The sequence below is a fragment of the Hippopotamus amphibius genome, chromosome 3 (assembly GCF_030028045.1).
Source record: "Hippopotamus amphibius kiboko isolate mHipAmp2 chromosome 3, mHipAmp2.hap2, whole genome shotgun sequence".
NCBI lineage: Eukaryota > Metazoa > Chordata > Mammalia > Artiodactyla > Hippopotamidae > Hippopotamus > Hippopotamus amphibius.
The window spans coordinates 109,212,162-109,284,250 of NC_080188.1; the positions used below are offsets into that span (position 1 = coordinate 109,212,162).

A 72,089-nucleotide genomic window follows, 5' to 3' on the forward strand; every position below is an offset into this window, starting at 1 on the left:
GACTGTATTTTTTCTTTGTTTTTGTTCCTTTTTCAAAAGTTAGTGATACTATGATGACTGAAAAAGTAGTTAGAAAAAATGTGTAAACAATGTGAACCGGTTGTGTTTTTCCATGTGTATACACATTAGGTATACTAATTGTGTTTACATTTCGCTAAGCAGCTAATATCCTTTATATAACATTTTTAAATTGATAATTTTTTGAAAAGCCCTTATAGCAAGACATATTCGGTTATTTCCACTTTGGAGCTTAGAGAATCCATAGGAGTAAATGGTCTTCCTGAGTAAGGAAGTAAGACAAAAAGATCCAGGAGCAGCTTGTGCACAGCAGAGCCTTGAGAATGCCTGCAAGAATAGAGGTGTGGGGGAAGCTCAGAGGGGATCTCCTGGAAGTTCTTCTGTATCAATAATAGAAATAATTATGAAAATATGACCTTGGCCGAAGGAGGCATCAGAAAGAAAAGTGTCATAACATCTTCAAACAGGTTTCAAATGGGTGATCTAGGTCAGAAGGCACGCATTTTCAATTATAATAAGAGTAAGTTATGAGGATCTAATGCACAACATGGTAACTATAATTAGTAATATGTTGGGTTTTTATACTTGAAAGTTGCTGAGAGTAGATCTTAAGCATTCTCACCACACACAAACAAGTGGTTAACTATGTGAAGTGATGGATGTGTTGTCTTTATTTTTTTCGGATCTTTATTGGAGTATTATTACTTTACAATGCTGTGTTAGTTTCTGCTGTACAATGAAGTGAATGAGCTATATGTATACATATATCCCCACATCGCTTCTCTCTTGAGCCTCCCTCCCACTCTCCCTATCCCTCCCCTCTAGGTCATCACCAAGCATCGAGTTGATCTCCCTGTGCTATGTAGCAGCTTCCCACTAGCCATCTATTTTACTTTTGGTAGTATATATATGTCACTGCTACTCTCTCATTTCATGTGTGTTAATTGTCTTAATCTTGCTAATAATTCCACAATGTATATGTATATAAAACCATCAAGTTGTAAGCTTTAAATATATACAATGCTATTTGTCAATTATTCCTCAATAAAGTTAGAAAAAAAAAAGGTTTCCTTAAGAATGTAGAAGATAGACTGGACAAATGAAATACCTAGACTTGCTTTCAAATTAATTATTTGAAGGCAAATCAAACTTAACTCTCTGCCCTGGGTAACTTCAGTGCACTGCATATGGTTTTAAGGCTGTCATGTATATTTTTTCATATATTAATTATGAAATATAACACATAAAGAAATTTGCAAACAAAAAAAAAGAGACAGAGAGACACAGAGTGAAGTATGATTGAACTAACCCTGTACTCACCACTAGAATCAAGAAATAGAACACAATTCTCATCTCCAAAGTCAGTCATATGTCCCTTTCTGTCCTCCATGCTTCCTTCCCCTAGAACTAGCTATTCCCTGACTTTTAATGGAATGTCTTCCTTGCCTGCTGTTGGAGGAGTTCATTGAGTGGATGTGACTGCTGTTTGAACAGTGAGCTGGACCCTGGACAAACAGAGGCTCCTCACCCCCCTCTCCCATCTTTGGATGTATGTTCCACTCACTCTTCCCATAGCTGGAGACATTTTTAAGGATGCAGCCTTGAAGAGTAAGGTGTTCCTGAGACCATCTGGACTGAGTGTGTGACTGAACACAGGTAAGGCCTATATATGAACTTTAAGTTTCTGGCATGCGGATGCAGAGATCTGCTTGTCTTGCAGCCATCCATGACAAGCCTACATCTGAGTTCCCTTGCATATCAAAACTGCCACTTACCAATCTAGAGTGTTCTGCCTCTTTCTTCAGCCTCTCCTTTCCCTCCCTGTATGGGGGCCAGTTTACCAGCCAATACCTGGCAACATTAGACGAAGTGTATATATATATATATATATATATATATATATACTCAGTTACTGAGTTTACTTATAGGTAAAATTAGGACACTTAGTCCCTATCTCATTGGGTCCTTGTGAAGATGAAAAGAGAACCCTTAGTATATGACACACAGTAAACACTCAATATGCACTTGCTACTATCTACTTTGCTTACATAGCACATTGGAAGGCAGCTTAATCTTTGGAAACATGTGAAAGAAGAGAAGTGGAAAGAAAGCCATTTGGAAATGATAATAAGTCTTGGGAAAAAATTAAAACATGTTCAATCGCAATTTTTTTCACTTTATTTTTTGGAAAATTTCTAAATTCATAAAAAATAATACCAATGTTTATTAGTTTATAATTTTTCAGGACACTAATACTTGGAAATAAACTAAAACTCATTCTAATTGTCTCAGAGAAGACAGTAAAGGCACTTTGTGAGTAGAGAGGAAGACCATTAGCTGCCATAAGGTCCAGGGCTACCCTTTATTCCTCAGTCAGGTCACAGAGGTTACGGAAAGAATAAGGCCCTCGAGGCAAAAGCCCCACAAGTTTGCCTTTACTACAAAACTTTTCAAGTAAAGTGCAGGGGGACTCAGTCACTGGGGCCCAGGAGGATGTCTAATGACTGAGCTTTCTAAACCACACACAAAAGTTAGTTGTGGCTCACATACTATTTATAATCCAGATCAGATCTTAACTTCAGTGGATCTGATAACTTGGACCTAAAGGAAATCCACCTGGTGAGCTCATGATTCAGGAACATAAATCCAAACAACTTGCAAGGAATGGTCAATGTTCTAGAATAAAATATATGCTGTTTTAGAAGGTATACTTCATTAAGTATTTAATTATGTGAGCCTGACCATGTCTAGGAATAACTTTAGGGATGAAAATAGAGTCTTGTGCATGTTCACATTTTTCCACTTTCTTCAAACTGTTCCTCTGGTGGATATGACCTCTCATTGTCTGTGTGAACATTGGTTGAGTGACAGGTGTCAGTGTATCTAAAATGACACAAGGCTTTTTTTTTGTTTGTTCCTTCTATGAATGGCTAATGAATGATGCTGAGTGAAATGTGAATTCAAGATGCTGAAATGAACTACTCTGGAAAACAGGTGAATGACCAGAATTTCAATGAGGAAAGAATGACATTACTGAAAGTGATAGAACATGTGTGGTGAGTTATTTCTCCTCTTTTCCATTATCCTGTCTGAATGTGTGATAGCTGAATATATTTTCTCTTCACTGTGTAGATAACAGATAATGACAGTTAAAGTTAAGTATAGGCATCATCTCTGAATTTTATGAATTTTTTTTTTTTTTTTTTGAGATTAGGGTAGCAACAAGTTCAAGGAGTTCCTGTTGAGGGTGCTATGACATTCTAGAGGGAGAGTCAGACAGAGACAGGGAAGTGATGCTTTGCTGAATAGGAAGTTTCAAATAAGAAGAAAATATTATTAGAACTTTTGATAGAAAGTTAGCAAAGTATTGATTACAAAACTAAGTGATTCACAGGTTACTAAAAAACAGAAAAAACAAATCCGAAAGAAAAATAAGATCCATAAGATCTCTGCAGTAACCACTATCATGATCCCTGTTCCCCCATCCTAACCAAAAAAAATAAATAAATAAATAAATAAAAATAAAAGTTGGCTCAAGAATTAAGTTAACCAAAGACCCTAGTCAAGTCACTGGAAAATCAAATGCAAATATCCCAAAATTCAAGCCTCTGTTCACTTTACGCCTATTTACTGTGCTGTCTGCCCTTATTGCCTGTAATATTGTGATGGTGATGGTTTCAATGATTGAATACTTGATTTATACACTATTTTAAAACATTGAATTTATTCATTTTAATCATTCAGCAAACATTTACTGATTACTGGGTTAAGGAAATAGTAGCTCTTATTTGGCCAGAGATGAAACAAATATAAAATAATTGGAAATAATTATTTATTGAGCCCCTACCATGTATTGGGTGATTCATACAGTTTATCTAATTGACTCTTACAACAGCACTGGGGGATAGGTGCACTCACCAGCAAGCTGCTCATCAGCTGGTGACGTGATAATCTAAGAAAAACAAGACATGCCAAGAACTTACAACTGAACATGGAGCGGTGGCGAGAATTCAAAATTAAATGCATACAAGCACTTCTTAATACTTCCAAGCAGAATGTTAGATGGTCTTTCTGTCTTTGAGAAATTTAAGATCATACAAATTAAGGATGTACAGTTTCCTTTGGCATAGCTTAAAATCTGAAATATTGGGGTCACTGAAACTCTCTTTTCCAAGTTATAATAGTAAATGTTTACTGAGGATGCATTATGTATGAAGAACTATGCTAAGTGCATAACATTTTGCTAAATGTATTGCTAAGTAAGATATATGCTGTTTTAGATCTTGACTCTACCACTTATTAGGTCTATGGTTTTGGCCTAATTTTTTTTTTTTCTTGCTGTGCCTGAAGGCATGTGGGATCTTAGTTCCCCAACCAGGGGTGGAACCTATGCCTCCTGCAGTGGAAGAACAGAATCTTAACCACTGGACCACCAGGGAAGTCCCTAGGCTAATTTTTAATTTCTCTAATACTCAATTTCCCCTTTTGTAAAATAGGTTTACTACTATTTTTTATTTATCAGAGTTATTGAGATGATTAAAAAGTTGATGTTTACATGATGCTTAGAAGAATGTTGGACACATGAGAATGCTCAAATTGTAAGCTAATATAAGAATTATCAGACTACTGTTAGAATAGTTAAATAACATATTGAGTCAATATGCTCATTCTTAGCAAAGCCAAAATATAAACCCACACAATTTCACCTCATTAGGTTTAATGTTTTCCAAAGCTTTACAGTGAACAAGAGTAGAGAGTCCAAGTATTATGTAAAACCTCTTTTCTTTTTTAAGCTCTTTATTGGAATATAATTGCTTTACACTATTGTACCAGTTTCTGAGGTGCACCAAAGTGAATCAGCTGTATTTATACATATATTCCCATGTCCCCTCCCTCCTGAGACTCCCTCCCATCTTCCCTGTCCTGGCCCTCTAAGGCATCACCCATCATCAAGTTGATCTCCCTTTGTTATACAGCAACTTCCCACTAGCTGTCTATTTTACACTTGGTAGTGTATATATGTCTATGCTACTCTCTCACTTCATCCCAGCTTCCCCTTCACCCCTCCCCCAACCCCATGTCCTCCAGTCCATTCTCTACATCTGCATCTTTATTCTTGCCCTGTCACTGGGTTCATCAGTACCATTTTTTTTAGATTCCATAAATATGAGTTAGCATACTGTATTTGTTTTTCTCTTTCTGGCTTACTTTGCTCTGTATGACAGTCTCTGTGTCTATCCACCTCATTACATATAGCTCCATTTCATTCCTTTTTATGCCTGAGTAATATTGCATTGTATATAGGTGCAACATCTTCTTTATCCATTCATCTGCTGATGCACATTTAGATTGCTTCCATGTCCTGGCTATTGTAAATAGTGCTGCAATGAACATTATGATACATGTTTCTTTCTGGATTATGATTTTCTCTGGGTATGTGCCCAACAGTGGGATTGCTGGGTCATATGGTAGCTCCATTTTTAGTTTTTGAAAGACCTCCAAACTGTTTTCGATAGTGGCTGTACCAACTTACTTCTCTCCAACAGTGCAGGAAAGTTCCCTTTTCTCCACACCCTCTCCAACGTTTATTGTTTCTAGGTGTTTTGATGATGGCCATTCTGACCAGTGTTAGGTGATACCTCATTGTGGCTTTGACTTGCATTTCTGAATGACTAGTGATGTTTGTTGAGCATCTTTTCTTGTGTTTGTTAACCATCTGCATGTCTTCTTTGGAGATTCTTACCTGAAGCACATCTTATAAATCCCCAGGACTATATTCATCATTTTAAAGATGGGTACCCTAGAACAAGTGAATATGAGTTTCTAAAGTGAGTGAAGAACCAACCAGAGAATGCAATACAGGCTCTTTTTACTAGCCATGTTTTTTCAGAGGCATGATTTGTGTCTGTCTGAGAGCAGGAGGAAATTCAGTGCATTCTGTCCATATCTGTCAGTATAACTTCTTCCCTCTTTATAAATGGGTTATGTACATAAGAGAGGGAAAGTTTAAGTTTGTGGTTTTGCTTGAGTATTACCTATATTTTGATAGAGAATTTGGCTTAATTTATTATCTAATTTTGTTAATCTGCATGTCAAAATTAGAATGGCTGAAATGTTCAAGGGCAATAACTTTGGAGGTTATCTGATTTTACATGAAACAATTAGGTAATTGGGAAAAAAAGTGGGGCTTTAACATTAAATTTATTCTGTCACTTTGATTCTACATATTTTATGTATGAACTCAGGCTCTGGAGTCTGAAAACTCTGGTTTCAAGCTCTGGTTTGCTAAATACTAGTTAGATGTTCTACATATACTTTATCAGAAAAGTCTCAAATAATTATTACCTCTGTTAGGTATTATTACTTTGATACATACATTACACTGAACTGAAAGTGTTTTCATTTGCATACTGTTTTACTTTTTTCAAAGTTTCCATCTATTTTAAAATTTGAATCTTGTAACTCTCCAACTTTTTAGGGGAGAAACTATTTTCTATGTTTTAGATCAGAAAAGTTTTGAAGGATATGTAGTTAGGCACTCACACTAAAAATTGATGACTGAGTCAAAAATAAAAAGTAGAGTTCTTCTCCCACTCTAAATTTGAGAAGCCAGAAATCTAAGCAGTAGTTTATAAGGTGGACTACAAGAGTATGGGGAAGTTAATGAAAAGAGAAGATTACCAAGAAGGCAAATAAAGCAACATCTGTGGCCTTGAGCATTGAGAAAATTGTAGATTTAAAAACATATTTAGAAAAATTGTTTGGTTAGAAAGTAAAACCATATTTAATTAGAAGGAAAATTAATATATGCATGAAATGGAGACAGAAGAGTTGACCTTGCTTAAGTTTTGTAACAACCTTAGTTTCTTCAGAGGTAATTTCTTTATGTATAAACCAAAATTTTCTTGTTTAATGTTGGGAAGGGAAAAGAATTCACGTGGCTATTTATTTCTGCACCCATGATTAAAATAATGATTTTGCTCATGTCTATTCAAATGAACAAGTAGTTATTTTAAGAGTTTACCAAACCAGTGTTTTAAATATTATTTTTAAATTAGTCTTTATGATTTTACAAGTTAAGGAAATATTTACATGATGTCACTGGAGGCATGAAACCCTACTTTTCAATGGCAACTCTATAAGCTCATTCTAAATCTTAAAATTACACCATAGAAATAAATTAATTTATTTTAAAACTCCATCACAAAGAAATGTTTTGTTTTGAAGGTGACCCACTTACTGTAGTGTCTAAATAGAGACACCAGTTAATTTATAAATTCTCTGTTCATCACTCTTTTCTGACTTCTCCGGGGACTGTTATGCATTTTTACTGCACTGGACTATGGAAAATAGAAATAATGTGACTGTGATTATTCTCTTGGGACTATCTCAAAATAAGAATATTGAAATCCTCTGCTTTGTCTTATTTTTATTTTGCTACATTGTTATTTGGATGGGAAATTTGCTCATAATGATTTCTATCATGTGCAGTCTGCTCATTGACCAACCCATGTATTTCTTCCTTAATTACCTCTCCAACCTTTGCTACATATCGCCAGTGATGCCCGAACTAATGACTGATTTACTAGCAGAAAGGAAGACCATTTCCTATAATAACTGCATGACACAGCTTTTTATCCATCACTTCCTCAGAGGCATCAAGATCTTTATCCTCACAGGAATGGCCTATGACTGCTACACAACCATCTGCAAGTGCATTCATTACACCATCATCATGAGCAGACAAAAGTGCAATGCAATTATCATAACTTGTTGTACTGGGGGACTTATACACTTTGCCAGTCAGTTTATTCTCACCATCTTTTTACTGTTGTGTGGCCCCAATGAGATTGATCACTACTTCTGTGATGTGTATGCTTTGCTGAAATTGGCTTGCACCGATACACATGAAATTGGTCTCCTGGTAGTTTTTAATTCAGGTTTGATTGCTTTGGTGACTTTTGTGATATTGAGGGCATCTTATTTTCTGATATTACACACCATCAGGGATTACCCTGCAGAGAACCACACCAAAGCTCTTTCCACTTGCAGTTCTCACATAACAGTTGTGGACTTGTTCTTTGTGACTGTCCTCTTCATCTACATTAGACCAGCTGAAACTTTTCTGGAAGACAAATCAGTTGCTCTTTTCTACACCATCATTGCTCCCATGTTCAACTCTATGATCTATACACTGAGAAACTTGGAGATGAGGAATGCTGTGAGGAAAGTGTGATATCATCAATTGCTTTTGGAAGGGAAGTAAACTGCATGAAAAATATTTCAGAACGTCATTTAGGTCTAGAAATATAATGAGCCCTAGAAATAACATGGAATGATATATAAAGAGTCTACAATAATTCCAAAAGCCAGTTAGAGATATCTCAGCATTTTCTCAGAGCTCTCCTGGTTGAGCAATTTTAATTTATGTTTTCAAGTTCATTTTTCCTCTATTCTATTCACATACTTGTCTCAAGTCCTCCTTGATTTGACATTTTATTTGGAATGTGCATAACATCTTTTCTTTCTTCTTTTTTTTTTAATATATTTTATGAGCCACTGGAACGCTGATGATATGTTTTAAGAATGTGAAAGAGATCTAATGGTCCAATATTACCAGGCCACTCCAAAAGAAAGGGTTTCTTTACTTCTGAAATGCTGAATTTTATAGGAAATGGGCAGGTGGAGAATGGTAGGAAGTGTACATAAATTTTATTCATATTTACTAGATTTAAGTAAAATAATTTTGTCAATCCTTAAAATATCATACCAAAATTGAATATTGAATAAACATCTTTAATTATCGAAGTGTAAATTCTCTAGTATCATACAGCTGATCCTCTAATTCTCTCCTTTTGATGCCAATCTTATTCTAATGTGTTCTTATTGACAGAAACTAATAGGAAACCATATAGTAGAGGAACAATATAGTTAGATTTTACTCCCAGAATGTCAGAGGAGAGCATTTAAAGGGGAATTTTGAACTGAAGATAAGAGTTAAATGAATGAAACATTTAACTCCTTTGGCTAGTGTTTATAAACACTCTTCTACATTACATTTGAAACTCCTTATTAAAAAAAAACAATAACATCTATATGTTTTCACTAAACAAGATGCTTCTACAAACATAGTCTCCCTTTTCCCTCCCCAAAAGGAAATACAAATCCTAAGCATTCTGGACAATGTTAATGTTAATGTTAGTTTCTCTTCTAGTTCAGGTTACAACCCTTCTTGAATAATCTGTAACACTAAGAATAGATTGTAAAATTAATACTCAAAACCCTGTTGATATGTTAGAAAAAGAAACAAAAAATTAAAAAATAGTATGTAATCAAATATATGAAAAAATATGCAATGCTAAAATAGTTCTTGTTTCTGTGATTGGGATCATGAAATTTTAGTTAATTTCTATAAAGTCATCCCTCACTACCTGCGGGGGATTGGTTCCAGAATCCCCTGAGGATACGGAGATGTGCAGATACAGAAATCCCTCATTTAAAATGTCATAGTATTTTCATATAACCTATGCACATCTTCCAATATACTTTAAACCATCTCTAGCTTACTTATACAGGCACACCTCATTTTATTTCCCTTCGCAGATATTGCACTTTTTAGAAATCAAAGGTTTGTTGCAACCTTGTTTTGAGCAACTCTACTGGCACCATTTTCCCAACAACATTTGCATCCTTTGATTTCCATAAATTTTTATTATAGAAGAAACACAGCATTTTATATTGGTCAAAACATCCTTAAGGATATAACGCCAGATTTTCAGGGTGTAGTCTCTGAATTTGCCACTTCGAATGTTCATTAGGTCATCTTTCATTATATTGAATCTATGTATTACTTCCCTAGGGTTATCACTACAAAATACCACAGATTGTGTGGCTGAAACAACAGAAATGTATCTCTTGTGAGCTCTGGAGTTTGGGGTCCAAGATCTTGGTGTCTGCAGGTTTAATGTCTCTGGAAGTCTCTCTCCTTGGCTTGCAGATGGCTACCTTCTATGTTTTCACATGGTCTTTTCTCTGTGCAGGCATGTCCCTGCTGCCTCTCCTGGGTGTACACATTTATCTTCTTATAATGGAACCAATTAGATTGAATTACCCTAATGGCCTCATTTTAACTTAATTGCTTCTCTAAAGGCCCCATCTGGGTTCCACTACTACTGAGTTCCAAATATTTGTAGTTATAAATGGCTGTGTAACAAACAACTCCAAGCTTAATGGTATAAAACACCAACATTTTTTGCACATGGACTCTGTGGATCAGGAATTTAGGCAAAGTGAAAATGGCTTGTCTATGTTCCTTGATGTCTGAGGTGGCAGCTTAGAAAATTCAAAAGTTCACTAACTGGTAGCTGAAATAATTTAGCTCCATCTGGAATTACATGTCTGATAGTTGATGCTACTACAAGCTGGGGCCTAGGCTGAACTGTTGATCATAAAAATCTGTATCTGTCCTGTACGTGTGACCTTTCTACATGGACTAGTTTTGGTTTCTGTACAGTATGGAAGATGGGTTTTAAGAGTGAAGACTCCAAGAGAACAAGATGAAAGCGCAAATTTTAATAACTAGCTTTGGAAGTTACATAAGTTTACTTCTGCTGGATTGTATTGGTTGAAGCAGTCACAAACTTCATCCCTGAAGGGTACACCATTTGATAAGCATTTATATGAATCAGATATGTCCTCATTTTGCCCATCAAGTTTATCCATATATCACTTTTTCACACGTTCTAACTAATGCTTCCTAAATTCTTAAACATCTAGTGAAACCATTAGCAAATGTCATGAATTGGAATAGACCTATATAGATCTAGATATCTCTCAGTCTATACAAAGTAGACATTCAAATGCATTGCTTGAGATTTTGATACCTGACAAGATTTTCTTAACCTCTTTTTGGGGACATTCATTTTTGAGGTATTAATGCTATAACATTCCATGTTTGGTCACTGCCGAGTTTTCCTGTAGAATTAAATGAAAATAAATGCCATCATGGATTTCCACCTCAGCCAACTCCCCATAAGGCCACAGGTGTTGACTGAGGGAAAGGAGATAATTTGTCAGGGTTTCATGAATGTTTCTTTACATTCCTTTTTTTTTTTTTTTTTTTTTTTTGCCATGCCACATGACATTCATATATTTCTTGAGTGTGCCAGACCTGTTCAAACCTTACTTCTTAGGTATCATTCTGACTTGATGGTGTATTGCTACTAATCACTTCCAAACTTGGCAAATAAGATAAAATCTCTATCATGATGATCAGTTCACATATTACATTCATTTGATGCCCAGTGATTAACCTTATAATCTCTACTAGGCCTTAATATCTAATAAGGATCAATTTCTCAAAAGGTGAATACAGAAAAAATATGATGTTTTGCTCCAAAATTGTGGGTATCTGGAGTGTAATACTCCTATCTGGGCTTTACTTAAGTTCCATATAGCATCTCTATTTGGTCTTCTGGGCTGTAAGGCCCAAATGGCAAAGTGATTTTCACAGGAGCCTGAACATGTAAATCTTTCTCTTGAATTGAATCTCCCTCAACACTGGCAGCATTTTCATTTACTCAGTGAACATGTCAGAGCATTAATTTTAAATGTTTTATCTGCTGTCTCCTAAATTCAAAAGGTCCTTCAAGCACTGAGCTTCTTTGTGGTGGTAGATTTACCATCTTGTCTTTCACTTTGGAGTGTCTATACTCTTATGCCTCAGAGCCCTGGATTCTCAGACCAATACAAATTTTCTTCTCAGTCAAATTACTGAACCCAAAATAGGAGGTACAGTTGAAGTCATCAGTTAAGTAATTTATAAATACCCATTGTCAGTGTCCAAGATATATCTAACTTCAGGCTAAACAAGTAAATTGAGAAGAATGTATAATAGAAATTGTCCCTTTTATCTTTCATGTTTTTTATGGTATTCTTGATCTATGCATGCCCATCAAAGATACAGTATTATTTTGGGTGCACTATACTGGTAGATAGAATATTTCATTGGCTTATACTTGGGTATAGTAAGAATCAGAAAGCCAGTGCAAGGATTCTGTCACCAAGAATGTCTATTTTAGTTATGTATTTAGGAACTGTGGAAATAAACACAGAGAGGGTGTCTCTTCCCATTGGGACCAATATAAGATCGACTTGGACCACCTTGTCTCTGGCACTAAAGTGCCTTCACTTGGAGGTCAACCACTTCAGAATCCCATCATTCTTACTGAAATAAAGTTCATTTCTTGGAACTTACTGACCTATCATCAGTTGCTGTTCATAGCAGTTTGAACCCTTCTTTGCTTTATTCTCTAAACTTCTTTTACAATGCCTGCTACCAACACCAGGACCTAAACCAGTGGCAATATCAAAGGGGGTTATGCCCTTTAAACTGTATGGACTGCCACAGAAGCTGGAGGAAAAAAAAAACAATTCTGTTTGTCAATAATAAATAGGATCATACATGTGACAAATTTCTATGGCAATGACAAAAATGAAAGTTTCCAAGACTGGGGGGGGAGAAAAAAAATGAGAAAAAAATAAAACTTTTCTTATAAGAAAAGACTGTAGATTAAAAAAAGATTAATAAATAGAAAATAGATATAGAACCACAGATATGAATCCAGATATATGAGTAATCACAATTGATGTAAATTATTGAGTTAAAAGACAGTGACTATCAGAGTAGAATTTTAAATATAGCAATATGTTTTAAAGAGTTATACCTAGACAATAAAGATGCTGAATGATTAAAAGGAAGAATAAAGATTGACTGGGCAAGTACTAATCAAAAGAAAGATAGTATTTGTGTTGGTGTCAAAAAATTAACAGAAGAAAAATGTCAATAATATTGGTGACATTTCAATACACTAGGAACCTACATAAATGCTAAGCTTGTAAGGAGATAGAAGTTTATAGATTCAATGAAATCTCATGGACAGGTATAGCTCACTTGAACCAGAGACTCTAGAGCATACATTCCATTTAAACACTCAGAGATTACTTTTTTAAATATCACATGTTGTGCTATAAATTAATTTTCTTCAAGTCCATATTACTTTGACCACCTCGTCTGATGACAATTCAATTATCTTCAGCAATAAGTACATATTTTAAACAGATTTAAATATAAAAATATACACCAATGCAACTAGTGGGTATTAGTGGGGTGGGAGGGGCCTTTAGATTTGAAATAGCACACAGGAAGTTTTCCATTCACTTTCAAAACAGTTTATTCTGTAGTAAACAAAACTTCAAAACTTGGTTCTGATTTCCCTGGCCTTTGGCTTCTTTGATATTTTCTAATCTTACCTCTGTTCAAACCTTATTCCCTAGTGCTTCCTCAGATTTTGTTTCAACATAAAGGACATGTTTTACAGTCTCAACATTGAATAAAAATGTGCTCTAGGTTTGTACTCAAACACCTCAGAGTATAAGGGATGATGAAGTGTTGCATAACTATTTTAAGGACTTGAGAGGAAGCAAATCATTTTCAGCTATAAATTGGGCAACTTTTCTTTTGGGAGCTGTCTCATCCCTTAGAAAAAGTGAGGGGGGGTTGGGGTTATAGTCTCCCAGGTAATCTAAACATCACCTGGAAATTAAACAGAAAGTTTATATGTACATTTGCATCCCCAGAACCACAGTGGATATACAACTTTGCAGTAGAAAACAAAAGAACTATTCAACATAAATGCCAGCAATGATTTTATTTGAGTTCTGTCTCAAAAATCAGGAGAGAATATTTGTTTCTATGTGGAAAACAGGAAAGTCCTAGTAGGAGTGTTCACATGAGCTGGTTTCATGATAAAGTTCATTAATCTTTGCCAATGAAGTTATGATTCTGACTGAATTCAAAACATGGAATGCCACTTTTTACTCAGAGATAAGGGAATTTATCTAATGAGCTAATCACCTGGTAAGTAAAAATCGAATCAACTATAGTAAATCATAATTACTCTCAAATACAAAAAAAATAAATTTTGTATTTAAAATCTGCATTAAAATTGTATCTATAAATATGCTGAAATTAAAGTCTATTCCCCTTATTTCTTCAAGTTTTGCAAATGTTTTGTATAGTCACTTTGCATTACTTAAGCACAATACAATGAATAATTAGTGTCAAACTGAAGCAGACTTTTTTGCTTTTGGTTTGATTTGGGGAATTCATAAAGAAATGATATCAAGTGTGTCATATATGGGGTATATTAAAGAAAAGTAAAAATAATTGAATCTAAATCAAGTGAGTGGCTTACATTTAGGCAGGAGAGAAAAAATAAGAGAAAGAGAGGCATGAATTAAAATAAATTAAGAGAATGTGCCAGTGAGCATCCTGCCTCTTTGCTACTCTGTATAATAGGTATACAGTAAGTAGTTAAGCACAGAATGTTACAATTACAGAAAACCTTAATGTCAGAGGATACTGGATGTCAATGTACAGCAAATTTGATGAGGAAGAATGCGAACAGGATGAACAGTAATACAGAAAACAAATGTGACGAGTTTTGCCAAGAGTTGGTACAGGTGTTAAGAGAAAACTTCGAAGCTGTTGGGAAAAATTCAGCTTACCCATGACTTCTTGGGTGAGAAAATTTGGTTGCAGAAAGAAATAATTACAACAACAGGGTAGTATGTTCCTAGAATAATAAGAACGGTTTGAACCTGACCAAATTGTCAGTATCCATTTTGTGATAAAATCATTAAAATATGCCTAAAAATAGTCTTTAGTATCTATGAGAATTTATCCAAATTGTGAAGAGTATTTGCTTTCCTTTTTGCAAAAGAGAGACAGTAAAAACAGCACTGGAGCCCTTGTCAGGACTATTAATTCAATACATGTGAAATGTTTAAAACTACTTCTAGGATATGGTAGATATTAAACAAATATCAGATATTATTATCATTATTTACCTTTTATGTCTGTGGAGGACTTGTAGTAACAGTTAATTTGATATGAATTGCAATAGCTTCACTTTTAGGTATTAACATTTCAGTGCACTTTTGGTTACTTTTTACCATGGTATATTGGGTACACAATCTATATACAATGATATGAAGTAAAACAAAGTAAAGCAGAAAATAATTAGTGCCATTGCACACTATGTACCTGCTATTTCAACCTGCACAACCATGGAACATTTATATTAGAAATGCTCACATTAAAAAGAGAGAAATTGGTTGGCAGGCAAGTTAATTATCTTACCCCACACCATATGGCTAGATCTCTAGCCTGGCCTTTTGTCTGAATCCAAAGTTGGTCACTGATTGTGATGTCCAATTATCAAGGGCATGAAGAACACACAACACAACTGGTGCCTGTTTAAAAAGCTGGCTTAGGTAATAAGTCAGTCTTACTCAAATTCTTAAATTGTGTCAATAATGAGATAATTGGAAGTATTTTAAGGAGGAAGGAGATAAAGATTACTGTAGGTTTAAAGAGCTAAGAGTGGTGTTCAAATATGGGTGTATGTAATGTTTTTGAGTTTAATCCATCAAAGTATACTGAATGAATTATGAAGGGAGAGGACACTGCTAAAACAGAGTTGCAATATCTCTGCCAAACTCAAGGAAGCTAGCCTGGGTGCTGTTATGTCACACTTCACCATCAGGAATGGGAACGGACTCAGAGCAGGAGGGAAGCTGAAGTATAACCCCCAACAGGTACCTAAATTATGTAATAGGTGTAAATAAGGATGGGGAAAAATAGTCTACGGTCCTATACATCCTTAAAACATAATTTTAAAAAATTCAAGAAACCAATAATTAACAGTATTAAGAGATCTTGAAAAAATGGTATAATTCTTACATTTTAAGAAATAAGAAACTTAGAGTTTAGGAAAGGACCACATCCAATGGCATGTGAATTAGTACAGCAAAGTCAGTTAAAAAAAATAGTTTCTCAGCTCATAATTTATTTATTTGACTACATGGAAATATCATTGCTCCTGTTTGAGAGAGTCTACTGGGGCTAATGTTTCCTACAATAAGCATGTGGGTCATACCTTCCAGGATTTTGATAGGCTTTTTGCAGAGTTAAGGAAGATAAGATGATTGCAAAACTTAGGAATTGCCAGTTTTAGTTTCTTCATCTGTATTTCATGTACTTATTGTGTGAATCTTTGTAGAAGTAGAAAACTTTTATTTAATATTTATGTTTGAAACTAAATTTAAATAATGAAATTCCATTTTCCTTCTGATTTTTTTCTCTAAATGTGATCACCACACATGTCAGGACCTTTTATATCTAGGTTTACAGTCTATTACCACTGCCTGGAATGGTGCCTGTTACATGGTAGGAACTCAAAAAATATTTGTTGAATAAAGAAATAAGTTGTTTATTTCTTTATTTTACCCTCAATATTTTGAATGTCTTATTTCATTCAGTTGATCTGAACCTTTGAAAAGCCCCATGTATTATAGAGAGAGCAAATTTTACCATTTTAGTTAACATATGAGAGAAAGAGGGGTAAAGAGAAGGTGATGAAACTTGGCTATTGTCATAACTAATGAATTTGTGTTAGCACTAAAGTCAGTCTTTGTAGTTTATGACATCAAGCTTTCTCTTTAAATCATATAAATATGAAATTGAAAACCCTGTAAATATAAAATCAGTAACTAATATTAACAAAGGAAATTGGAAATAACATGGAGGTGTTTGAAATGTAAGTTATAATTGTAAATATCATGATTATGAAGTCTTTCAGTACCCGGTATTAAGTTGCAGGCTGTCAAGGAGAAGCACTCAAAGGAAACGAGGGAAGCAGTAAGTTAAAGAATTATTTGCCCGGGAGAGGAAAAATATGGCGGTGAAGTAGAGGGATGTGGAACGCATCCCTCTCCACAGATGCAATGGGAATGCACCGAAGGATGCAATAATTCCCACAGAGAACCAGCTGAACACCAGCAGACGGCCTCGGACACCAGAAAGGACCGCGGGGAGCCCGACATAACCGGTAGGGAGGCATCTACCACAGCTCAAAGAGGGTGAAGCAGCGGAGCTGTGGCAGAAGGGAGGGAGTGAGAAACATAAGGAGGGTCCGCAGTGCAGCTCAGTGTTCCCAGACCGAGACGTCGATCCACAGCTGAACAGAGGTCTGGGAGTGGGAGTGTGGGAACCGGAGAGCTGGCTCAGGGTGAGAAAAATTGTTGCCAGTAAGGGGACAGACCGAGAGGACAGGAGGAAAAAGGTCCACAGGGAGGAATGCCTGCCCCTGAGAGCTGCCCAGCCATGATGTCAGCTGGATGCTGCAGGTTCACAGGCCAGGGGAAGGAGCCAAGGGCATAGCCTCTCTCTCTTTCAGCACCTGCAGTGGGCAGTGGAGAGATGCCCTGTGGGCCAACTAAGACACTCAGGGACAACAAGTATTCTCAGGCACTCAGGCGGGGCTAGATTAAAACCACTTGGAACGCTGGCAGCAGTGAGGCAGCCGAGTAAAAAAAAAAAAAAAAACCTGAGAGAAGCCCAACTCTAAGACTTTCTGTTTACACCTGAGCCACCAGCGTCCCTATGCAAGAGGCACCTTCAAGCCCCACTGAAACAACAGTCTGCCACTGCTCACTCACTCCCAGGGGAAGGAGCCACTATTGTACCCTCACCCTCCCCACACAGCAAAGCTTACAGAGGAACAATAAAGGAACCTTTGCTGGTCACAGAATAATGCAAAGAAACCCAAGGTGAGTAGAAGGACACTTACAGCTGACACTCTAAGGAAACAGAAATATTAGTATCAATCCTATTGAATGCTCCATTCTGTGATCAGTCCTGGATATTTTTTTTTCTTTTTCTCTCCTTTTTTTTTTTTTCTTTATGAAATACAATCTTAGTAACATAATTTTTTTAATGATAATTTTTATTCTATTTTTCTTTTTTGCCTTTTCATATACTTCTATATCTAGCTAAGTTTTTGGTAGTATGGACAATATATCTCTCACACTTTCCTTTCATCCCTATCTTTCATACATTTCTATTCCTTTCTTTTTATTTGCATATTTCCAAACACACTACACTCATCTGTTCTTCTTTCTTCCAGCCATTTTAAGATTATTTTATCTTAACATACTTAAAAGCAAAACTATTGGTCTGCTCAGACTCCTTGCTCTATTCTCCAGATGATGCACTGCCTTGGTATTTAATATTAGGTTTGTGCCTTTATCTTAGTTATTAGTAAAATTGCCTAATTTCATTCTGAGAATCTCCATTCTCCCTGGTGGTACTCTAGCTCTTTTCTATATTTGATCCTAGCTTACAAAATCTGCCTGGAATAATGTTTGTAGGTGTAAGGTGTTATTTGTTTGTTTGTTTGCTTTTGCTTTTGTCTCTGATTTGTTCTGTTTCAGTTGCCAATTTCTGTTGGGTTTCTCTTTGAATATCTGATAGCACACTGGGGTTCTGTCAGGTCTTTCCAGAGCCTTATGTCCTAATGGATTCAGTAACTGTGTGTCTTATACATGTATGTGTTTCCTAGACTTAATATTTGCTTAATCCAATACTTGGACATTAGTCTGAGGCTTGGACAGTCTTCTATAAACACCTCTATCACCAGGGCAAGCAACCCCAAAAGTTTGGACAACCATGAGGAAACAAGGAAACACCATGCAGGCAAAGGAGCAGGAAAAAAACCCACAAGACCAAATAAATGAGGAGGAAATAGGAAAAATGCCTGAAAAAGAATTCAGAGTAATAATAGTAAAAATGATACAAAATCTTGATAACAAAATAAAGTACAAGAAACAGTTCATAAAAACTCAGAAAAATGAACAGCAATGGATAACAAAATAACTGAAATTAAAAATACTCTAGATCCTATAACCAGCAGAATGACTGAGGCAGAAGAATGAATAAGTGAGTTGGAAGATAGAATGGGGGAAATAAATACCACAGAGAAGGAAAAAGAAAAAAGAATAAAAAGAATAGAAGACAGTCTCAGAGACCTCAGTGATAACATTAAGTGTACCAACATTCGAATAATAGGCATCCCAGAAGAAGAAGAAAACAAGAAAGCATCTGAGAAAATATTTGAAGAGGTTCTAGTGGAAAACTTCCCCAACATGGGAAAGGAAATAATTAACCAAGTCCAAGAAGCACAGAGAGTCCCATACAGAATAAACCCAAGGAGAAATACACCAAGACACATATTAATCAAACTAACGACAATTCAACACAAAGAAAAAATATTAAAAGCAGCAAGAGAAAAGCAACAAACAACATATAAGGGAAAACCCATAAGGATAACAGCTGACCTTTCTACAGAAACTCTGCAGGCCAGAAGGGAATGGCAGGATATACTGAAAGTCCTGAAAGAGAGAAACCTACAGCCAAGAATACTCCACCCAGCAAGAATCTCATTCAGATTTGAGGGAGAAATCAAAAGCTTTCCAGACAAGCACAAGTTAAGAGAATTCAGCACCACCAAACCAGCCTTACAACAAGTGCTAAAGGAACTTCTCTAAGTAGGAAACACAAGACAAGGAAAACACCTACAAATACAAACCCAAAACAATTAAGAAAATGGTAATAGGAACACACATGTCAATAATCACCTTAAATGTAAATGGATGAAGTGCTGCAACCAAAAGACACACACTGGCTGAATGGATAAAAAACAAGACCCTTCTATATGCTGCCTACAAAAATCCCACTTCAGACCAAGAGATACATATAGATTGAAAGGAAAGGGATGTTAAAAGAGATTCCATGCAAATGGAAGTCAAAAGAAAGCTGGAGTAGCAATACTCATATCAGACAAATTAGATATGAAAGTAAAGACTATTAAAAGAGACAAGGAAGGACACTACATAATGATCAAGGGATCCATTCAAGAAGAACATATCACAATGGTAAATATCTATGCCCCCAACCTAGGAGCACATCAACACATACAGCAAAAGCTATAGCCATAAAAGGGGACATCGACAGTAACACAATAATAGTGGGAGGCTTGAACACTCCACTTACATCAAAGGACAGATCATCCAAACAGAAAATCAATAAAGACACACAAGCTTTAAATGAAACATTAGACCATCTTGACTTCATTGATATTTATAGGACATTCCATCCAAAAACGACAGATGCCACTTTCTTCTCAAGTGCACATGGAACATTTTCCATGATAGATCACATCTTGGGTCACAAATCAAACCTCAGCAGATTCAAGAAAATTGAAATCATATCAAGCATCTTCTCAGACCACAATGCCATGACACTAGATATCAATTACAGGAAAAAAACTGCAAAAAATACAAACACATGGAGGCTAAACAATACATTATTAAACAACCAAGAAATCACTAAAGAAATCAAAGAGGGAATCAGAAAATATCTAGAAACAAACAACAATGAAAACACAACAACCCAGAATCTATGGGACATAGCAAAAGCGGTCTAAGAGGGCAGTATACAGCACTACAGTCCTACCTTAAGAAACAAGAAAATTTTTGAATAAACAACCTAACCTTACACCTCAAACAACTAGAGAAAGAAGAACAAAGAAACCCCAAAGTGAGCAGAAGGAAAGAAATCATAAAGATCAGAGCAGAAATAAATGAAAAAGAAAGGAAGGAAGCCATAGCAAAAATTAATAAAACTAAAAGCTGGTTCTTTGAGAAGATTAATAAAATTGATAAACCATTAGCCAGACTCATCAAGAAAAAAAGGGAGAAGATGCAAATCAACAGAATTAGAAATGAAAAAGGAGAAGTAACAACGGACACCTCAGAAATACAAAAGATCATGAGAGACTACTACAAGCAACTATATGCCAATCAATTGGATAACCTGAAAGAAATGGATACATTCTTAGAAAAATACAATCTTCCAAGACTGAACCAGAAAGAAATAGAAACCATGAACAGACCAATCACAAGTACGGAAATTGAGACAGTGATTAAAAATCTCCCAACAAGCCAAGCCAAGGACCAGATGGGTTCACAGGTGAATTCTATCAATCATTTCGAGAAGAGCTAACACCTATCCTTCTCAAACTCTTCCAAAACATTGCAGAAGATGGAAAACTCCCAAACTCATTCTACAAGGCCACCATCATCCTGAAACCAAAACCAGGCAAAGATGTCACAAAAAAAGAAAATTATAGATCAATATCACTGATGAATATAGATGCAAAAATCCTCAACAAAATACTAGCTAATGGATTCCAACAGCACATTAAAAAAATCATCCACCATGATCAAGTGGGGTTTATCCCTGGGATGCAAGGATTCTTCAATATATGCAAATCAATCAGCGTGATACATCATATCAACAACTTGAAGGATAAAAAATATGATCATCTCAATAGATGCAGAAAAAGCTTTTGTCAAAGTTCAACATCCATTTATGATAATAACTCTCCAGAAAATGGGCATAGAAGGAAATTACCTCAACATAATGAAAGCCATATATGAGAAACCAAAAGCCAGCATCATTCTCTATGGGGAAAAACGGGAAGAATTCCCTCTAAGAACAGGAACAAGACAAGGGTGTTCACTCTCACCATTATTATTCAACACAGTTTTGGAAGTGTTAGCCACAGCAATCAGAGAAGAAAAAGAAATCAAAGAAATCCAAATAGGAAAAGAAGAAGTAAAATTGTCACTCTTTGCAGATGACATGATATTATACATAGAAAACTCTAAAGACTCTACCAGAAAACTGCTATCACTAACTGATGAGTTTAGTAAAGTAGCAGGATACAAAATTAATGCACAGAAATCTCTTGCATTCCTATACACTAACAACGGAAGAGCAGAAAGAGAAATTAAAGAAACTCTACCATTCACCACTGCAACAAAAAGAATAAAATACCTAGGAATAAACCTGCCTAAGGAGGCAAAAAATCTGTATGCAGAAAACTTTAAGACATTGATGAAAGAAATCAAAGACGACACAAACAGATGGAGGGACAGACCATGTTCCTGAATTGGAAGAATCAACATCATGAAAATGACTGTACTATCCAAAGCAATTTACAGATTCAGTGCAATCCCAATCAAATTACCGATGGCAATTTTCACAGAACTGGAGCAAGAAATCTTACGACTTGTATGGAAATGCAAAAGACCCCGAATAGCCCAAGCAATCTTGAGAAGGAAAAATGGAGTTGGTGGGATCAGGCTTCCTGACTTCAAACTATACTACAAGGCCAGAGTGATCAAGACAGTATGGGACTGGCATAAAAATAGAAAGGAAGATCAATAGAATAGAATAGAGAACTCAGAAGTAAGCCCAAGCACATATGGGCACCTTATCTTTAACAAAGGAGGCACGAATATACAATGGACAAAAGACAGCCTGTTCAATAAGTGGTGCTGGAAAAATTGGACAGTAACATGTAAAAGAATGAAATTAGAACACTTCCTAAAACCATACACAAAAATAAACTCCAAATGGATTAAAGACCTACATGTAAGGCCAGACACTATAAAACTCCTCGAGGAAAACATAGGCAGAACACTCTATGACATACATCAAAGCAAGATCCTTTTTAACCCACCTCCTAGAAAAACAGAAATAAAATCAAGAATAAACAAATGGGACCTCATGAAACTTAAAAGCTTTTGCACAGTGAAAGAAACCATAAACAAGACTAGAAGGCAACCCTCAGAATGGGAAAAAATAGTTGCCTATGAAACAACGGAAAAAGCATTAACCTCCAAAATATACAAGCAGCTCATGAAGCTTAATACCAAAAAAGCAAATAACCCAATCCACGAATGGGCGGAAGACCTAAATAGACATTTCTCCAAGGAAGACATACAGATGGCCAACAAACACATGAAAAGATGCTCAACATCACTCATCATCAGAGAAATGCAAGTCAAAGCCATAATGAGGTATCACCTCACACCGATCAGAATGGCCATCATCCCAAAATCTGGAAACAACAAATGTTGGAGAGGGTGTGAAGAAAAGGGAACTCTCCTGCATTGTTGGTGGGAATATAAGTTGGTACAGCCACTAAGGAAAACAATTTGGAGGTTCCTTAAAAAACTACAGGTAGAACTACCATATGATCCAGTCATCCCACTCCTGGGCGTATATCCAAAGAAAACCATAATCCCAAAAGAAACATGTACCCTAATGTTTATTGCAGCACTATTTACAATAGCCAGGACATGGAAGCAACCTAAATGCCCATCAACAAATGAATGGATACAGAAGATGTGGCATATATATACAATGGAATGTTACTCAGCTATAAAAAGGGATGAGATGGAGCTGTATGCGATGAGGTGGATAGAACTACAATCTGTCATACGGAGTGAAGTAAGTCAGAAAGAGAAGGACAAATATTGTATGCTAACTCACATATACGGAATCTAAAAATGGTACTGATGAACTCAGTGACAAGAACAAGGACGCAGGTGCAGAGAATGGACTGGAGAACTCGAGGTTTGGGAGGGGGCGGGGGGTAAAGGGGAAGCTGAGATGAAGCAAGAGAGTAGAACACACATTTATATATACTACCAACTGTAAAATAGATAGCCAGTGGGAAGTTGTTGTATAACAAAGGGAGTCCAACTCGAGGATGGAAGATGCCTTAGAGGACTGGGGCGGGGAGGGTGGGGGGGACTCGAGGGAGGGTGGGGGGGAAGTCAAGGAAGGGAGGGAATACGGGGATATGTGTATAAAAACAGATGATTGAATTTGGTGTACCACCCAAGGAAATAAATAAATTAATTAATTAATTAAAAAAAAAGAATTATTTGCCCGTTTTGTTAGTATAGTATCTGGTTAACATGAGGGAGACAGAGAGAGCCTGTGTATGAAATAATGGAATTTTTCTACTTGTATTTTTTTTTTTCTGTAAGTTTTTCTTCAAGGGCTGTATAAGCAAAGTATCAAAATGAACTTAAATCCTTGGACTAAAAAGATGCTTTATAAATATAGAAACATATATGCAAATTAATTGGAAATGAAATCATCTACAACCTAAACTAAAGCTATTTTAAAAACATAACTTTTATATATTTTTCTGATTATAGCAATACTAAGAAGATATGTGACATTGCGAAAAATATTCCTTGATATATACTATTTATGAAATTGTCATTATTTCTAAAAGGAATAATTATCACCTAAAATAATAAGAGAAAACAGTAAAATTATAATTTTTCAATTTGTGCAACACAATATATTATAAAAAATGATTGAAGTCCAATCTGTATCAAGCGAGTGCCATTTGCTCCTATATCATTGATCTAGCTCAGCCTTTTAGACAACCTTTGTTTCTAAATTTTATGTATGTAATTATTATTATTTTTTCATCAATTTAAATCAAAAGTAATGCCAAGGGGCTTCCCTGGTGGCACAGTGCATGAGAATCCACCTGCCAATTCAGGGGACACAGGTTTGATCCCTGGTCCGGGAAGATCCCACATGCCATGGAGCAACTACTGTCATGTGCCACAACTACTGAGCCTGCACTCTAGAGCCTGTGAGCCACCACAACTGAGCCCATGCACCACAACTACTGAAGCCCACATGCCTAGAGCCTGTGGTCCGTCACAAGAGAAGCCACTGCAAAGCCTACCAACCACGATGAAGAGTAGCCCCCACTGGTCACAACTAGAGAAAGCCTGCATGCAGCAACAAAGACCCAATGCAGCCAATAAATAAATAAATAAATATATAAAATTTTTAAAAAATTTAATGCCACAGACACTTAGGCTTCACCCAATATAGTATGTTCTTTTTTTGTAACGTTTGTAAACATATAATGTTTTTTTCCAGAATCAGGACTAGCGGTAAGGCAAATGAGGCACTTGCCCTGCATGCAAGCAACTCCATAACCTCAAGATAATTATATTTTAGTGCAATATTTTAAAAATTCAAATTTCACAATAAAAATAGCAACATTTCAAATAAAGACAGTGTTCTATTCTGCAATTGCACAACTCACCTTACTTGCTTCAATTTAAGTCTGGTTGTTTGAACCTAGCAAGCAAGCAAGCTACTCCAGGAAAATAAGCGTATCTTTCCTAAGCTCACTTTGCATCCCATACAAAAGATGACTGTGCATCTTTATTTATCCTTGAGCAAGTGTACCTATTAATACTATACCCTTTCACTCTAGAAAATAACCTGATAAATTATATGGCAAGCTATTCATACAAAGTTTAAAACTAAGTATTCAAAAATATAGTATAGGAAGCTGATTTAATAAATGAATTTATTCCAACAGTCACTGTGATTCACAGCATCCTTAGTCATTATTTATCATGCTGACTTGTCATTTTTTTTCAGGCAAACCTGCTGAGTCTTCACTGCATTAGACCATGCAAAATACCAATAATGTAACTGAAGTCATTCTGTTGGGACTTTCCCAGAACAAAAAAATCAAAAATTTGTGCTTTCTACTATTCCTGTTTTGTTACATAGCTATTTTGATGGGAAACTTGCTCATAATGATTTCTATCACATGCAGTCAGCTAAAGGATCAACCCATGTATTTCTTCCTTAAGTACCTTGCTTTCTCAGATCTGTGTTATACCTCAACAGTGACACCCAAGCTAGTCACTGACCTGTTGGCAGAAAGTGACATGATTTCTTACACTAGCTGCATGGCACAGCTTTTTGCCATGCACTTCTTTGGAGGGACTGAAGTCTTTATCCTCACCATAGTGGCCTACGACCACTGCGTGCCCATCTGCAAGCCGCTGCACTACACTGTCATCATGAGCAGGCAGAGGTGCTATGCCATGGTCAGTGCTTGCTGTGCTGGGGCATTTCTGCACTCCTTTGTCCAGTGTCTCCTCACCATTAACCTACCTTTCTGTGGCCCCAATGAAATAAATCACTATTTCTGTGATGTGTATCCTTTGCTGAAACTGGCCTGCATGGAAACCTACAGAGTTGGGATCCTAGTGGTGGCCAATTTAGGCATGATGGGATTGGTGGCCTTTGTGGTCATGATACTGTCTTACATTTTGATATTATACACCATTAAGGCTCACCCTGCAGAGAGCCACAGCAAAGCTCTTTCCACTTGCAGTTCCCACATTATGGTTGTGGTCCTGTTCTTTGTGCCTGTCCTCTTCATCTACATTAGACCAGCTGAAACTTTTCCAGAAGACATAGTGTTTGCTCTTTTCTACAACATCATTGCTCCCATGTTCAACCCTCTGATTTGCACTCTCAGAAACACAGAGATGAAGAATGCCTTGAGGAAAGTTTGGTGCCAGAAACCATTTTTGATTGGAAGGCAGATCATCTGAAAGGCAATTTCCCTCCTCATTACTCACCTCATTCAAGCAATATTTGCTTACTTTAGTTTACTAAACAATGAACTTTGCTCTAGGAAAAATGAGCACAAACACTAGCATCAGTTCAATAACATTGAAATTTATATTGAAGCACTTTCTTCTTTTTCTACCAATCCATGTTTCTTTTTTACAACTTCCCCTAGCAATCTGAGTCATCATTTCCTAGTTGATGTTCTGTTACATTTTAATTTGATATTTTTTTTTTCCTTTTTCCATAAGTGGCTATCTGGAGGTTACCTTTCCAATCTCCCTATACTTTAGTTCCATGAATGAATCTCCAAATGTACATAAGCTATAGACATATTGATCATCCCAGACCTAAATAGTCCATATGACATTGGTATTATCCCTGCATTCTCAACAAAAGGAGTGTAAGAAATTTAAAGTCATATTTTCTACTCAGCTCATGTTTTCCCATATTCACTGCAGCTATTTGAAAAGCAAAAATTATGTAGTATCTAAACAATAAAAATATGATTTATGTGAGAAATAATCACTATACAAAAATTGTAATGTTTCTAAAGTGATTTTAATGAAATCATTTAAAATATCTAAATATTAATAATTATATAAAATTTGACTGTAGAAATCCCTTCATATAGTTCTGAAAAATTATTTTGATAATAAATAGGGTTGCCATATAGTTTATTGTCCAAATTGAGACAATTTGAGTATAAAAGGAGGGGTCTTGTTAATAATTATGCTGAAATAATAGACATAAAATGGGATTATATCAAGAAAGTGAGATGTCTTGCCTACTTTTCAATGTCTGAGAAGTATGGACACTCTAATGAAAAGGTTAGTGGCAGGGGCATTGTAGAATCTCCATATAATCTTAGTTGAAGCCAATGGGATTGTAAAAACAAGTAAATGCTGGCACTCATTTGATCTAGTGTATGCTTTCTTTTCCTATTACCATCAAAATGAAAGCTACAAATTTCCAATTTCCATAGAATTTCTATACATCTTGATAGCCACAGATATTGATAGAACTAAGTTTTTCAAATAATTGGATTAAAAAGCTTTTTTCTTAATCCTTTAATAAAATAAGATTCATTGGACATCAACAAAATAACATGATAGGAGTAATGTATTATATTGCAGAAGCGAAAGAGAAAAAATACAAACAGACAAAATGTATGTGAATACATATATGGAAAGACAAAATTAAGTCACAGCACAGTGTATGATGAAAAATTTTAGAGAAGTTCAAATGGTGAAATATGATTGTAGTCTTGTCCTTATAAGGGGCATGTTCATACAGGTATTAAAATTTTTATTTTAAGTTATTAGGGTTCTTGATAACCTAACTGATTCTTTAAATTATTATGAAGTCAACATCATGATACAGGCTAGTTTGCATTAGTTCATTAAAGATGATTCAAAGCAATGAGAAAATTAACAACACGTTTTATTTCTTGATACCTTACTTTAGGCTTAACTCAAGTTTATTGTCCAATAGAATGATATTATTATAATTTTATTGTGACTATAAAATTGCACTAATAGCAGAGATGGCAGTTATGATTAAATTACTTCTTATCACTCTGAAAAAATATGAATTTAGTTACAGTTGAACAGTAAACATGCAGATAAATAATATCTTCCTAGGTGAGGGGCCCTGGAAAGACCCTCCTCTTTTTCTTCCTCTGTAGTTGAGAGATAATAGTAACTACCTCATAAGCCAATTGTAAGGCTGAAAGGAAATGAGTAGTACTGTTCTTAAAATGGAAACTGCTCAAAATTGTTTTGCTCTTGTTCTTATTATTTCCAATATCTGTAAATTAATTTTTGCAAAACAAGAATTTTAACATAAATATCTCATTTGCACTTTTTTCATTATATTAAAAATATAAGCGGAAGATTTTTGTGGCTTATGTTCATGCATGTCTGAGTAACATTACAATGAAATATTTCAACCAACACAAGATATTTGTGATCATTTTTTCCTTAAAAAGCTCTACAAACTGTAGTTTTGAAATAATGATATGATTATCTGCTTTATTGTACAGATGGTAAACTGAAACTCAGCAGATTAAGTTTTTTCTAAATGTCAAATGGCAAAGTACAGCTAAGACAGTTAGGTAAGTCAGGTAAAGGAAACCAAAACACACCTACATTGACAGCAGCTGTCAAAGTTTCATTTCAAGCTTGTCAGCCAGGGGGAAGTCTTCATAAAGGCCAGATCAAAGATTCATCCTCAACAGTGACATGTGTAGCAGAGGAAGCAGAAGATAGATGTGGATTTCAGACTAGATAAAACTGAGAACTGTGTGGTTTCATTTTTAAGCAAACCAAATAGTTGGGTGAACAAATCCAACCTCTCCAAAGATATTCTTTATTCCATTCATTCCATCAGATAATTGCTCAAATGTTCCATTTTCCTCTCTACCTTATATGTTCCCATCACTGAGTCTTACCTATGTTATGTCAGATACTATTTTAGGATTATTTTAAGCTTGAATTTAGACAGTAAGTGAAAATCTCTACTTTGAAAAAAAAAATCATTGATTTTGAGGAACTGAGGGATTTACAATTCCTTCTTTTTTGTAGCAAAGTCAGTTGTGGTTTATTTTTATCTTGATCATATATACTTAATGTCAAATCAGTTAAAAGAACATGAGTTCAGATCTATATATAGTTTTTTCCCCAATACTATGAGGCATTTTACAAACAGATCCCATAGTGACTTGCTTTTCAGAGCAACATGCCATAGGCTATGAGACTGGGCTCTGCACTGTGATCTGCTTAGATCTGTGTGTTCTCGTCACTTAGGTACAATAGTAGTGGTTCACAAACACACAAAAGCCCTCCAGTTATTTGGTTAAAAAAAAAAATGGAGGGACTTCCTAGGCCCAGTTGTTAAGAATCTGCCTGCCAATGCAGAGGACATGGGTTCTATTGCTGTGCTGGGAAGATCCCACAAGCCACAGGTCAACTATGCCCGTGAGCCACAATTACTGAGCTTGTGTGTGGCAACTACTGAAGCCCATGTGCCTAGAGCCTGTGATCCATAAGAAGAGAAGCCACTGCAATGAGGAGTCTGTGCACCACAATGAACAATAGCCCCTGCTCACCACAACTAGAGAAAGCCCATGTGCAGCAACAAAGACCCCACACAGCAACAAATAAATAAATAATGTTTTTTTAATTAAAAAACCTAGAGCTATAGGATTCAAGGTCAGGTATATAATTTCTGAAACAAGTTCGTAATATGTGATTGCTCCTATTTTTTTCTAACAGTCTTTTACCTTTTACTGTACTGTTACCTTTTATAACTTGAGGCCAGTTAGTAAGGGCTGGCTCTCTCCCCAGATCTTGGCTTCAGTACCAGATAGATTGATCTTCCTCCAGATCATTCAATGTGCTTTTACTTTGTAAGAAATATTATTATTATTATTATTATTATTATTATTATTATTATCATCATCATCATTATTTTTACAAAAGGGGTAATTAGTGAAGAATGAAAACAAGGGAAACACATCAGGAGAGGAATATGAAAGAAGAACACCAATGATAGTAAGCTGTTATTTAAAGCTTGGCTTTGACACATTCTGATGGATTTTCCCATTAGCAGGAGGGAATCAAAGAAAGGGAGAGTGATGAGAAGGCAGCCATTGGCATCAGAAGAGAGCCTATTTGAACAGCCTTCAAATCTTTAGCTTCCTTTCCCAAAACCTTTCATTGTACCAAACTCTCCTTATGGCATTTTTCATCTCCATGTTTCTAAGTGTGTAGTTAAGAGGGTTGAGCATAGGGATGATAATTGTGTAGAAGAGTGTGAAGACTTTACAATCTGGTAATGTTGTGGCAGGTCTAATATAAATAAAGATGACAGGTGTGAAAAAGAGGATCACAACTGTGATGTGGAACTGCAAGTGGAAAGTGCTTTGTGGTGGCTCTCTGCAGAATAAGCTCACACTTTATACAGTATCATAAAGTAAGAGGCCATCAAAACCACAAAGATCACCAGTCCCATCAGGCCAGAATTAGCAATGACTAAAAAACCTATCTTGTGTGTATCAGTGCAGGCCAGTTTCAACAAGGGATATACATCACAGAAATAGTGGTCTATTTCATTGGGGCCACAGAAAAGTAAAAAAATCATAAGAAGAAACAGGCCAAGAGAATGCAGAAGCCCCCCTGCACATGATGCTATGAGAATTGTGTGACACCTTTGCCAATTCATGATGATAGCATAGTGGAGGGGTTTGCAGATGGCCACACAGTGGTCATAGGCCATCCCTGTGAGTATGAAGACCTCAATCCCGCCAAAGAAGTGTGTGGTCAAAAGCTGTGTCATGCAGTTGTTATAGGAAATGACCTTCTTCTCCATCAGTAAGTCAATCATGAGTTTGGGTGTCACAGTGGAGGTGTAGACGAGGTCTGAGAGTGCAAGGTAATTAAGGAAGAAGTACATGGGTTGGTTGACTAGCTGACTGCATGTGATAGAAATCATGATGATCAAATTTCCCAACCAATTAGCCAGGTTACAGAGTAAGAAAAATAAAAAGCAGAGGGTCTGGACTTTCTTGTTCTTAGAAAGTCCCAAGAGAATGAATTCAGTAACATTATTTCTATTTTCCATGGTCTGAGGATCAAGGAATTTATCTGATATGACAAAAGTGATGAAACAAAACATTGATGAGAAAACAGAAATCTAATATCTAATTAAAAGGGCACTAATGTGTTTTTAAAGATCTAAGCCATTTTTGAGACTCATCGAAATCACTCATTCATTTAACAAGACTCGTTTGAATATCTAGTGCTAATTCTCTTCTAAGAGCTAAGGATGCAGCCACAAATTAGACAAAGTTCCAGCTTTTATGTAATTTAAATATGTTGTGAGGAAGCAAGACATCATATTTGCCAAGAATATTTTTAAAAGAGATAATTTTAATAGTATTAAGTAGGATGACATATAAAGTGCCAATTTACGATGTAAAATAGAGGTAACCACACAACTTCTCTGATTAAATGGTTTCTATTGAGGTCACAAAATTGATGTAGGTGTGTGGGTGGTTTTTGGAGTGTTTGGCATATAGTCAATGTTAAATAAATATTAATTAAATAAAAAACTGGAAAATCAAAGGTGTGCTATAATTTTGAAGGAATAATATATTATACGAATAACCAATCATCCGTTAGTCAGGTAATTCATGATGAAACTTAAGGAACAAATCATTTTTATGAATGGACTAAATCATTTGTGATTTATCAGAGGAAATAACTATATAGAGTACTCCATGAAACTTTTCCAATTCTTTAAAGTTATTTGTAGCGTCTATTGGGTAATGTATCTACAGCTCTGCTTTTTTCTATCTACTTGTATTTTTCTTGCAGGATTATCTACTCTTTCAAAATAAGTTAATTTTCAGAAGTGATTTAAATTACATCTTATCAGGCAGTCGATTATAGTTGTCTGGGTTGGAAACATTGTACAGAGAAGTGGGTTCCTCTAATTCCAAAACAGTTCCCAGAAACACAGTACAATAAACATAATGTAGTCTACTTTGTTCAATCATTTCCTCCCTGATCTTCTTAGGGAATCCACCCTCACAAGCGGCATAATTCCATGAAATAATCTCTTCAATTCTATCAAATAGAATTGAATGCAGTTACATGTGCATTCCAGGTAATCACCTGGTAAATACACTATATGAGTAGACAAAATACCTAACTTTTTTTCTCCCATTCTGTTCTTTAATTGTTCATTCCCTAGGATTCCAGGTTCCCATTTGTAAAATAAAGGAATTGGATTAGATAATCTCTGAAGGTCTCCCCAGATTCTGATAGCAGGTGACTTCTGGTTCACCATTAATTTGTCTGCCTTCCTCCTGCCTTCCCTATTCCACTAGATACACTGAGACCATGGAAAATACAGTTGGCAAGTGGCAATTTCATTATATTTTCTGTGCCTCAGTAATTCTTTGTAAAATTGGGATAAAGATAATACATCTTTAAAAATGGTACAGATCAACAGGTTTGCAAGGCAGAAACAGAGACACAGCTGTAGAGAACAAACATATGGACACCAAATGGGGAAAGCAGGGTGGGTTGGGGTGGTGGAATAATTTGGGAGATTGGGATTGCCAAATATACATTACTAATAAGAAAAAAATAAAATTGCACACTTAAAATACATGCAGTTTGTTGTATGTCAATTATATCTCAGTAAAAGTTCTAAAAAAAAAAGATAGTCTCTTTATATGTGATTTTTTTAATTAACAAAGTTACCAAATAAGAAATGTTATAGAACAGTACCTGGAAAGTATTATACATTCAATTATAATTATATATTATATTATAATATTAGCTATATTATATTACATTACATTATAATATAATTATAATTATAATTATAATTAATTATAATTATAATTATAATTATAATTATTAGCCATCCTCTACACTTACTAGATATAAAATCAAGGCCCCAGGGAAATTTAAGAACACCAGCTCAGGAATTATATCTCATACTATCCATCTCTGAACAATATAGAAAATATTAGAAACTTTGGTGATAGACCCTAGTTCAGCATACAGGTCTGATACATAAATGCAAGAGTCTTCACCTCCTTGAACATTTTCCCCTGTTCCTTAAAATAAGCATTTTAGAGCCTAATTTACAGGATTACTCTGGAATGCCAATAAATTTACACATATAGAGCTCAGTTCTCAAAAACAAATTAGTTTCTCCTCCTTCCTCTTTGGAATCCCCATAGTGTTACACATTTAGGATGTCCTCACTCTGTTCAAGTAGTAGTAGATCTTAGTAATTAAGATTATGAGTTCTGGATCTATATTAGATGATATAGGATACTGGCCTCAAAATTCACTTGGAACATAATCACAGGCAAAATATGTAACCTCAGTTTCTTCATCTATAAAATGAGTAATACTGTATTTAACTCTGAGATCTGTTGTAAAGATGTGATGAGTTCATTTATGTAACAGCTTGGGGCAGAAACTGGCATATATTAAGATTAAATATTTAGTAAATATTCATTGTCACTGACATTATACATTTGTCATATCAGTGAGCATGAATATATATTAAGGATAATATGTTATAGTATTATCCTTATTACACATTTTGAATAAATTATTAACAATGCATTATATTGTAATGTGGGATAGAGAGGGGTAGATAAGACATAGTATAGTTTCTCACCATGAACAATCAGTTCTTTCTTACCTAAAGGCCAGGGTGTCTCACATTGGGGAAACATTCTATCATTAAACAAAATATTTCCCTCCTGGTCTGGATTGAGCTGATCTCCCCACAAACCCAAAGGTAAACTTCCTGCTTATTTCAGTCACTTGATGCTTTTGTATTCTTTCCTTTGGATTAATTAACCCTATCCAAATTAGATAGATGTTCATATTCCCCTTTGATAATTGTTCTTTATCTCAAAAAATCTCTGAACTTAAGAAAAAGAAACCCACCATATAAATACTATACATTGAAGTAGCTTCTTTGAAAATTTCACCATACATTTTTGCTTCTGCATAGTCTTAGAAGCACACTGATGTTTTGATTTTTTAAATCATTTATATTCAGTTCCTTCACTGAAATGCTGTCCCCTTATCTGCTGGGCCAGTACATCTTCTTCATATTCAACTTTCTTCCATCATGGAGTACTAAGGGCTAATGATGCAATCAAATTTATGAAATTTTAAAAAACAGGTAAATCTAGTAATATGTTGACAGCTGCTCTGAGATGTGGCACTGATAATTTGAAGAACTCATGCACAAATCTCAATTCATCATAGGTGAAAGTAGAAGCTTTCCCCAAATAGTAAAAATTGAATTTTTAATGACTCTGGATTTTTTTCATCCAAAGGTTGGTTGAAGGGCTTAGATCATAAAGCCAATCAGAAAGATTTAATTTTTTTTTTTAGGAAAGTTACTAGTGCATTTATGACCTGGATTTAACTTACCAGCTGTTTAACTCAACAGACAGATTTCTTGTAAGCTGAGGCTTCACACCTAAGATAAAGCCAGAATTTTTAAAGTTAGCATTGCTCTTTAATAATCCATCTCAAATTTCATAAAATCATGAGAGAATTCCATCAATAGAGACTAAATTTGAGATTTTTTTTCTTGTGCCATTATTTTTCCATTTCTGAAAAAGAAATGTGTTTCTCTGACATTTACCTTTGCCTCTGTAGAAAATTTATATATATATATATATATATATATATATATATATATTATTTTTGATGTTGAATTGGTGTTAAAGGTAAATTCTGAGAAAATGTGTTATATAGAATAGGTCTCAATATCTCTGTGGGTACAGAAATTTCCCATCCGTGGACTTTGTCAGATATAAACCATAGCCTCAATTTCTCCCTAATAAATAGTAATGCCAAAGCTCATAATTACATTTCCCTGATGCATCTGGATCCAAAGACTGAGATTAGACATGGGACACAGGGACTATAAGAAAATGCTGTATTTAATGCTCATTTGTCAGGTCAGGGCAGAGTTAAGTAACTGAGGGAGGTTGAGGTGAACTGCAATGGGAAATACATGAGAATGCTATGGCCAGGGTTAAAATTACAGAAAGCAGACCCAGGATTTAAGATTTACTTTTTTCTGAGAAAAAAAAAAGAAAAAAAAAAGCTTGTTAAAGCATGGCAATTTCTAGGTGATGCCTAGAAAATACTCCTATTCTTTACAATGGTCCTTTTGGGAAGCCCACAAGTCCCCATGGGTTCTCTTCCCAGGTGCTCAGATAGCCTCCCGATTTATCTCTGTATGGCAAACTCCTTTCTAAAAATATATGCTTCTTCTGCTTAAATTTCATGTATGTATATTGTAGAAAATCTAAAATGTATAAGATAGAGAACTATAGCAAAAAATAAAATGGTCTCATAAATTCAAGCATAAAACATATTTACTGTCACCTGTCTCTAAAAAGTCTGAGTTCGGTAAAACTCAGGATAAAGAATGCATAATCTGTAAGGGTAAATAAACCAGGCAGTCTTTATGCTCAATGAGGTTAGAGACCAGAGGAGAAGACAGATAATGAAACAAATGAAAAAACAAATAAAGGTATAGTTACAATAGTATATTTTAAAGAAAAGAATAGGAAGCTGTTTTTCTTCTCTTTTTAATTTACAGAAGATTTACACAATTGTAAATCTTTGGCATTTTTATGTTATAACAATATGTATTACTTGGTTGTCTACTGAATTTTACCTTATGTAATTCCATGAGACAATTGTATTTTCTCACCCATTTTGTACCTGAAAATGTAGTCTCTATATTTGTTCAAAAGCTGAAATCACATGATTGAATTCATCTTTTAAAAAATTTACTTTGTCTTTACTGTTTGTCTGACAGCTATCAGATCTTTGAATCTATCAATGATTTTTTTTAAACAGTGGATATCTGTGAATGGATCTATTTTTACAGCTTCTTTCTAATTTCAGCAATATTTTAAAGCTTATTGTTGTCAAAGGATAAATTTTAAAAGAGGACGTAATAGTGGTTTTTATACAAATAGTGAATGAACATATCAAAGATTTTATTTAACTTAGAATTTAATGCAGAAACCAGTAAAATGTTACTATTGGTTCAGGCAACAACAGAGTACCACACATTTACAGTCAGTAAGGAGGGCTAAAATGAATTTATAAATGGATGCAAAAGTAGCCGAATATCCAGAAGGCTATAATCAATTGCATTTCACCGAACACAATTTGTATTTCTATGGCCAGGTCTAGTTGGCATTGTTATTATTTTCTATAAGTCAACTTCTGTATTTTTGAGCTGTAAAATATCTTAGCTAAAGGTAATGAAATGTAGACAACCTGAATGCAAGAGCTAGTAAGGTCACTCACTAACTTGCAAAGAATCTCATCATGCTTTCCCACAGTTATAAACAATATTAATGATCCAGTTGGAGAGAGAAAAATTGCTAATGCAGAGAAAGTTGGGAGAATCAATGAAGTGATGTTCTTGAGAAGTGGAGAAGGGGGGAGATCAAAGTGCAAAAGTGAAGGAGTTAAATTAGAATTCCCTGGTTAATGATTGGTATTACCAATGATTTCTTGCCCCAAATTTTATTTATTTATTTATTGAAGTATAGTGATTTACAATGTTGTGTTAGTTCGGTTCTATGATTCAGTTCATATATATGTGTGCGGATATATATATACACATATATATGTTTTGTAAATTAGTCCATTTGTTTCGTTATTTTAGATTCCGCATATGTGATAGCATATGATATTTGTCTTCCTCTGTCTGACTCACTTCACTTAGTATGATAATTTCTTGGTCCATCCATGTTGCTTCAACCTCCAAGTGTTTTAATAATCCCTATTCAAAATTTTTATTCCAAGAATAAAAATAAAACTGAAACATTTGCATTAATTTTTGAAGTTTTATTTTTCAATAATACAAGTCTGGTTGGCTGGAGGATAGGGCTTCTTAAACAGAGGGGAGTTTTAAGGCTTGGTTGGTCTTCTTATGAGAGACCCTGCTTATTTCACACCAGAAAGTGATCTTTCACTCTCCTGCTCTATGTTCTCTGATGTGTATATTGTATGAACTCTACTTGGGAGTTTTGGGATATCTGTCAAGAATTAGATTTAAAACAACAACCAGGAAAGTGACTTAGCGTATTTTATAGAATTTCTAGCACATGATATTTTCAGGTTTCTTTGTTAGGCTTTTTAAACTGAGTCACAGGACTATGCTAGCTTTCTCTTTACATTATGCACGCATTTTAGGAACCTTCAACAAGAATAACTCATTTTTATTTAGTATGGCTTTCTATACACCTTGAAAACAGATCCTCATGCAAGTATGTCATGTCAGTGAAGTTTTTAAAGACCTTTGAGATTCTCCCCATTCCTAACCAATTATCCACCAGCCTGATTTTGCTCCTAGCCATTTCTTTTTTTTTTTAATTTACTTATTTATTTATTTATTGGCTGCGCTGGGTCTTCATTGCTGCACACAGGCTTTCTCTAGTTGCAGTGAATGGGGACTACTCTTCATTGTGTTGCCTGGGCTTCTCATTGCAGTGACTTCTCTTCTTGTGGAGCACAGGCTCTAGGCATGCAGACTTCAGTAGTTGTGGCACACGGGCTCAATAGTTGTGGCTCTCGGGCTCTAGAGCTCAGGCTCAGTAGTTGTGGCACACACGGGCTTAGGTGTTCTGTAGCATGTGGGATCTTCCAGGCCCAGGGATCGAACCTGTGTCCCCTGCATTGGCAGGCAGATTCTTAACCACTGCGCCATGAGGGAAGCCCAACTCCTAGCCATTTCTGATGTTGAGTGACTTTCAATTCCTACTGAAAAAAAAACTGCCTTTAACTTGTACAGTGGCAAAAAAACTGTACCCATTGAATTTAAGTGATATTTTCTACTCGCCCACTCTAAGAAAAATTTAACTTCACCAGTAAAAGGAACATGATGTTAGTATGAGTGTTCCTTAACTTTTTCCCATGCTTACATCCCCAGTGCTCCAGGGGAAAGTCATTATCAGAATAGTTACTTTTCTGATGCACAACAGGGGATTGGGCAATAAATACAGCTCATGCTTATTGAGCACTTACTGTGTGACAAGCAATGTTTCAGTCCTTCACATATCCTCACAAGACTGTGAGTGTTGGGCTATTACCATCATGTGATAGATGATTTTCTGGGCATATGTCCCAGTCCTCATAATTAGTAAGCAATTCTGGGTCCAGAACTCATGCTCTTAACAAATGCACTATAAGGTGCTAGAATTTTCTAGAGAGTTGCAGTTCACTTGTACATAAAAAGAGCTGGGAGAGAAAGTTCATTAGAACAAAAGAGAAGAGTTTGATGTGGGGCTTGGGAAAGAGTACTAATATTGTGCATATGAAAAGCTCCAAATAGCCACTGGCTTCAAAGTTATCAGAGCAGAAGGTGATTTTTTTAAAGAAATATTGTTGCAGGTCATAAATTTGGTCTTTCAGAATATTCTCTAAGTGATGCAAGTAAAAGATTGGAGTTATAGTTTAAATCATTGTTTGGTGACTGGAATTGGCTTCCTTGAATACAATTGCGTATAAGAATGAGCTATATGGGCTCTCAGTGTTCCTTTGTATTGCAAGGTGCCTTTGATAGTCTTCTGCTAAATATGCAAATTGATGACACAGCCAAACAATCAATGGGGCAGGAGAGATATCAATAATAACACTAAAAAACAGCATAGCAGAGTGCCTGGACTAATCCAGGGAACTGTAGACTTTTGCTCATATTTGAGCCTATACATTGTTGCTAGACACAAATACATAGGCAAGCATTACATATTTTCAAGTTTTCAGAGTAGAGAAGTCATATATTCAACAAGCTCAGTGGTGAAAACCAGGGATGTTTTTCAGTTCATTTCCTCTCTTCCTGTAATAGGGCACCATAGTTTCTTTTATTTTCTTTTCTTTTTCCAGATCTTTATTGGAGTATAATTGCTTTACACTCTGCTAGTTTCCACTGTACAACAAAGTGAATCAGCTGTATTTATACATATATCCCCATATTTTCTCCATCTTGAGCCTCCCTCTCACCCTCCCTACCACACCCCTCTAGATCATCACCAAGCATGGAGTTGATCTCCCTGTGTTATGCAGTTGCTTCCCACTAGCCATCTGTTTTACATTTGGTAGTCTATATATGTCAATGCTACTCTCTCACTTTGTCCCAGGGGAAGGAGAAGCTGGAACATAGTTTCTTTATGGCACTCTTCATCTCCATGTTTCTCAGTGTGTAGATCAGAGGGTTGAGCATGGGAGCAATGATAGTATAAAAAAGAGCAAACACTTTGTCTTCTGGTAAAGTAGTTGCTGGTCGAATATAAATGAAGAATAAAGGAGCAAAAAAGAGGACCACTACAGTGACGTGGGAACTGCAGGTGGAGAGAGCTTTGCAGCGATTCTCTATGGAGTAGGACCTGACAGTATATAAGATGACAGCATAAGATATCAACAAGACCACAAAAGTTACCAGGCCCATCAGGCCCGAATTGGCAATGACCAGGAGACCAATTCTGCTGGTGTCAGTGCAGGCCAGTTTCAGCAAAGGATACACATCGCAGAAGTAATGATCTATTTCATTGGGGCCACAGTAGGGTAAAAAGACAGCCAGGAGAAACTGACCAAAGGAATGAAGGAATCCCCCAGCACATGAAGCAGCGATCATGATATGACAATTCTGTCTGGTCATGATAACAGTGTAACATAGGGGCTTGCAGATGGCCACATAGCGGTCATAGGCCATCCCTGTGAGGATGAAGACTTCGATCCCCCCAAAGAAGTGCATGGTAAAGAGCTGTGTCATGCAACCACTGAAGGAAATGGTCTTCTTTACTGCCAGCAAGTCAGTGATCAACTTGGGGGTCACAGTGGAGGTATAGCAAAGATCTGAGAGTGAGAGATAACTCAGAAAGAAATACATAGGCTGGTTAATAAGTTGACTTCTGTTGATAGAAATCATCACAAGTAGGTTTCCCATCAAAATTGCAATGTAACAAAGTAACAACAGTAAAAAACAGAGAACTTCAATTTCCTTTTTCTGAGAAAGTCCTAAGAGAATAAATTCTGTGATGTTATTCCTATTTTCCATGACTCAGAGCAGTTTGTAGCCACCTGAAATTAGATAATTATCAATTCTTATAAATATTTAAATATGGTGAAGCATATAATTCCCTGCCCTGTGGCAGATTTTAATGGAAAGAGTTCAGAAGTTGAAGAAATAAAATTTTGATTTTGATTTAGGAAGGCTTTCTCAGAATTCCTTTTGTCCCTTTCTTGAAAACATTAGATACTGGTTAAAATCTTAGGTACCTGAGATGGACTAGCACAAAAGAATGCAGTATGTTTACATAACCATTCTATTCACATGTATTAACAAACATAACTGGATTCTATGCCCTTGTAGAACTCAAGAAATGATACTGTAGGGGAAAAAAAATCAGATATCTCTTTCCTCTTCTGACTGTTTATTATAGAGAAAATACATATGGAAATGAAACCTTGAGTGAAAATATAAAAAGTGTAAATAGTATGTCCTAGGTGGAAAGGTGATAAGTAGAAAAAAATCAACAAATTTGGAATCATGAGGCACATATACATGGCCAAAATCGGCTATATTTCTCTTGTGCTTAATTTTCAAATATAATCAATTTACAAATGTGCTTAATTTAAAAATAAAATATATTTTATAGTCAACCAAAAGGATAACAAGCAAAGTATAATTATCTCTATTTTTCAAAACATTTACCAACTCAGACTTTTAAAATATTTGTTTTTGACATTCAGCAAGGTATTTGAGGATAATAATAGCAGGTTTTGTTTGAATCACACAATGACTTACTCACTTGCATAAATTGGCTTCTTTTTAATTGATGTAAACAAACTGTTAATTCTTACTAATAATTAGCCATCCTGAAAAAGGATGCTCCTTTCTGTCCTCACATCATCCATCTTAGTATCTCAGGCTGACTTTTCTTCCTTTCATTCCTAGTAGTTTTACCTCCTCCTCCTCCTAGTCACTGCTGTAAAGTAATGTAAGACAAACTCTAATAATGTGTTAATAACTATTAAACCTTAGGACAAACCAATACCTTTCTGATGGTGGAAGTTCAAGAATCATAGGCTAAAGAAGAACTACTGAGAAACAATCATTCCACTAAATCACACCATAAATTCTCTACTTCAGCTGTGTAAAACACTGGACCTTAGTATTTAAAATATTTAATTTACTCATAACTCCAGATCCAATATATTCACAATTTATTTTTAAAACTGTAACACTCCCTTCCTTCATTCTTCCTTTTAGTTGAGTTATGACTCAAATTTGTGTACGTAAAGTAGGATTTTGAGGAGAAAGAAACATAAATCTATTTACTGTATGAGAGTTATCATCAATGGTCACAAAATGACACTTTGGGATGCTTCATATGAAATAATGAAGAGGGGATATTCATAGTGGTCAAATAAGCCATCTCATTCAACTAACAGTTACATTTTAGGCTTTTCAAAGTATTCACAATAATTTAAAAGAATGAAGTGCTCTACTCTAACTTCTCTCCTAAATTATATTCTTCTGATTTGATGGAAAACACAGATTAAATATTCAATCACAGCTTATTCGTTATTTTACACTTAACTTGCTGCATGAACTGATCAATTAACTTTTCTCATCCTCTTTTTTTTTTTCCCTCATAGGTTGCCTAAACTTGTGCCTCTGTGAGATTCTTTGTCAGATAACAGGTCAAATCATGTTTGAAAAAGATAACATAGATGCCATTTTGGTAAATGTGTGTTTGCAGACTGAAAGTGGAAGATCAATGAAATGATTATGAATTATCAAGAAAATAAAGGCTTTTTATATGCAGATTATTTTATTTTACCAATACTTGGATATCCCATACAAAACACACAATTCTTTTAAAATTTGTAATCATGTATATGCACTCAATTGAGTATATCAGAAAAAGGGGAAAATATGTGAAAAAGTCCTATCAATTAATTTACTTTTTAAAATATCAAATCTATATAATGCATGACTCAAAAACTATAATCTATATTTCTGAATAACTTGAAAGTATTTTCCTTATTTTCAATTATCTATAGAAAATAAGGAAGTATGACATATATCTACCAGAATCATTTTATATCTTCATATTTTAAAGAATAAATAATATCAACTTAGAAGATATTCTTTAAAATACTGGACTATTTGGAAAACAAAACAAAATACTTTCTCCTTCATCTTGTTGTACTAGTTCCTAAATTATTGATTTTTAATATGCTGTGTCCCTTTTTTTTATTTTTCAGTTTAACCATAACTAAGCTGTGGGAGTTAGACTACATCTTTAAGGACCTCCTCTGGACCTGAACTGTCCATGGTTCTGACATAAATTAAGAGGAGTCAGCAGCTGGGTGCTGATGACTACTTATTTTCCAAACACAGCAGAATAAATTTACAACTCACTTTCAGGATATTGTCTCTCTTATATCCTTTAAGATTAACTGATTCAGTCTCAGAATCACAACAAAGTCGGCCTTTTCCCAGAAAGAAGCAGAAACTCTCGGAGCTTTCTTTTTCTTTGGATCCTGATATTTTAAATTCCCTTTATGTAATCCAAGTATATAGAGAGCTCCAGCATCTGTAGTTCAAACTTTAGTATTCTTCCCTGGATTTCCTAATGATTCCCTGCAGCAATAGAGCTGGACTTGTGGTTCCCAATCAATCTTTATTCAATTCTGCCAGAGTCTATTAAACTCCTACTATTTCTGGGTAGATTTCACTAACTGCAGCCCACCATGCAATGTGTACTCAAATATTCTAAGTCTTTTGGTTCTTAGAACTACCTCCCTTGCTTCATATTGTTTTGGGTTTTTTTCTAATTATTGCCAGATATTGTTAAATGCTTTAGCCTCTCTCTCTAAAGATATCTTATCTTGGTTACAGTTAGGGCCAGTGCCTCATATTCTCTGTGACCTGGACATAATGGGGGAAGAAAACAAAAACAAAAACAAGCAAACAAAAATACAAAATTGATGCCATTCAGACCTGTGTTGAATAGTGGGTGTCTGACTTTGGGACAGATTATGTGAACTTCCTGAGCCTTCTAACTTGTTTAATGTTTAAAGAAATGAAAATAAAACTCATCTCCTGTAGATGTGGGAAAAGTTATTAATTAATTATTAATTAGTATGTACCAGGAATTGTGCTAAGTGGGCAAAAACCTGAAATCTCCTCGGTAGGCTTTACTAAAATTCTCATTTAGTAAGATAGTTACCCAGTTCTCCCATAGTAAGATTGTGACTGGATAATGAAATGATGAATTATAAAGGATTCGATGAGTTAGATAATACATTCATAACAATCAGATGGCTCTTTGTTTTATCATGAAATAAATTATTAATTCTATACCTTTCCTTTTTATATCCCCACTCTATACCTCGATCATTTTAAGTATTCAGTATGCATTTGCTAAATTAATGAATAAATTTAATTTCAATGTTTGATAGAATGAAATGGAAATTTATTTTAATTATATGTCATTATCATTAAAATTGTTTTGTCATATAGTTAAGAGACTGGTTGTAATAAAATTTACATCAGAGTGATACAGGCATAGAATGGTCCTTCTAATTTTTACTAGTATCCTGTTTGTTAGGAAAATGATTTAGAGGTCACATAAACTCATCCCTGTAACCTTCTCCCATTTCTTACTACCGTGGCATACTGTGGAGACTAGACTCTTGATAGCAGTCTTATATGTTAAAACTAAGTCACTTTCCCTAAAATCCTGGTGGTCTCCAACCTGGATGGTCTCCAAAATGTACAGAACTAAACCCAACCTACTTAATTCTCCACCCTTTCACTCATTCTGAAGGAATATTCAGATCTTTAATTCCTATTTTAATAAATAGCTCAGTTTTGGCTGAATTGTAGTAGAATAGGTGGTGTTTAAATACAAGAATGAGAAACTCAAACTACAAATATGACACATTCTGACACTATAATAGGAAGTAGGTTTGAGTGATTTAATGTACTCTTCACTTCTTGAGATTTTCCTTTTCAGATTTTCTATATCCTTCACTGAAATATCAATATCTTTCTACTTTATTTGTCTTCCCTTAACATTCCTCAAGTTATGAACAAATATTTATCATTGTCATGTTTTTAATTATTTTATGAATTGGCATAGAAAGGGTAAGCTATCATACATGAATTATTTACAAAATATGTGGCCACAAGAGATGTTTTGTATTACAAAGTAGATACAGCAATAATTTCAAATGTCGACTGTATATAAAATATGGTTAAAGTTTTCTAACAAACATTAGCCTAGGGGAAAATTATCAATAAATTAATATTTTAATAACAAATTATAAAAATATATTTCTTATTGACTTAAGAACAGTGATTAATTGTGGATTGAGTAAAGAAAACTTAACTCGTGTCCAACTCACCAGATATTTGGCTTAAGTCTAAGGTACCTGTAATGTTTAATGAATCATACTTAAAATTAACCAATAAATTCAATGAAAATGTGGTAATAAGGCTAACTATGCAAATAATTCCGAAGAATCCTGGAATCCTGAAAATAGAACTTACCTGCTCTCTAAGGTAAGGTGTCCAGCTTTTTCCTTAAGCAAATTCAGGAGACTTTTCCCAGTTTTATTTTAATATTTGAGAATAAAATGATATCTTCAGCATTTATGTTGCCAACTATTCTTTATTTCTCTTTAAATAGAACTTTTAGTACATTCTATGGTGAAAATGAAAACAGATAACACATGGTTCCTGTCTGATTTCCAAACAATCTTACCTGGGAGATATGTAACTTACAGACATTTATTGCAGTATCTCTGTGAGTTTGGAAATTCCCTCTGGTATAATTTGACCAAAGTGAAGCTGAACTTTTTTAGACATTATTCAAAGACCTAAAAATAATGATATCAATCAAGTCATATTTTTCCTATGTGTATATGGAAACAAGTACAGATCAGTTTCTTTTTCAATATGGGGGCAATTATGAGAAAACTCTAATGACCTGGAAAGAAAGTTTGTAATACACCTGAGAAAGAAGAGAAGTAGAAAGAGAAGAAAACTCTTAGTTGCAGGTAAAGGGAAACATTAATGTTGCCTCAATTCACAGTTTGTGGCGGATGCTGGATCTTCCAGAATGCATCTCCTATAGTCTAATAAAAACTCTTTAAAAATTTACCACAATCAGTTGTCCTTTCTTTCTCAGTGTCCTTGGCTGTTGATTTTTCTGTTGATAATTCATCCAAGTAATTGCCTTATAGGACTCATCCCTGTAATGGAAGATAATACCAAGTCTTTGTGATTATTTATGTTTATCACATTTCTGCGTAACGTTCTCAGACAGTATTTTCTCTTCTCTGACAGCATTTTATTCAAGCTCCACATACCACATTCCTCAAATATGTTTACACACAAAAAAAATGGCACTGACAACTGTAGGTGCATAACTCTGTGGCATCAATTGCATTTACAATGTTGCACAATCATCACCACTATATATTTCCAAGACATTTTCATCACCCCAAACAGAAACTATGTACACATTAAGTAATAATTGCTCATCCCCCTTTACTTCTGCCACTGGTATCCTTTAATCTACTCTGTCTCCGTGAATTTGCCTATTCTAGATACCTCATGTAAGTGAAATCATACAATAGTTGTATCTCCTATCCCTTTTTCTATCTTGTAATTTAATCTTGATTTCTCAAAAAATCCTTTCTTCAATTTTTTTCTTGAGTTTGATCAACTCTTGTTTGGCATAATCTCTTTTTTCTATTCATGTTTTGTTTTATATTCATGATGTATTTTTAATATTTCCAAATGATTATTTAAGGATATTTAGTACAATTTAGAGTGTTATTTTTTTAAGAACTTTTATTGAGGCACAGTTAACAGACAATAAACTGCATATATTTAGAGTGTATAATCTGGTATTTTTTTCTTATTAGTAATGTATATATGGCAATCCCAATCTCCCAATTTGTTCCCCCCCAACCCTCCCCACTTTCCCCACTTGGTGTCCATATGTTTGTTCTCTACATCTGTGTCTCTATTTCTGCTGTGCAAACCAGTTGATTTGTACCATTTTTCTATATTATGCATATAATATATATGTTAATATACAATATTTGTTTTTATTTTTCTGACTCACTTCACTCTGTTTGACGGTCTCTAGGTCCATCCATGTCTCTACAAATGTCCCAGTTTCATTGCCTTTTACAGCTGAATAATATTCCATTGTATATATATACCACATATTTTATTTTTTTAAGCTCTTTATTGGAATATAATTGCTTTACACCCTTGTACCGGTTTTTGAGGTACACCAGAGTGAATCAGCTGCATTTATACATGTATCCCCATCTACCCTACCTCCCGCTGCTCCCTCCCACCCTCCCTGTCCTGGCCTTCTAAGGCATCACCGATCATCGAGTTGATCTCCCTTTGTTATACAGCAACTTCCCACTAGCTATCTATTTTACAGTTGGTAGTGTAAATATGTCTATGCTACTCTCTCACTTAGTCCCAGCTTCCCCTTTGCCCCCCATCCCCCGACCAACCCCATGTCCTCCAGTTCATTCTCTGCATCTGTGCCTTTATTCTTGTCCTGTCACTGGGTTCATCAGTACCACTTTTTTAGATTCCGTATATATGAGTTAGCATATGGGATTTATTTCTCTTTCTGGCTTACTTCACTCTGTATGACAGACTCTAGGTCTATCCACCTCATTACATATAGCTCAATTTCATTCCTTTTTATGTCTGAGTAATATTCCATTTTATATATGTGCCACATCTTCTTTATCCATTTATCTCTTGATGGGCATTTAGGTGGCATATGGAAAACAATTTGGAGGTTCCTTAAAAAAACTAAAAATAGAACCACCATATGATACAGTAATCCCACTTTTGGGCATATACCCAGAGAAGACCATAATCCATTAAGAAACATGTACCATAATGTTCATTGCAGCACTATTTACAATAGCCAGGACATGGAAGCTACCACATCTTTTTTATCCATTCATCTGTTAATGGACATTTAGGTTGCATCCATGTCCTAGCTATTGTAAATAGTGCTGCAATCAACATTGGAGTGCATGTGTCTTTTTGAATTATCGTGTTCTCTGGGTATATGCCCAGTAGTGGGATTGCTGGGTCATATGGTACCTCTATTTTTAGTTTTGCCAGTGCAAGGGCATTCCCTTTTCTCCACACCCTCTCCAGCATTTACTGTTTGTAGATTTTCATGTAAATCCCTCTCTATATAAAACACTGTTGAGATGTTTTGATTGTTGTTTGTGTGTGTGTATGTTTTTTCTATCTTGTTTTTAGAAGATCGTTAGCATAATTTGCTCAGCTCATTTCTTCTTTCTCTTAATGATTATAACTCTAAAGGGTACTGTCCTCTGTTTTTCCTTTTCTCTTGTCTTTTAGAAAGGATTTTACCCAAAGCTTTTACCTCAAATCCTATACCACTGCTAGCCTTTTTCTTGCAGCCAATGCTGTTTCCTATCAGGATTTTGACCTGTTTTCAATTATTGGTTATCTAAGGGGAACTTTATTATTGATTTTACCTGTTTCATCCCATTGATAGGACCTCTAATTTACTTTTTTCTTTTCTAAACTGTTTCTTCACATGTCTTTCTTATACACACATAAGATTATGGTAATTTTAGCCACAGAGATAGTTCTTTTCACTTCCAATGAATATATCTCTACTTACAGGCAAATTTCACTTCATGGGGTGATCTTCCTCACAGTGATGCAAAAAGTGTGGGCTATTCATTTGATTTCCCTGGTCTGAAATGTTTTGGGGAGGATGGGTGGGAATATTAAATTCTAGGTGCTGTCACTCTTAAGGCCTTTTTCTAGCCCTATCAAGTGGAATGTTTTATCTATTTTCATTTTACTGATATCAATATGCAACACTATATAATTTCTTTTGTCAATCACCTAAAGTATATCTCATATAGTAAGTTTGCTATTGTAGCCTATATTATACCCCTTTTAATTTTTTAATGGCATGCTTTTAAATTTTTATTGGACTGTCTTATTTATATTTCTATTTTTTTAGTGACCAATAACTAATTACATTTTTATTATTTTTGTTAAATTTGTTGTGCTTTCCTCATGGGTTAAAATATAGTCAAATTTAAAACTGTTTAGGAACAATTGAAAAAAATTATATTCCTTATTAGTGCAATTCTGTGATTTACATGTAATTGTGTTATTTGGAGTTATAGCTTTAGACTCTAAATGTTTATTGCTTTCTTCTCTTTTTTCTTTTAATTGAGAGTCTTCTTTTCCTCCTCTCATCTCCTATTTTTTTCAGGCTTATGGATATTGTTGCTTTGTCATTGGAATATATACATATTAACTTCATTGTGGATCCTTTTTTTTTTTAAATATAGTATTTGTTTCTTTTAACACATTTAAAGATTTAAGGGCTACATTCACGTTTGTCATGTCATGATTTTGGCATCTTTCTTTTCTTTCTTTCTTTCTTCCTTCCTTTCTTCCTTCTTTCCTTCCTTCCTTCCTTCCTTCCTTCCTTCCTTCCTTCCTTCCTTCCTTTCCTTCCTTCCTTCCTTCTTTCCTTCCTTCCTTCCTTCCTTCCTTCCTTCCTTCCTTCCTTCCTTCCTCCTTTCTTTCTTTCTTTCTTTCTTTCTTTCTTTCTTTCTTTCTTTCTTTCTTTCTTTCTTTCTCTCTCTCTTTCTCTCTTTCTCTCTTTCTCTCTTTCTTTCTTTCTTTCTTTCTTTCTTTCTTTCTTTCTTTCTTTCTTTCTTTCTTTCTTTCTTTCATTTTTGCCTGTGTTGGGTCTGCATTGCTGTGCACAGGCTTTCTCTACTTGTGGAGAGTGGGGACTACTCTTCATTGTGGTGCATGGGCTTCTCATTGCTGTGGCTTCTCTTCTTGGGGAGCATGGGCTTCTAGGCACCTGGGCTTCAGTAGTTGTGGCACATGGGCTGAATAGTTGTGGATCGCAGGCTCTAGAGCACAGGCTCAGTGGTTGTGGCACAGGGGCTTAGCTGCTCCGCAGCTTGTGGGATCTTCCCAGACCAGAGCTCAAACCCATGTCCCCTGCGTTGGCAGGCAGATTCTTAATCACTGGGCGACCAGAGAAGCCCTGGCATCTTATTTCTTTTTATTTGCCTTTGTCTAATATCTTTATCCATTATATGTATAGGTTTTAACATGCATACAGAAAAGTGCATGAAAAGCATTACCAGTTTTCACACAGTAAGCACACCTCTTTTTTTCTTTTTAAGCTCTTTCTTGGAATATAATTGTGAAGCACATCTCTTTAATGAGCATGGAGACCAAGAGCTTACTATTGTGAAATAAAATTCATATTTTATGGCAAGACAATAAAACTCTAAACATAAGAAAATCCTTCTCTGCCCTTTGGCCTCATCTCTCCCCCTACTGTGCATTGCGTATCTATATTATGCATAGACCAAACCTCCCCCATCAGCAGGGATACCTGCTCAACCACAAAGAGCAACATCCTCCAGCATCAACATGAACACTCCTTAAAAGACAGCATTCCTTCTTGATAGCATAAGGCATCACATGACCCAACAGGATGATGCTTAGATCTAGATTATTTAAACTGTCAATAATACATTATTTGATATACAGTACTCTGTTGCAAAAAAACACATATGACTGTGCATTGATTTCACACTGGTGGGACAGTTCTCAAAGATTTCTGAGTTGCTCTTCCCAGGTTATAATCCTCAAATTTGCTTGAATTAATTTTTCCAATTATTTTCTAGATTGACTGATAAATTTTTATTGACACTTTAAATTTTTAACACTAATATTTTACCTGTTTGTAACTTTATATACATAAAACTATACATGACTTTTTTTGGTATCTGGCTTTTGATCATCATTATATTTATAACATTTATTCATCTTGTTGCTTGAAAATTTCTTTATTCTCTTTGCTGTAGAGTTTCACTGTGTAAATATACTCCAAATTTTATACATAAAATGTTCATGGTTTTCTGTTTCTTTTTGTTTCTGTTTTTCTTCTTTTTCTTTACTTTTAAGGAAAAATTATGAATAGTGTCATTCTGAAGAACCTTGTTACATTTTGGTGAATATAAATAAATGTTTCTGTGTGGTATAGACCTGGGTAAAATTTCTCAGTAGTAAGTTATGCATGTGTTCATCTACTTAAGACATTGTAAAAATATATTACAAAGCAAAGTCTTTCTAAATAAAGCTAATGCATGTATAACAATACAAGACATAATAGGATTAAAATAAAATTACCAAAGATAATTTCAGAATAACATAGGTGTCCACATTCTAGGAAGAGGTTACAATTCAAATGTCAATGCACTGGATAATATATCTTTATAATTGGTAAATAAAAAGTCCACAGATACAAAAGAAATAGACAAGTCCTTTATCATTGTCAACTTAAAAAATGACAACTTGAGAGTTGTGAGTTAAGTTTTATTTGAGGCAAAATGAAGACTGCAGCATGGGTGACAGCATCCCAGATAGCTGTGAGAAACTGTTCCAAAGAGGCAGGGGGGAAGTTCAGTATATATGTGATTTTGGTGAGAGGGGAGAAAATGCAATCAAGCAGATATTGGTTTATTTTTGTTGTTGTTTGTTTTGTTCTGTTTTTCTTTTTTTATCTTTATTGAGGTATAATTGCTTTAAAGTATTGTGTCTTTTCTGCTGTACAACAAAGTGAATCAGCCATCTATTTTACATTTGGTAGTGTGTATATGTCAATGCCATTCTCTCACTACTCCCCAGCTTCCCCTCCCCACAGTGTCCTCAAGTCTTCTTTCTGTATCTTTATCTCTATTCCTACCCTGCCACTAGGTTCATCAGCACCATTTTTCTAGATTCCATATATATGTGTTAGCATATGGTATTTTTTTCTCTTTCTGGCTTACTTCACACTGTATGACAGACTCTAGGTCCATCCACCTCATGACAAATAGCTCAATTTCATTCCTTTTTGTGGCTGAGTAATATTCCATTGTATATATGTGCCACATCTTCTCCATGCATTCATCTGTCAATGGACATTTAGGTTGCTTCCCTGTCCTGGCTACTGAAAATAATGCTGCAATGAACATTGTGGTACATGTATCTTTTTGAATTATCATTTTCTCTGGGTATATGCCCAGTAGTGGGAGTACTGGGTCATATGGTAGTTCTAGTCTTAGTTTTTTTAAGGAACCTCCATACTGTTTTCCATAGTGGCTGTATCAATTTAAATTCCCACCAACAGTGCAGGAGGGTTCCCTTTTCTCCACACCCTCTCCAGCATTTACTGTTTGTAGATTTTTTGATGATGCCTTTTCTGACTGGTGTGAGGTGATACCTCATTGTGGTTTTGATTTGCATTTCTCTACTGATTAGTGATGTTGAGCATCTTTTCATGTGTCTGTTGTCCATCTGTATGTCTTCCTTGGAGAAATATTTACTTAGGTCATCCACCCATTTTTGAATTGGGTTGTTTGGGCTTGTTTGTTTTTTGTTTGTTTGTTTTTTAGATATTGAGCTGCATGAGCTGCTTGTGTATTTTGGAGATTAATCCTTTGTCAGTTGCTTCATTTACAAATATTTTCTCCCATTCTGTGGGTTGTCTTTTGTGTTTCATTCCTGGTTTCCTTTGCTGTGCAAAAACTTTTAAGTTTCATTAGGTCCCATTTGTTATTTTTGCTTTTATTTGCATTATTCTGGGAGGTGGGTCAAGAAGGATCTTGCTATGATTTATGTGATAGAGTGTTCTGCCTATATTTTCCTCTAAGAGTTTTGTAGTATCTGATCTTACATTTGGGACTTTAATCCATTTTGAGTTTATGTGAATAGTGTTAGGTAGTGTTCTAGTTTCATTCTGTTACATGTAGCTGTCCAGTTTTCCCAGCACCACTTATTGAAGAGGCTGCCTTTTCTCCATTGTATGTTTTTGCCTCCTTTGTCATATATTAGGTGACCACATGTGTGTGGGTTTATCTCTGGGCTTTCTATCCTGTACCATTGATCTATATTTCTTTTTTTTTGTGCCAATACCATACTGTCTTGATTACTGGAGTTTTGTATTATAGTCTGAAACAGGGGAACCTGATTCCTCTGGCTCTGTTTTTCTTTCTCAACAATGCTTTGGCTATTAGGGGTCTTTTGTGTTTCCACACAAATTGTAAAATTTTTTGTTCTAACTCTGCGAAGAATGTCATTGGTAATTTAATAGGGATTGCATTGAATCTGTAGATTACTTGGGTAGTATAGTCATTTTCACAATGTTGATTCTTCCAATCCAAGAATATGGTATATTTTTCCATTTGTTCATGTCACCTTTGATTTCTTTCATCAGTATTTTATAGTTTTATGAATACAAGTCTTTTGTATCCTTAGGTAGGTTTATGCCTAGGTATTTTATTATTTTTGTTGCAATGGTAAAGGGAATTGTTTTCTTAATTTCTATTTCTGATTTTTCATTGTTAGTGTATAGAAATGCAAGACGTTTCTGTGCATTAATTTTGTATCATGCAACTTTTCCAAATTCATTGATTAGTTCTAGTAGTTTTCTGGTGATATCTTTAGATTTTCTATGTACAGTATCATCATCTGCATACAGTGAAACTTTTACTTCTTCTTTTACAACTTGGATTCCTTTATTTCTTTTTCTTCTCTGATTGCTGTGGCTGGGACTTCCAAAATTATGTTGAATAAGAGTGGTAAGAGTGGACATTCTTGTCTTGTTCCTGATCTTAGTGGAAATTGTTTCAGTTTTTCACCATTGAGAATGATGTTTGCTGTGGGTTTGACATATATGGCCTTTATTATATTGAGGTAGGTTCCCTCTATGCCCATTTTCTGGAGAGATTTTAACATAAATGGGTGTTGGATATTTTCAAAAGCTTTTTCTGCTTCTATTGAGATGATCATGCTGTTTTTATTTTTCAATTTGTTAATATGGTGTATCATATTGATTGATTTGTGTATATTGAAGAATCCTTGCATTCCAAGGATAAACTCCACTCGATCATGGTGTCTGATCCTTTTAATGTTTAATGTGCTGTTGGATTCTGTGTGCTAGTATTTTGTTGAGGATTTTTGCATCTATGTTCATCAGTGATATTAGCCTGTAATGTTCTTTTTTTGTGACATATTTGCCTGTTTTTGGTATCAGGGTGATGGTGCCCTCTTAGAACGAACTTGGGAGTGTTCCTCCCTCTGCAATTTTTTGGAAGAGTTTGGGAAGAATAGGTGTTAGCACTTCTCTAAATGTTTCATAGAATTCACTATGAGGCCACCTGGTCCAGGACTTTTGTTTGTTGGAAGAATTTGTATTACAGTTTCAATTTCATTACTTGTGATGTCTGTTTATATTTTCTAATTGTCCCTGACTCACTCTTGGAAAATTGTACCTTTCCAAGAATTTGTCCATTTCTTCAAGGTTGTCCATTTTATTGACATATTGTTTATAGTAGTCTCTTATAATCCTTTGTATTTCTGTGGTGTCAGTTGTGACTTCTCCTTTTTCATTTCTAATTTTATTGACTTGTGTCCTCTCCCTTTTTTTCTTGATGAGTCTGGCTAAAGGTTTATCAATTTTGTTTATCTTCTCAAAAAACCCGCTTTTAGTTTTATTGATCTTTGCTATTGTTTTCTTCATTTCTATTTCATTTATTTCTACTCTGATATTTATTATTTCTTTCCTTCTACTGGTTTTGGGTTTTCTTTGTTCTTCTTTCTCTAGGTGTTTCACGTGTATGGCTAGATTACTTGAGATTTTTCTTGTTTCTTGAGATGAGATTGAATTGCTATAAAATTCCCTCTTAGAACTGCTTTTGCTGCATCCCATAGGTTTTTGGTGGTGGTGTTTTCATTGTCATTTATTTCTATGTATTTTTTTTAATTTCTCCTTTGATTTCTCCAGTGATTTCTTGGTTATTTAGTAATGTATTGTTTAGCTTCCATATATTTATGTTTTTGCAATGTTTTTTTTCCTGTAATTAATTTCTAATCTCATAGCATTTTGGTCAGAAAAAATGCTTGATACAATTTCAATGTGCTTACATTTTCCAAGACTTGATTTGTGACCCAAGATGTGATCTATCCTGGAAAACGTTCCATGTGCACTTGAGAAAAAAGTGTATTCTGCCACTTTTGGATGGAATGTCCTATGAATATCAATTAAATCTATCTGTTCTGTTGTGTCATTTAAAGCTTGTGTTTCCTTGTTTATTTTCTGTTTGGATGATCTGTCCATTGGTGTAAGTGGGATGTTAAAGTCCCCTACTATTATTGTGTTACTGTCAATTTCTTCTTTTATATCTGTTAGCATTTGCCTTATGTATTGAGGTGCTCCTATGTTGGGGGCATAAATATTTACAGCTGTTATATCTTCTTCTTGGATTGATCCTTTGATCACTATAAGGTGTCCTTCCTTATCTCTTGTACAGTCTTTATTTTAAAGTCTATTTTATATGATATGAGTATTGCTACTCCAGCTTTCTCTTGATTTTCATTTGCATGTAATATGTTTTTCCATCCCTTCACTTTCAGTCTGTATGTGTCCCTTGTATACAACATATACATGTGGGTCTTCTTTTTGTACCCATTTAGCCAATCTGTGTCTTTTGCTTGGAGCATTTAATCCACTTACATTCAATGTTATTATCAATATGTATGTTCCTCTTACCATTTTCTTGATTGTGTTGGGTTTGTTTTTGTGGGTCTTTTTCTTCTCTTGTGTTTCCCTCCTAGAGGATTTCCTTTAGCATTTGTTATAAAGCTGGTTTGGTGGTGCTGAATTCTCTTAGCTTATGCTTCTCTGTAAAGCTTTTGATTTCTCCATCAAATCTGAAGGAGATCCTTGCTTGGTAGCATAATCTTGGTTGTACTTTTTTCTCTTTACTGGCTTTAAGTATATCCTGCCACTACCTTCTGGCCTGTAGAGTTTATGCAGAAAAATCAGCTGATAACCTTATAAGATTTATTTTGTGTGTAATTTTTCCCTTGCTGCTTTTAATATTTTTTTCTTTGAATTTAATTTTTGTTAATTTGACTAATATGTGTCTTTGCATGTTTCTTCTAGAGTTAATCCTGTATGGGACTTTCTGTGCTTCCTGGACCTGGGAGACTATTTGTTTTCCTATGTTAGGGAAGTTTTCCAGCATACTCTGTTTGAATATTTTCTCAGATCCTTTCTTTTTGTCTTCTTCTTCTGGGACCCCTATAATTCAAATGTTAGTGCATTCAGTGTTGTCCCGGAGGTCTCTAAGACAGTTCTCAATTCTTTTGATTCTTTTCTCTTTACTCTCTTCCTTAGTATTTATTTCCAATATTCTATCCTCCATCTCACTTATTCATTCTTCTGCCTCATTTATTCTGTTGTTAATACTTTCCAGTGCATTTTTCATTTGTTATTGTGTTTTTTTTTTTTTATCTCTGATTGTTTGTTCTTTAGTTCTTCTAGATCTTTGTTAAACATTTCTTATATTTTCTCAATTCTATTTCCAAGATTCTGGATCATCTTTATTATCATTACTGTGAATTTCTTTTCAGCTAGGTTGCCTATTTCCTCTTCATTTGTTTGGTCTTGTGTATTTTTACTTTGTTCCTTTGTCTGTGACATATTTTTTGTTATCATCTCATTCCCCACCACCCCAACCTTAGATGAGTGGGATTGTGTTCCTGTCTCACTGGGTATTTGGCCTGAGGCTTCAAGCACTGGAGTTTGTAGGTTGCTGAGTACAGCTGGGTCTTGGTGCTGAGGTGAGAATCTCTGGCAAACCTGACTCTGATGAATATTCCCTGGGGTCTGGGGTTCCCTGTTAGTCCAATGTTTTGGAGTCAGAGGTCCCACCTCAGGAGCTCAGGCCTGACCCTGGGCTTGTGAATCAGGATCCCACAAGCTGTGTGGATCAAGAAAAGGGAAAAAAAAAATGTAGCAGAACAGCAGAACAATAGCAAGATAAAAAATACAATAAGTATAGGAAACTAACAGATGTGTTAGAAAAAATCACATAAATAGATGAAGCAACAACTGGAAGGTGCAACAACTGGAAGGTAAAACAACTGCAATAGCCAAAGTGAGGAGGTGAGAAAAAGCAAGCAAGCAAGAAAGAAAGAAAGAAAGAAAGAAAGAAAGAAAGCCAGAAAAGGTCTTGGCTTTGGGGATGGGGTTTAGGCTGTTAGTGGGGCCTATGCTTAGAAAAGGCCCTGGGGGTGGTGGGGAATGGGGCTTAGGCCCAATAAGGCAGAGAGGCCCATGAATGCCACTGGTCCTGGGGACACAGGACCAGGTCCAGGTACCCAGTAGGCCCCCTGTGCCCAAGTTGGTGGTAGAAATGCTAGGCACTTCCCCCAGTCTTCTGATCTCAGAGGGTCCCTTCCCCTTGGCCTCTCTTCTTCCCTGCCACCTACCTAGTATTCCCCTAGGACCCTCATGGCTGAAGGGGGCACTGAAAGGCAGGATACCAGACCCTGATGCCCAACAGGCTTCATAGAGCCAACTGGGCTAGGGAAACACCTGAGGCACTTCCTCAGATCTCCCAGTCTCAGAGGGCCTCTGTCCACCTCTCTTTCTCTCCCCCCACACTCACCTAGGTTCCAAGAGGCTGGAGGGGGCCTTGGAGTGTGGAGGACCAGGTCTGTGGGCCCAGAAGTCTTCCCAGGGCTAGTGGGCAGGAGAAATGCCTTCCCTGCCTCCCTTGATCCTCCAATCCCAGAGGGCCCCTCCACCAACCCACCTCTCCTCTTCTCCCCTGCTTTCCTCCTATACCCCTAGGGCCAATGTAGTCTAGAGGTGCCCTTGGAGAACTGAAGTCCAGACCTGGGAGCCCAACATGCTTTCTAGTGCCAAGTGGGTAGGGGGATTTCCCATGGTATCTCCACAGATCCTCAGTTTCTGTAAGGTCCCCCCCCCCACCATTGTCTGCCTCTCTTCCTTTTCCCCTCTCCTCCCTCCCTCTCATGCCTGTAGGGCCCACACAGCTGGAGAGGGCCCAGAGAAAGAGGGAGCAGACTCAGGAGTTCAGCAGGCCCTCTGGGACCAAGTGGTCAGGGGAAAGGCCTTCCTCACCCCCCCTGGTCCTCTGATTCTGGAACGTCCCACCATCAGTCTGCCTCTCCTCTTTTCCCCTACCTCCCTCCTACACCCCCAGGACCAACACATTTTGGAGGGGGCCCTGGAGAGTTGGAGACCAGGCCCAGGAACCCAGAAGGCTTCCCAGGACAGTAGACAGAGGAAATATCTTCCACACCTCCCCTGATCATCTGATCCCAGAGGGCTCCTCCCCCCTCCTGCCTCTCTTCTTCTCCCCCCACCACTTCCCTCCTACACCGCTAGGATCAACATCCTGGAAGGGCCCTTGGAAGACCCATCTGGGAGGAACACCTGACAGTGCCTCCCTTATTCCTCCTGTCTTGAGAAGTCCCTTCCCACACCCATTGTTTGCCTCTCTTCCTCTTCCCCCTCCCTCCCATACCCCTATGTCCCATGTGCCAGAGGGGGACCAGGAGAGGGACCAGGCCTGGGAGCCCAGCCAGCTTCCTGGGCCAAGTGGGCAGGGGAAACACCCTGTTGCCTCCCTGGTCCTGCCATCTCAAAGCTCCCACCCCCACCAGTCTACCTCTCCCACATCTTCACCCCTCCTCCCTCCCTCCTACACCCCTAAGACCCAGGGGGCCCAGAGGGGGGTTTGGATAGTGAAGGACCCTGCTGGAGAGCCCAGCAGTCTCCCAAGCCCAGGAGCCCAGCAGTCCTCCTGGCCAACTGGGCAGGAAAACCCCAGATGCACTCCCCCAATCTGCCTAGACCCCGAGGGTCTCTCCAGGTGGGAACCTCCCCCTCACCCAGCCAGCCCCCAGGGGCATCTGTCCTGTCTAGCTTCCACTTCTCCACCCCCCTAACTTCCCTCATGTCCTACCCAGTCACTCAGGGGTTCCTCCAGTCTCCTTGGGCCTCAGATACCCAAAAAGCCTCTGGCAACTTACCTAGTTGTGGTGAGAGGCGAACTCCATGTCTTCCCATGCTGCCATATAGTTTACAGAAGGTTTCTGCTAGTCTTATGCAAGTTACAAGGAGGAGTTGTCACCAAGAAGAATTTTAGTGTTTTTCTAGATATGAGGAGATACAAGAATTGGGCTCATAAAGTTGGCTCCTGAAAATAGCTGAACATCTAAAGACCTGTTCTGCCAGTTTTTCACAGAGCACAGAGTGCCTCACTTCAGCTCTCCACCCTGAACTCCATTCAGGGGTTGTTGAAAGTCAGCATCTGCAGGGGCACATGATTTAATCTTTGTAGAGGTAGATGGCAAATGCCAATGGAGAGTGCCAGTTGCACTTGATACCATCACGGGAGACTTTCTTTAACCTACGTTTTCAATTGATGAGTAAACAAGCAATACAATGTTTAAGGTTGTGGAAGTTTTAAATGACATAACTCACATATTTAACCTCAGTAATATTTATAGACTATGACTCTCAACAAAAATAACATACATGTGATTTTCACTGCACATATAAAATCTACCATAATTGATTATTTACTGGATCTAAAGCAAGCTACAGCAAATTTCAAAAGACTCAAAGCATTCAGAATACTTTCTGTTCCCGAAAATGAAATTAATTTAGGAAATTAACTTATTCCTTAGTTTTAATTTTACTGACTGTCTTTGTTTATGAGTTTCCCATGTATCTAGAACAGTGTTGGGTTTAACTTTGTCATTATACCTATTAATATAATCAATATGTCCTTATTCACTTCTGTAATGTTTTATGTCATATACTTGATATTTTACATCATATACATGCATGCATGTGTATGTAGATATGTGTGTGTATTAACAGATAAATGTCTTTTCACTGTTATTTTTGGTTTTGTTTTGTTTTGTTTTGTTTGCTCTTTGCTTTTAGAGAGGTTTGCCTTTTTGTAAGAATTTTAATGTTTATACTAACATCATTTATATTATCAATCACCTTTTTGTGTGTTTAATGAATTGAAAAGAACTGTTAATATTCTTTTCTACCCAAACTATGTGATTGTGTCCAGTAACCAAAGGCCAACACTACATTCCTTGTTCAAAATTGGAAAAACAAACATAAAAATCAAAGTTGAGTAGATGCTTGAATGTGTTAAAGTAATTTACCATCTTGGAACATGTGTTTCCTTATTCCTGAAAGAGAGATGAAATTATCAGCTGAAAAAGAAATGCACAACCTAAAAGTTGATTTTTTTTATTCCAAAGATTTAACCCTGGAAGACAGCATCTCAGATAGCTCTAAGGGACTGCTCTGAAGAGGCAAGGGAGGAGCCAGAATATATAGGGCTTTTGCAACAAAAACCAAGTAGCTGGAGCATTAGAAGGTTAGTGTTAATTAAAGAAAACCAGACATCTCAATTAGTGAATTTAGCACTTTTCAGTGTATGGGAAGATGCAAAAAGTCAGTTCCTTGAAATCATTCCATCGACATGCACCTTAAATGTTTAGGGCCAGTATCCTGTACTTTTCCATCTTGAGTCCCCTGAGGGTGCAACATTTGTCTCCAGCCTGAGTTCATTCAGGGCTAACAGGTCAGGATGGGATGTGGGAGTACAGGAGGTGGGGGGAGAGGGTTGGGTGAAGGGAGTGGCTGATGGCTGGATGGCTCAAGCATCATTTCTTTGTTGATATGACAGGTAACAATTTTCTTTCACAAAGTAAATAATTTTTTTCTTTTCTTTTTTTTTAAGAAATTTTATTGAGATACAATTAACATACAGTAAACGGCACATATTTAAAGTGTACAATTTGATTTTTTTCTAAAGCAATTTATTAATTTATTTTTATTTTTTTGGTGTACTCCAAGTTCAGTCATCTGTACTTATACACATATTCTCATATTCCCTCCCTCCCTCGACTCCCCCCCACCCTCCCCATCCCAGTCCTCTAAGGCATCATCCATCCTTGAGTTGAAATCCCTTTGTTATACAGCAATATCACACTAGTTATCTATTTTACAGTTGGTAGTATATATATATATATCTATGCTACTCTCTCACTTCGTCTCAGCTTCCCCTTCACACCCCGCCCCCTCCCAAACCTCGAGCTCTCCAGTCCATTCTCTGCATCTGCATCCTTGTTCTTGTCTTGTCACTGAGTTCATCAGTACCATTTTTAGATTCATATATATGAATTAGCATACAATATTTGCCTTTCTCTTTCTGACTTACTTCACTCTATATGACAGACTCTAAGTCTATCCACCTCATTACATATAGCTCCATCTCATTCTTTTTATAGTTGAGTAATATTCCATTGTGTATATATGCCACATCTTCTTTATCCATTCATTTGTTGATGAGCATTTAGGTTACTTCCATGTCCTGGCTATTGTAAATAGTGCTGCAATAAACATCATGGTACATGTTTCTTTTGGGATTATGGTTTTCTTTGGGTGTATGCCCAGTAGTGGGATTACTGGATCGTATGGTAGTTCTATTTGTAGTTTTTTAAGGAACCCTCAAACTGATTTCCATAGTGGCTGTACCAACTTACATTCCCATCAACAGTGCAGGAGAATTGCCTTTTCTCCACACCCTCTCCAACTTTTGTTGTTTCCAGATTTTGTGATGATGGCCATTCTGATCAGTGTAAGGCAATAACTCATTGTGGCTTTGACTTGCATTTCTCTGATGATTAGTGATGTTGAGCATCTTTTCATGTGTTTGTTGGCCATCTGCATGTTTTCTTTGGAGAAATGTCTGTTTAGGTCTTCTGCCCATTTGTGGATTGGGTTATTTGCTTTTTTGGTATTAAGATTCATGAGCTGCTTGTATGTATTGGAGATTAATCCTTTGTCTGTTGCTTCATTGGCAACTATTTCTATCTGATTCTGAGGGTTGCCTTCTAGTCTTGTCTATGGTTTCTTTCGCTGTGCAAAAGCTTTTAAGTTTCATGAGGTCCCATTTGTTTATTCTTGATTTTATTTCCATGATTCTAGGAGGTGGGTCCAAAAGGATCTTGCTTTGATGGATGTCATAGAGTGTTCTGCCTATGTTTTCCTCTAGGAGTTTTATAGTGTCTGGCCTTACATGTAGGTCTTTAATCAATTTGGAGTTCATTTTTGTGTATGGTGTTAGTAACTGTTCTAATCTCATTCTTTTACATGTAGCTGTCCAATTTTCCCAGCACCACTTATTGAAGAGGCTGTCTTTTTTCCATTGTATACTCGTGCCTCCTTTGTCAAAGGTAAGGTGCCCATATGTGTTTGGGCTTACTTCTGCGTTCTCTATTCTATTCCATTGATCTTCCTTTCTATTTTTGTGCCAGTACCATACTGTCTTGATCACTATGGCCTTGCAGTATAGTTTGAAGTCAGGAAGCCTGAATCTACCAACTCCATTTTTCATTCTCAAGATTGCTTTCGCTATTCGGGGTCTTTTGAGTTTCCATACAAATCGTAAGATTTCTTGCTCTAGTTCTGTGAAAAATGCCATTGGTAAATTGATCAGGATTGCATTGAATCTGTAAATTGCTTTGGATAGTACAGTCATTTTCACAATGTTGATTCTTCCAATCCAGGAACATGGTATGTCCCTCCATCTGTTTGTGTCGTCTTTGATTTCTTTCATCAATGTCTTAAAGTTTTCTGCATACAGATATTTTGCCTCCTTAGGCAGGTTTATTCCTAGGTATTTTATTCTTTTGGTTGCAATGGTGAATGGGAGAGTTTCTTTAATTTCTCTTGCTACTCCTCCGTTGTTAGTGTATAGGAATGCAAGAGATTTCTGTGTGTTAATTTTGTATCCTGCTACTTTACTAAACTCATCAGTTAGTGGTAGCAGTTTTCTGGTAGAGTCTTTATGGTTTTCTATATATAATATCATGTCATCTGCAAAGAGTGACAATTTTACTTCTTCTTTTCCAATTTGGATTCCTTTTATTTCTTTTTCTTCTCTGATTGCTTTGGCTTACACTTCCAAAATTATGTTGAATAATAATGGTGAGAGTGAACACCCTTGTCTTGTTCCTGTCCTGAGAGGGCATTCTTTCTGTTTTCCCCATTTGAAATGATGTTGGCTTTTGGTTTCTCATATATGCCTTTTATTATGTTGAGGTAATTTCCTTCTATGTCCATTTTCTGTAGAGCTTTTATCATAAATGGACGTTGAACTTTGTCAAAAGCTTTTTCTGCATCTATTGAAATGATCATACGGTTTTTATCCTTCAAGTTGTTGATATGATGTATCATGTTGATTGATTTGCATATATTGAAGAATCCTGGCATCCCAGGGATAAACCCCACTTGATCATGGTGGATGATTTTTTTAATGTGCTGTTGGAGTCTGTTAGCTAGTATTTTGTTGAGGATTTTTGCATCTATATTCATCAGTGATATTGGTCTGTAGTTTTCTTTTTTTGTGACATCTTTGCCTGGTTTTGGTATCAGGGTGATGGTGGCCTCGTAGAATGAGTTTGGGAGTGTTCCGCCTTCTGCAATATTTTGGAAGAGTTTGAGAAGGATAGGTGTTAACTCTTCTCGAAATGTTTGATAGAATTCGCCCATGAATCCATCTGACCCAGGGCTTTTGTTTGTTGGGAAATTTTTAATCACTGCCTCAATTTCCGTACTTGTGATTGGTCTGTTCATAGTTTCTATTTCTTCCTGGTTCAGTCTTGGAAGATTGTATTTGTCTAAGAATTTATCCATTTTTTCCAGGTTATCCAATTCATTGGCATATAGTTGCTTGTAGTAGTCTCTCATGATCTTTTATATTTCTGTGGTGTCTGTTGTTACTTCTCATTTTTCATTTCTAATTCTGTTGATTTGCATCTTCTCCCTTGTTTTCTTGATGAGTCTGGCTAATGGTTTATCAATTTTGTTAATCTTCTCAAAGAACCAGCTTTTAGTTTTATTAATTTTTGCTATGGCTTCCTTTCTTTCTTTTTCATTTATTTCTGCTCTGATCTTTATGATTTCTTTCCTTCTGCTCACTTTGGGGTTTCTTTGTTCTTCTTTCTCTAATTGTTTTAAGTGTAAGGTTAGGTTGTTTATTCAATAATTTTCTTGTTTCTTAAGGTAGGACTGTATTGCTAAAAACTTCCCTCTTAGAACTGCTTTTGCTATGTCCCAGAGGTTCTGGGTTGTTGTGTTTTCATTGTCGTTTGTTTCTAAATATTTTTTTGATTTTGTCTTTGATTTCTTTAGTGATTTCTTTCTTGTTTAAGAGTGAATTGTTTAGCCTCCAAGTGTTTGTAATTTTTGCTGTTTTTTTTTTTTTTTTCCTGTTATTGACATCTAGTGTCATGGCATTGTGGTCAGAGAAAATGCTTGATATGATTTCAATTTTCTTGAATTTGCTGAGGTTTGATTTGTGACCCAAGAAGCGATCTATCCTGGAAAGTGTTCCATGTGCACTTGAGAAGAAAGTGGCATCTGTCATTTTTGGATGGAATGTCCTATAAATATCAATGAAGTTGAGATGGTCTAATGTGTCATTTAAAGCTTGTGTGTCTTTATTTTCTGTTTGGATGATCTGTCCATTGATGTAAGTGTGGTGTTCAAGTCTCCCACTATTATTATGTTACTGTCGATGTCCCCTTTTATAGCTGTTAGCATTTGCCTTATGTATTGAGGTGCTTCTATATTGGGGGCATAGATATTTACCATTGTGATATGTTCTTCTTGGATGGATCCCTTGATCATTATGTAGTGTCCTTCCTTGTCTCTTTTAATAGCCTTTACTTAACAGTCTAATTTATCTGATATGAGTATTGCTACTCCAGTTTTCTTCTGACTTCCATTTGCATGGAATCTCTTTTTCCATCCCTTTACTTTCAGTCTATATGTATCTCTTGGTCTGAAGTGGGTTTCTTGTAGGCAGCATATAGTAGGGTCTTGTTTTTGTATCCATTCAGCCAGTCTGTGTCTTTTGATTGCAGCACTTAATCCATTTACATTTAAGATGATTTTTGACATGTGCATTCCTATTACCATTTTCTTAATTGTTTTGCGTTTGTTTTTGTAGGTGTTTTCCTTTTTTTGTGTGTTTCCTACTTAGAGAAGTTCCTTTAGCAGTTGTTGTAAGGCTGGTTTGGTGGTGCTGAATTCTCTTAACTTTTGCTTGTCTGGAAAGCTTTTGACTTTTCCCTCAAATCTGAATGAGATTCTTGCTCAGTAGAGTGCTCTTGGCTGTAGGATTCTCTGTTTCAGGACTTTCAGTATATCCTGCCCTCCCCTTCTGGCCTGCAGCATTTCTGTAGAAAGGTCAGCTGTTATCCTTATGGGTTTCCCTTTATTTTGTTGTTGTTGCTGTTGTTGCTTTTCTCATGCTGCTTTTAATATTTTTTTGTTTGTCATTTGTTTGAATAATATGTGCCTTGGTGTATTTCTCCTTGGGTTTATTCTGTATGGGACTCTCTGTGCTTCTTGGACTTGGTTAATTATTTCCTTTCCCATGTTGGGGAAGTTTTCTACTATAACCTCTTCAAATATTTTCTCAGACCCTTTCTTGTTTTCTTCTTCTTCTGGGATGCCTATAATTCAAATATTGGTGCACTTAATGTTATCACTGAGATCTCTGAGACTGTCTTCTATTATTTTTATTCTTTCTTCTCTTTCCTGCTCTGTGGCAGTTATTTCCCCCATTCTATCTTCCAACTCACTTATTCCTTCTTCTGCCACAGTCATTCTGCTGGTTGTACCTTCTAGAGTATTTTTTAATTTCAGTTATTTTGTTATCCATTGCTATTTGTTTTTCTGAGTTCTTATGGACTGTTTCTTGTTCTTTCTTTATTTTGTTATTGAGATTTTGTATCATTTTTACTATCATTACTCTGAATTCTTTTTCAGGCATTTTTCCTACTTATTTCTCATTGATTTGGTCTTGTGGCTTTTTTTCCTGCTCCTTTGCCTACATGATGTTTCTTTGTCTCCTCGTGGTAGTCCAAACTTTTGGGGTTTCTTGTCCTGGCAATAGAGGTGTTTATAGAAGACTATCCACATCCCAGACTAATGTTCCTGTGTTGGGTAATCAAATGCAAAGTCTAGGAAACAAATACATGTATAAGATATACACTTACTGAATCCATTAGGACATGAGTCTCTGGAAAGACCTGACAGAAGAACCCCAGTATGCTATCAGATATTCAAAGAGAAAACCAACAGAAATTCAAAACCAAAACAGAACAAAACAGAAACAGGAGCAAAAACAAACAAGCAAATAACACCTTACACATACAGACACTAATCCTGGGAGATATTGTAAGCTAGGATCAAATATAAAAAGAGCTAGAGTACCACCAGACAGAATGGAGATTCTCAGAATGAAATTGGACACTTGTATTAAGAACTAAGATAAAGACAAAAACCTAATATTAAATACCAAGTCAGTGTGTCATCTGGAAAATAGAGCTAGGAGTCTGAGCAGATCGATAGTGTTGCTTATAAGTATGTTAAGATAAAATAAACTAAAAATGGATGGAATACAGGGAAACAGAAGAGTGTAGTGTGATTGGAAATATGCAAATAAAAAGAAAGGAATTAAAATGTATAAAAGATAGAGATGAAAGGAAGGTAGGAGAGATATAGTGTCTCTACTACCAAAAACTTAGCTAGAAATAGAAGTATACAAAAAAGGCAAAAATTTAATAAAAATACAATAAAAAATAGAATTAAAAATATGTTATAAAACTTGTAGATCCCTTAGGACTAAGATTGTAATTAATAAAGAAAAAAAAAAAGAGAAAAAAAATCCAGAACTGATCCCAGAATGGACCAGTTCATTAGAATTGATACTAATATTTCTGTTTCCTTAGAGTCTCAGCTGTAAGTGTCCTTCTACTCGCCTTGGGTTTTTTTGTATTATTCTCTGACCAGCAGAGCTTCCTTTATTGTTTGTCTGTAAGCATTGGCGTGTGGGGAGGGAGAGGGTACAATAGTGTCTTTTTACTCTGGGAGAGTATGAGCAGTGGTGCACTGTTGTTTCAGTTGGGCTTAGAGGTGCCTGTTGCAGAGGAACACTGGTGGCTCAGGTGTAACAGAAAGTCTCAGAGTTTGGCCTCTCTTTTTTTTTTTTTCTCAGCAGTCTCCCTGCTGCCTGTGTTCAAAGGGATTTTAATCTAGCCCTGCCTGAATGCCTGAGAGTACTTGTTAGGGGAGCGCCTTAGGTGGCCCACAGGGCATCTCTCCACTGCCCACTGCAGGTGCTGAAAGAGAGAGAGGATATGCCCTTGGCTCCTTCCCCCCGCCTGTGAGCCTGCAGCATCCAGCTGACATCGTGGCTGGGCAGCTCTCAGGGGCAGGCATTCCTCTCTGTGGACCTCTTTCCTCCTGTCCTCTTGGTCTGTCCCCTTACTGGCAACAATTTTTCTCTCCCTGAACCAGCTCTCCGGTTCCCATGCTCCTGCTCCCTGACCTCTGTTCAGCTGTGAATCAATTTCTCAGTCTGGGAATGCTGAGCTGCGATGCGGACCCTCCGTGTGTTTCTCACTCCCACCGTCTGCCACAGCTCTGCTGCTTCACCCTCTTTGAGCCATCATAGATGCCTCCCTACTGGTTATGTAGGGCTCCTTGTGGTCCTTTCTGGTGTCCGAGTTCATCTGCTGGTGTTCAGATGGTTCTCTGTGGTAATTGTTGCAACTTTTGGTGCATTCCCAATGCATCTGTGGAGAGGGATGCATTCCACATCCCTCTACTTCACCGCCCTCTTTTCTTCCCTGAGTAAATAATTTTCAAGGTTATATTTAAACCATGAACATCTTGTTTTCTATTTGTTTCTGTTATTCTCTCTAAAGCAATTAATGCACATTATTCATGCCTTGATTTAAATTATGATATCACCCTGCCATCTAGTGGATATTCTATTTTATCAGTCATAATGTAAAGACAAATTCATACTCTGCTACTAATTTGTAGAGGGGTTTTATAATACTAGGCCCTATAGAAAAAATTCTACCAATTACTATGTAATTTTGCTGAAAGTGAGCCTGCAAGTAGAGAATAGAGAGTCAAATTGGGACTATTGGGGGAAAGTAAAACCAACATTTCTTTCTCATTACATCATACTAGGATAAACTTAAAGGAAAAAAAGAAAAAAATTCCTATTGTGGAATAGAAAATAATACTGGACTGAGAGTTAAGAGATTCATTATCATATTTACCTTAAATCTTAATCTTTCCTGAAATATGTGCTAGAGTGGAGATCCAGATTAGATCAAAGAAAGATAAAGAAAATTGCCTGTAATCACACTAAGTTACCATAGAAACCAGAGCACGAATGATGGGCTACACGTCATACTTTCCATTCTCAGAAGTAACTACATTTGAATACCTGCATCTATCTATAACTACATATTTATACATAATACTGGATTTGGGAGGCTATATTGAATTGAATTTCTTATTTTTTTAAGTATGCTGTACTTACATACCCTTGCAGGAATGATCTCCTCAACTATAGGCAAGGATTAATAAAGCTTGAATTGAACTGAATCTTTGTTTGTTAAGATGGTTAGAATATACTATTTAATTATGGTAATGGGTATTTTATTGGATAGGCAGTTAAACCAACCTATTAGATATGTGTAAATTATGGGTTTTGAGAATTGTACAGATGTTTTAAAAACAATAGAGTTTTTTGAGGACACCAAAAATAAAGTGATCTTGTAACAAGGAAGAGCTAAATTGGACTGCATGTTGGGCATGTTTCTTCAACTTTAACCTTTGCTTTTCCTTGCTTTAATCATACACAATAGCCTGCCTCAGGGAACTCTACCCACCTGTGAGACCAACACATCCCTTCCCCAACACTAGTCTTTCCAGGAGATGTTTTGCAAGACTGATAACCCTTTTTACTTTACTTCCCTGCCTCTCCCTCTCTGATTCTATAAAAGAAACTGGCATCCAGACCCCAATAAGATGACTTTTAGGAGACACTAGTCTGCCATCTTCTTGGTCTGCTGGCTTTCTGAATAAAGTCATATTTCTTGCCTCAACACCTCATCTCCAATTCATTGGCCTGCCCTGTGGTGAGCAGAGTGAGCTTGGACTCCATAACAATCATAGTGAAAGCTCTAGACCAATGTGAAAATTAATCACAGAATATGGGATGTACTGCGAGACATTGTGAAGTTTTATATTTTATCTATATTCTTCCTAAAGAGCCACCCCTTCCTTTTATTTACATTAATGTTTATATTTCTACAGCCCCTTCTTATATCCTATTAGTGAAACTGAACAACCCAGAGAATCTGAGTCATTCATATTATTCTGTTTGTGGACAGTCTGGAGAGAAAGTCCTTTTTTGTTGTTGTTCTGCAATTAGTAATTCACTGAAAATTAAAATTCCCTCTTGAAGACACAGAAATAGGATAGTGTTTCTTTCATATTTTCATCTTGGAATATTTGGAAACACTGGTAAGTCTTCTTTTGTTTTTCTTCTGTATTCCAGAAATCTTCAGGTCCTTGATTGTTTTATTAGATGCTCTAGTTTTCATACACACATTTCATTGTTAATTACTTCACATTGCAGGTATCTATACAACTGTTCATAGTTACTGGAAACCAGTGACTTATATGTAGTGAGATTCTGTCAAGGACATAATGCTGGATTCTGAACTGAAATGAAAATGGGAGTTACTTCTTTCTGTCTACATCAACTACTATTGAAACCTAATTGAATGCCATGATAATAATATTGAAACTGAATCAATTTCATTCCCAATGTCTACACCTTTTAACAACCACAACCTCTTCATTATTAGATACTTGTCCTGTTGGCAAAGAAATCTATTACAAGGTTCAAAAACCATCACTAACCCTAATTGTATTATTTACACAATTTGGATCCTCTGGTCCTCTGATCTTCTCTCCTTACTGGTACCTACAAAAACTCTACTTCTAATTGATAAAACTTGGAATATTCAAATTCCTACCTGCTTAAAATGTCTTCTATTTTTATTTCTTATCCCTTCAATTCTATCTTAACCTTATAGCTCAACTCAGTGTTCAGAGTCCTATTGTGATTTTGTTAATCAGGAAATGTCTTGCACGTTATTCAAGTATCTCATTATGTGAAGAGCTTTCTTAATACACTTGACAAAATCTTAAAGAAAAATAAATAAATAAGCAAACCAAAAATATTATGCACAGTGATAATGCATAAAACTGAGGATTTTTTAAAGCAAATTATTGTTTCTCCGACTAAATTATAATTACATGATAATAATCACAGTATTATAAGTCACAGTTTGGAATAAGTCTAGGTCCCTGCATAACCATTCTGTATTTCATGGGTTGACAAACTGCGATCTGCAAACAAAATCTGGCCTACTATCTTTTATAAATAAAATTTTATTGAAACTGAGTCATGACTATTGATTTATGTATCTCCTATGGCTGCATCCATGCTACAAGATGCAGAAGTGAATAGTTGAAATTGAGACTATATGACCCACAAAAGCTATAATATTAACTATACTACTTTTTCCAGAAAAAGTTTGGTGATACCTGTTTTGCTATTCAGTCATTGGAGTTGAGATATTTGTATGTTAGGATGTGACAACTTAAGTAATAAATATACTTCAAATAAACCTAGACTATAAATTGAAAAATAGAGTACCAGATTTTTTCAATTTCCTTAATAAATGTAAGAATTCAATAGAATTGTGCTCATATTTGGAATAGTAATGCAAGTTGTATCATCTTAAGAAAACCAATGGTTTTCAAAGAAAATGAAGCTCACAATACAACATTAAATTAAAGGATAATAAACAATACAACTATAATATGATTCATATTGTATAAGTTTTATATCCAAATACACATTGATAAATATATATTCATGTAGAGAAGGAAAACCAGAAATTCAACAAAGATTAAGAATCTTTGGATTGCATTTCAATAGCTGGTTTTGCTTTTGTACATTTCTGTATTTTACAAGTATTTAAAGACAAAATATAATGTCTGGTCCAACATTTTTAAAAGATCAGTGGGCTAGAGTTCATGATGAAATTATTCCCCAAATTTTAGAAAATGTATACAACCAAAATCTCACATGGACATTATTTCATCTAATTGCCCCACTTCTGATCTCTAAGACAATATTTCAACACTAAATATTCTCCAGGGTTAAGTTCTCTAGGGTTTTAGTGGCATATATATGTGACAGCTTGCTGTTAGGGTTCAGTTTTTTGTTCCCTCTTTTTGTAATCTCTGAATTTATTTATTTAATTTTTAAAATTTATTTATTTATTTATTTATTTATTTATTTATTTATTTATTGGCTGTGTTGGGTCTTCTTTGCCGCACACGGGCTCTCTCAGTTTGTGGCGGGTACGAGCTACTCTTCATTGCAGTATGCTTGCTTATCAGTGTGGTGGCTTTTCTTGTTGCAAAGCACTGTCTCTAGGTGCAGAGGCTTCAGTAGTTGTTCCATATGGATTCAGTAGTTGTGGCTCAAGGGCTCTAGAGCTCAAGATCAGTGGTTGTGGCATGTGGGCTTAGTTGCTCCATGGCATGTAGTATCTTCCTGGCCCAGGGATTGAATCCATGTCCCCTGCATTGAGAGGCATATTCTCATCCACTGCACCACCAGGGAAATCCCTCTGAATTTCTTTTTCTTTTTCTTTTCTTTCCTTTAACAACTTTTACTGGGATAAAATTGACATACAATAAACTCCATATATTTAAAATGTGCAATCTGATATATATTTTTTCTTATTACTAATGTATATGTGGCAATCCCAATGCCACCCCCCGTTTACACCCCTTGGTGTCCATATGTTTATTCTCTACATCTGTGTCTCTATTTCTGCATTGCAAACCAGTTGATTTGTACCATTTTTTTCTATATTCCATATATATGTATTAATATACTGTATTAGTTTTTCTCTTCCTGACTCACTTCACTCTGTATGACAGTCTCTAGGTCCATCCATTTCTCCACAATTGTCCCAATTTCATTCCTTTTTATAGCTGAGTAATATTCCTGTGTGTATATGTACCATATCTTCTTTATCCATTTATCTGTCGATGGACATTTAGGTTGCTTCCATGGCCTGGCTATTGTAAATAGTGCTACAATGAACATTGGAGTGCTTTTGTCTTTTTGAATTGTGGTGTTCTCTGGGTGTATGCCCAGTAGTGGGATTGCTGGGTCAAATGTTAACTATACTGTTAGTTTTTCAAGGAACCTCCATAATATTTCCCATAGTGGCTGTATCAATTTATATTCCCACCAAAAGTACAAAAGGATACCCTTTTCTCCACACCGTCTCCAGCATTTACTGTTTGTAGATTTTTTGATGATGCCCATTCTAACCACTGTGAGATGACACCTCATTGTAGCTTTGATTTTCATTTCTCTAATAATTAGTGACATTGAGCAGCTTTTCATGTGCCTCTTGGCCATTCATATGTCTTCTTTGGAGAAATGCCTATTTAGGTCTTCTGCCCAATTTTGAGTGGGTTGTTTGTTTTTTTGATATTGAGCTGCATTAACTGTTTATATATATTTTAGAGATTCATCCTTTGTCTGTTGATTCGTTTGCAAATGTTTTCTCCCATTCTGAGGGTTGTCTTTTCCTCTTGCTTACAGTTTCCTTTGCTTTGCAGAAGCATTTAAGTTTCATTAGGTCCCACTTATTTATTTTTGTTTTTATTTCCATTACTCTAGGAGGTGGGTCAAAAAACATCTTGCTATGATTTATGTCAAAGAGTGTTCTTCCTATGTTTTCCTCTACAAGTTTCACACTGTCTGGACTTACATTTGGGTCTTTAATCCATTTTGAGTTTATTTTTGTGTATGGCCTTAGGGAGTGTTCTAATTTCATTCTTATGCATGCAGCTGTCCACTTTTCCCAGCACCACTTATTGAAGAGGACATTTTCTCCTTGCCTCTGTTATCATAGATTAGTTGACCATAGTTTATCTCTGGGCTTTCTATCCTGTTCCATTGATCTAAATTTCTGTGTTTGTGCCGGTAACATATTATCGTGATTACTGTAGCTTCGCAGTATAGTCTGAGGTCAGGGAGGCTGATTCCTCCAGCTCCATTTTTTCCCCTCAAGTTTGCTTTGGCTATTGGGGGTCTTTTATGTCTCCATATAAATTTTAGGATTTTTTGTTCTGCTTATGTAAAAAATGCCATTGGTATTTTGATAGTGATTGCATTGAATCTGTAGATTCCTTTGGGTAGTATAGTTATTTCCATAATGTTGCTTCTTCCAATCCAAAAACATGCTGCATCTCTCTATCTGTGTAGTGTTTGATTTATTTCAT

At 35.9% G+C, this 72,089-nt stretch overlaps 3 protein-coding genes and 1 pseudogene across 3 annotated transcripts; 2 read left to right on the forward strand and 2 right to left on the reverse strand.

The window, feature by feature from the left end:
• Nucleotides 1-7,360: 7,360 nt before the first annotated feature.
• On the forward strand, nucleotides 7,361-8,254 carry LOC130850341 (olfactory receptor 4P4-like). The gene has a single exon (XM_057729803.1). It carries the CDS (start codon nucleotides 7,361-7,363, stop codon nucleotides 8,252-8,254), a length of 894 nt encoding a protein of 297 aa, XP_057585786.1.
• Nucleotides 8,255-25,293: 17,039 nt separating this feature from the next.
• LOC130848612 (olfactory receptor 4P4-like) lies at nucleotides 25,294-26,232 on the forward strand. Its single transcript, XM_057727050.1, has one exon. The coding sequence runs from the start codon at nucleotides 25,294-25,296 to the stop codon at nucleotides 26,230-26,232; it is 939 nt and encodes a 312-aa protein (XP_057583033.1).
• Nucleotides 26,233-29,933: 3,701 nt separating this feature from the next.
• On the reverse strand, nucleotides 29,934-30,871 carry LOC130850286 (olfactory receptor 4P4-like; annotated as a pseudogene).
• A 7,780-nt stretch (nucleotides 30,872-38,651) lies between these two features.
• On the reverse strand, nucleotides 38,652-39,889 carry LOC130850040 (olfactory receptor 4P4-like). Its single transcript, XM_057729361.1, has 2 exons — nucleotides 39,003-39,889; nucleotides 38,652-38,697 (listed from the first exon to the last, which is right to left on the reverse strand). Exons 1-2 carry the CDS (start codon nucleotides 39,887-39,889, stop codon nucleotides 38,652-38,654), a joined length of 933 nt encoding a protein of 310 aa, XP_057585344.1.
• Nucleotides 39,890-72,089: the final 32,200 nt, after the last annotated feature.

Bases quoted from the DNA above. Each gene is read 5' to 3' on its own strand.
- LOC130850040 (XM_057729361.1), bottom strand. From the start codon at position 39,889: ATGGAAAATAGGAATAACATCACAGAATTTATTCTCTTAGGACTTTCT. The intron at 38,698-39,002 runs AAAGAAACTATG...GAAAAGAAAATA, and splicing joins ATGGAGATGAAGAGTGCCAT to AAAGAAACTATGGTGCCCTA.
- LOC130850341 (XM_057729803.1), top strand. From the start codon at position 7,361: ATGGAAAATAGAAATAATGTGACTGTGATTATTCTCTTGGGACTATCT.
- LOC130848612 (XM_057727050.1), top strand. From the start codon at position 25,294: ATGCAAAATACCAATAATGTAACTGAAGTCATTCTGTTGGGACTTTCC.